The sequence below is a fragment of the Adiantum capillus-veneris genome, chromosome 7, assembly GCF_014529385.1.
Source record: "Adiantum capillus-veneris isolate H3 chromosome 7, ASM1452938v2, whole genome shotgun sequence".
Taxonomy (NCBI): domain Eukaryota; kingdom Viridiplantae; phylum Streptophyta; class Polypodiopsida; order Polypodiales; family Pteridaceae; genus Adiantum; species Adiantum capillus-veneris.
In genome coordinates this window covers 129,459,847-129,520,794 of record NC_140937.1, presented here as the reverse complement: position 1 = coordinate 129,520,794, position 60,948 = coordinate 129,459,847, and the positions used below count along the sequence as shown (strand labels likewise).

Sequence of the window (60,948 nt, the reverse complement as noted above, 5' to 3'; positions counted from 1 at the left end):
TTAGTAGTTGGACATTTGCTCTGCTTCTTGGATTAATTATAAAAAATGGAACATAAAGTAGAGTAATTATGTAAGCCTTTCTCAAACAAGCTAAAGACAAATAAGAATTGGAAATTGTGTCAAGGTGTTGTCTGCACACATGGCAAAGGAGATAGACTATCTGAGTCCTGGGAAGAGGATAGCGATATTCCTGGAGAATTATATGTGATTGTTTGAAAGATAACTAGATAATTTAGTAATACAAAAGAAAAAAAGAAGCAAAATATTTTATAGAAAAAGGTGGAAACGACGTGATAAAGACACACTTGCAAGGGTATGCAGCAGTTTACATCTTGCTTCCAAATGCTTAAAATGTATTCTTGGATTGAAATATTTGGAATATTGTCTTCTAGTATCATAGTACTACCTTGGAAAGGTGCATTTACCAAACGGTTCGGTGGGAGGGTGGAGTTCGAAGGGTTAATTTGTTGGCCGGAAAGTTGAACCCAATTTTATGTTGTCCATTAAGGGATTTTGATTTACAAAGCGGAAGTCAAACTTGGGAACGTGGGATTCGTGTAGATTATAAATACACTGGGGAACACACTGACGGTTGTGCTCGTTCATAACCGGGGGGAAAGCATCAGTGACCTTGAACCAAGGGTGAAATAGAGAACTCCCACCAGAGTCCACAAACTTGTATTTTCTTTCACTGGTAACCTTAGGGCTTTAAAGTCCATACTCTCAAAGGAAGAGATGGAAGAACTTTATGTTAGTAAATACTAAAGAAGTGCAAGGCTATATCGATAATTATTCCCCCCACATGAAAAAGTTTTGAAAAAGAGAAATAACAAAGAGTCTACCTTTTGAAAGGCCTATCTTTTAAAAGAATCTAGCTCTATTCTTGTATATCTGAAAGGTTTTTGACTCGATCACTAAGAGAAAGGAATTTTTTTGCCACAGCCATAAAAATATGCACGTAAGCTCACAAGAAATTAGGCTGCTTGGAATTTACCCCAATAGATAGAGCTTTAGATCTTACACCGCTTGATTCACAAGTGCCACCAGCACCCCAAGTTGCCCATGTGCCACGTCCCAACCAAATGTCTCTTGTTGTAGCCCTTGTAGAGGATTTTGGGCGTGACAAGGATCTCAAGGCCCTTCTCAAATCTATGCAAGCGCATCTATTTCTAGGCATGGGTGATGATGTGCCTACTCAACTAGAAGAATAGGTAATTCAGATGGAAGACTACTTTGCTCTTGCTGGTTACAATTTAGTAGCTCAAGGAATAACGAGAGAGCCAAGCTGGAAGGACCAGCAAAATCATGGTGGAAACCCAACTGCCAATCTCGTCGAGAAGTAGAGGTGACTTGGAGTTGGGAAGAGTTAAGGCATCATCTCAAGGAATTCTATCCCCCCCTAGACTACTCCAACACTAAGATGAATGAGTTTCTTTCATGAAAGCTTGGGAACAGGTCTGTCGAAGCTTACTATGAGAAGTTTGTCTGGCTTTCACGATATGCTCCTCTCATGACAGAGGTACAAAAGCTAAGTCACTTCATCCTTGGGCTTGGAGAAGTCCCTTCGACCTACCTCACTCGTCACAGATGCTATAATTTGGGCCAAGTCAAAGCATAAGAGCCTTTTTAAGGGAGGCCTTACAACCAACAAGAAGCGAAAGCTTCCTTCTTACCCCCGTCAGTCCTGTCAAGAAACCAAGGTACCATTCATACAAAAGAAAGCTACCCCGCCCCAACCGTCACCACACTTTGCTCGTGTGAACGCCCTTCCAATCACTCAAAGTGGAAGGCAAATTTAGTGCTACAAGTGCCTGGAGTTTGGTCATAAGAAGGCCGAAGGTCCGAAAGGAAATGACCCCAAATATTTGGCCCCCCATGCTAACCTTATGAATCCACCCAATCAAGGGGGAAATTCAGAAACCTTTGGACAAGAGGGAGAAATCCAACATAGGCAAGACCTACTCCTACGATTCATTATTGGAAAAAATCCAACCAACAACCCAACTAGAACATTAATTGTGAACTTCATTTCCTTAAAGGATAAGATGGAGGAGCAAGCACACATATATGCTGCCTTTGATCCCAGTGGTCCGAAATTGACAATTCTCCATTGAGGCTAAGGAGTCTGAGGGTAAACCTCTTTGCTTTCTTATTGATTTTGGTAGAGCACATTCATTTTTTTACCTAACACTGTAAAAAGATTACAAGTCACCTCCCAACCCACAGGTCGTAAGCTACGGGTTTCTCTAGCAACTAGATTCACCATCTTGACAACAAAATAAATGGTAGATCTATCCTTTCAACTAGAAGGTCACTCAACCCAACAAAGATTTAGATTCATAAAGATGGGCCTATTTGAAGCAATCCTAGGGATGGATTGGCTGAGCAAAAATAAAGGAAACATCCATTGCGGTGAAGGAAGCATCTCTTTTTCAAACTCAAAGGGGCAAAGCATGGAAATCTTCCCAGAAGGTGATCAAGGCCAATCATTTAGTTAAGGGGCTAAAGAAAGGACTTTCAATTTATGTTATAAGTCTCAATAAACCGGAGACTGAATCAAAAGGATCAAAGCCTAAATGGCTAAACAAATATCAATATATTTTTCCAGAGGAGTTGACAAATCTTCCCCCACCTAGGGAACTAGTGCACGAGATTGAGCTTATTCCTGGTGCCCAACCAATAGCAAGGAGCCTCTACAAGATGTCACCTTTGAATCCATAGAGTTGAAGAACCAGTTGACTTAGCTTTTATAACAAGGTTTCATCAAACCTAGTGTCTCTCCTGGAAGAAAGATGGGACGTTCATACTTTACATAGATTTTCAAGGCCTAAATCAATGCACTGTCAAGAACAAGTATCCCTTGCCTCGCATAGATGAGCTACTTGATCGACTCGGTGGTGCTAAATATTTCTCCAAGATTGATCTCAAGTCAAGCTATTACCAAGTTGGGATGATATTTCAAAAATAGCTTGCACACAAGGTTTGGGCATTATGAGTTCATCAGCATGCCTTTTGGCCTGACTAATGCCCGTGCCACATTTAACCGTCTCATGACTGACCTCTTTAGGACAAATTTGCATGATATATTCAAAGACTAGAGAAGATCATGAACAGCTGTACGCAATGTCTTGGAAATTTTCGCACCAAGCAGAGCAAATGCTCTTTCTTTGTAGAGCTATTTGGGATTCATAGTTTCTAAGGATGGTCTTTCTCCCAACCCAGCTAAGGTGGAATTTGTAGTCCAGTGGCCATTCCCAAGTCTCTTTCGAAAGTTCGGGGATTCCTCAGTCTTACAGGATGGTGTAGAGTATTTATCAAAAACTATGCACTCATCATAGGTCCTCTCACTGAACTCACTAAGAAAGAGGAAGCCTTTATCTCCTCTAATAAAAGAGATACAACCTTCAACAAATTCAAAGAGATCTTGGCCAGTGAACCTGTTCTCAAACTTCCAAATTTTCAAAAAAACCTTTGAGGTGATAGGGGATGCATGCATACAAGGTATAGGTGCGATCCTACAGCAAGAAGGCCATCCCATAGCTTATGCATCATGACAGCTCCGGATTCATGAGAAGAATTATCCCACCCTTGACCTCAAACTACTAGCTGTGGTTCATGCCCTCAAGAAGTGGAGACACTACCTTTTAGGTCAGATGTTTGAGCTTGTTACTGACCACAAAAGTCTTAAGTGGATTTTCACCTGGCCAGATCTCAATGTGCGACAAAGGCGATGGGTTAAATTTCTATAAGAGTTCACTTTTGAGATCAAATTTAGACCGGCAGGGAAAATCAAGTTGCAGATGCTCTAAGCCGATGGGCCCTTGCTGTGAGTGCGCGGATGTGGTGCATGTGCGGAGAGTGAGAAGGAGAGAGAGAAAGAGAGAGAGAACGACACAGGATGTGGGTGGAGCTCCCAAATCTCACTGTGTGAGCACCATGTGAGAATGTGAGTGAGAGCTCCTTATTCTTTGTATGTAAAAAGAATAAGGAGATAAATGTGGGCGGCCGGACACTGGTCGGCGGACACGGGTAAAGCACGGTGAGGCACACCGCCTTTACCTAACATTCTCCCACTAAAGGCTGTGTGCCGATAAGTGGCGAGAAGACAAGCTTACAACTAGTATATACAAGAGGTGAGAGAAGACGGCTCTCAACCTATGCCCACTGGCTCACTCTATAACCGCTCTAGTGTAGATGCAACATGCATACCGCTACAGCTAGAGCTACGATGACACTCCTGATGCAAGTATCGAGTGACAACCTGCATGGCTCCACAATGCACAATGCCAGTGTCAGTCATCGCACGACTGACAACTCCCACTGCAAATGCACCAACCGCATAAGCAAGATCAGGTCTCGAGACCAAAAGGCCAGACATGAGAGACCCGAAAGCAGATGAAACATGCACTATGTGTGCCAACCTATCCATGTTAGCAACCTCAGTGCCATATGCATCCTCATGAGGAACCACCTGACTATGCATCACTATGTCAGCATCCTCTGGCAAAGGCATATCTGCTGAGAATGACTACAAAACTGAAAAATCGGCACCACTGCAATCACACACAGCTGTCTAAAGGACATGGTCTCCCTCAAACGTATCAAATGCATCATAGAACAATGCATCGGTCTCTAGCTCAATCGATGTCATCTCAACTGATGACTGGCAAAGTTGTGCATCCCCAGAGATACCACTGTCTGCGTGAACATCACCACAAGATAAATGCACAACCTGGTCTCCATGCAACACATCCGCAAAAGAGACACGCCTCGTCTCTCGCTCCAAACATGGCTGCAAATACACAGAGACTACATTGCCTCGTGCATCAAAAATATGCAAAGGGTATACCAGACCACTCCTAGCACCTCTGGCTATCACCAGTGATCCCCTATGCATCTGAAATGACCTCTCTCTAAGCAGTACACAATGTCCACTACTCTGCAACTGACGCACTGAAATGAGACTCTGACTGAGTCCTGGTACATAATGTACATCTCGTAGCGTAAGAAATGCACCGCTAGGCAAGGACATGCATACATCTCCAGCACCCTCTATGTCATATGTTGAACCATCAGCAAACTGCACACAACCAAGTCTCCCACTAGAGAAAGAGCAAAACTGTATAGTGGGAACGCAAGCTAAGCCCTACAATATTATGGATTTTATGTGTATATCTTAAGTGTCTATAAGTATACGTATTTTCTATTTAGCATGCAAAAAGCTAGTCGAAGACTGATGTGTCACTCTTGTTGGAACGAGCTTTGACCCCGAGCTTCTTTGTGAACCTCTTCTTGGAGCCATGATGAAATGAGCCTATAAAATATACCTCCTATCTACTAGGCATTCTAGGTGGCATATGACATGTATAGCATGGCCAAAAGTGGCATTAGTCATAATATATCCCATGAGGTGTCATTTTACACATAGTCGGTGCACTTTGGAATGATTATGGACCTAGAAAAATCCCTTAGAAAAGTGGTTACAAGTTTGTTTGATGTCATCCATGATGTATGCCAAGCTCTCTCTCAATTTTTTATAAAGCTACTCTTGGAGGATTATGGCGGCAAGGAGAAGATATTTCGAGAAAAATCTAGAAGAACCTCTAGATAATTCTTAAAGTGAAAGATCTAGAAGAACCTCTAGATATTTCTTGATGAGAAAGATCTAGAAGAATCTCTAGATATTTCTTGAAGAGAAAGATCTAGAAACTTTGAAGATAATTTCAAGAAGGGAGACACTTGTCACACAAAACCCTTAGATATTTCTAAGCAAATATCTTCTTCAAGAGGCAACCTCACCTATAAATAGAGCCTCTTGCTCCTCACTTGGGCATCAAGCAAACCATCAAGCAACCAAGCGCTCAAGCAATCCCCATAATCAAGCCATCACCCAACCTCCTAGCCATCTCCGTGAGGAAAACTCTCTCTCAATCTCAGCCCAACACATCTTGAGCTTGCTACTTCATGCCTCAAGCCTTCTATCTCCTCACTTGTAATACTCATACACTCTATGTAACCTTCTTTTTTCAATAAAGACGCATTGTTGGTGGCTTGCAAACGGTGTTGGGGACTACTACGCATCATCTACTTCATCAAGTTGGCTACAATATCACAAGTCTTAAGATCCCAATGGCTACACATAATGTATTTGCCACGTTGTCAAAGAGTTGGCGGTCTTGCCAGGAAGGCGCCGTGGCGTCACGTGAAAAACTGCATGCTCGTCTAGTAGAAAACGCGTAGACAATGTACTATCCCAAGACACAAAGTAGTCAGAAGGCAAGCTAGACTCAAAAGTGACATGTCCGTCACATGCACACACTCTAGCATGTGTCCTCATAGTAGCACCATGCATCTGCCTCTTCCGTTGCCTCGTACGCCTGAAGCAACGGCGCCTAATATGCCCCTTATGGCCGCAGTGCCAACATGTCAGTCGTGATCGTGAACGAGAACCGCCTCTAACCTGAAGCGTCTCCATGCCAAAAATATGGCAAACAATGCTCGAGATCACAAGACTCTCCGACCCGAGAGCAAACCACTATCTCAAGCAAAGAAGGATACACAACTCCTTACTCTTGCGAGAGTGGATACAAAAACACAAAAGTGTGTCCAAACTGACAAAACCTGTCAAAGTGAGAGTAAACACCCGATCACAAACTATGGCGAGAATCTGGGAAAAATCCGGCAGAGTTTCCCCTGAAAATTGAGCAAAAACTCAAGTACAATCTCTACCATAAACCATAACACTACTCAATGCCAATGAGTAGAAATGCCAAAATGGCTCCACATTTTCACATACAATGGCAATCCGCACTCAACGTACATCAACGGAGTGACCGCGCATGAGAAAGCGCCAAAAGAGTTGCAATCCGGAAACTTGATCATGCGAAAACAATGCTCTCAAGAGAGCTCACCTGCACTTGAAAGTGCTTGCCAAAATGCATGTATAATGTGCATCAGCTATGCACCATAACCATATGCAAACCCATTCACAAAGACCATGAATCCAAGCACAAAATCACTGCCAAAGTATCCTGTGAAAACCAGTGAAAGAAGCTCCACCTGTGTGCTCCAAAAACCATGTCTCTCAAGAGACCGCTTTGGTGGTGTGTAAACGCCTTCGTACTTCATTGCCCAGATCTACCAAAAAACCCTCAAACCACAAGCTTAACACAAGCTGCAATTGCATCTTAAGCTCAGAATTTATGCACTCAACTTCAAGCATCTCCTGTGCTTCCAAAAGTGCATCAAACTCGCACACAATGCGACAACAAAAAATCTGGAATTTCTGTATACAGTCAGTTTGAGTTGAATATCAGCAAAACGGTGAGGAATTTGCAAAACATTTCTTCTGCAAAGTTGTAGACCACGTCGAAACGGATGGCGTCGGCGGACACAATTCTCAAATCTGCATTCTACAAGGAGAAAAACAAATCTGAAAACAGTGCTGCTACGCACACAGTTTTTAGGGCAGCACCTTCACTTACACACAATCTTCCACACTCCTTTCTGAGCTTCCACAAGAGCATACATCACTCTCAACTGAGCTCACAAGCTCCCATTGCATTCTCACAAAGCTTCCAAGCTTTCTTAATCTCTCCACCACCGAGAGTAAGCGAGCTATCGCCTTGAAGCTCTCAAAGTCGTCATGCTCTCCGCGATCACCATAGCTCTGATACCAATTGTGAGTGCGCGGATGCGGTGCGTGTGTGGAGAGTGAGAAGGAGAGAGAGAAAGAGAGAGAGAACGACACAGGACATGGGGTGGAGCTCCCAAATCTCACTGTGTGAGAACCATGTGAGAATGTGAGTGAGAGCTCCTTATTCTTTGTATGTATAAAGAATAAGGAGATAAATGTGGGCGGTCGGACACTGGTCGGCGGACACGGGTAAAGCACGGTGAGGCACACCGCCTTTACCTAACACTTGCCATCTTGCTAGTCCATTCAACCCTTCCAAAGGAAGTTCAAAACGCCCTCTAGACTGATAAACAATTTCCATTGATTCAAGAAATCCAAGCAAAACAGATATCTAGAAGACTACTCTATTTAAGATGGACTCTTATTCTTCAAGAATTGATTGTGCATTCCTACATGCTTAAGGATGAAAATTCTAAAGGAAGCTCATGAAACGCCCCTTGCAACTCACCCAGATTTTCACAAAATGTTTGCTTCTCTTAAACAAAATTTCTACTGGCCTAAGATGAAAATGATACCTTAGAGTATGTTAAGAAGTGTTGTAGCTCACCCAAGTTATCACAAACTGTTTGCTTCTCTTAAACCAAATTTAAATTTCTATTGGACTAAGATGAAAAAGGATACCTTAGAGTATGTTAAGAAGTGTTTGATATGGTAGAAGGTGAAACCTGAGAGAGTTAAGATTCTTGGGAAGCTACAACCATTATATATACCTGCAATGAAGTGGGAGTGCATCAGTATGGATTTTGGGTTACCCAAGACTGCTGGAAACATTGATTCAATTTTTGTGGTGGTGGATAAACTCACCAAAGTAGCTCACCTTGTCCGAGTCAAAACCATTGCCTCTACAACTGATATTGCTCAATTTTTTGTAAAAGAAATTATCAGTTTACATGGAATCCCTGCCAAGATAATTAGTGATTGCGATGCCAAGTTTACCCCCAAGTTTTGGAAGGCCATGTTCCCATCCTAGGCACTCAGTTAAACCTAAGTTCAACCTATCATCCACAGATAGATGGACAAACTGAAAGAGTTAATCCAATCATTGAAGATATGTTGAGATCATATTGCAATGAACAGCCTCATCTTTGGATCAAATATTTACCTTTAGTGAAATTTGCCTATAATTCTTCCTACCATAGAAGCCTAGGAATGTCCCCATTCAAAGCTATTTATGGACTAGATTGTCTCATTCCTCTCAGAAAGGCCGGTCCAAGTCTCCCAACTCCTACAGCAAAGAATACACTTGAAGAAATGGATCGCCAAATCAAAATAATAAGGGAGAACCTTAAGAGAGCAAGTGACAAGCAAAAGAGTTATGTTGATCTGCATAGATCTCTCAGGATTTTTCAAGATAGGAGATACAGTTTTCCTTAGGGTCAAACCAAAGAGAAGTTCACTCAAATTGGGAAAATACAAGAATTTAGCATATAGATATTGGGACCCTTTGAGATTCTGAGAAGGATAGGGAACCAATCTTACAAACTCGCTTTACCCCTCACTTGCATGTACACAATGTCTTTCATGTTAGCTTGCTAAAAGAATATGTTACAGATCCCCTTCACATGCATGTACACAATGTCTTTCATGTTAGCTTGCTAAAAGAATATGCTACAGATCCCCTTCACATGCATGTACACAATGTCTTTCATGTTATCTTGCTAAAAAAATATGTTGCAAATCTCCTTCACATCATAAATGAAGAGGATACTATTCTTATCACACAGGAAGAATTTTAGATGGAGCCAGAGAAAATTTTAGACATGAAGGAGCGAAAGCTACGACGCCAAACAATTCAGGAGATTTTTGGTCCAGTGGAAGGGCTATACCATTGAAGATGCCTCTTGGGAAGATTGGGAACGGCTTACTTCTCAATTTTTCTATCTTTTTATGAGAATTTTCCTCTTTTTGTACTCAAGCTCATGTAATTACCACTACAAGCTCTATCTTACTGAACATTTGTGTCTCCCAAGCAATGTAACATAACTGTTTTTGCTACTTAATATCAAGATTAGTATCCTCTAAATGTTGTAACTTGGATCACTGTATGGAATTACAAAATAAATATATAAATAGATTTATTTATGTTTGAATTTCTCTTGAGGACTGATACAAAATACCAAATACCAGAAACTAAGAGCAAAATTGACTGTAGCCATCAAGAGAAATCAAAGAAAGAAGGATTCAAGACAAGAACCAAGATTTTAATGTACGTTGAACTTGTTAAAAAGATACAATGAAGATAGAATTCTTTTACAAGTCAATAAGCCCATCCATCACATGATCACAAAAGCAACTATTCACAAGCAGGGCACATATTAGGCCTTTCATCCATAGGAAAAATTCGTTGTAAAATTGTTACACCGATCTCTCCAGTATGAGGTGAGAAGTTACAGGGCCCCCTAAGAGGTAAACCAAAGTGAGGATAAAGACAGATCTTTTGATGAGGAAGGAATTAAGCAATAAAAAAGACTCGTTCAAAAAAACCTCGATGCATTGACCTCATCACATATTAATATAGAGGACCCAAACCAATAGTTTCACTAACCATAGCCAAACGAATATTATTGCAAAAGTGATCCCAATCCCAACATGTCACCCTTATACCTTGAAACGTCCACCATTTGGTTTGAGCTACTGAAGTTCCCAAGCGAGAGAATAATAGGCATCCATATCACTCCACAAAATCTATCCTCTCGGATTCACTTCATTAGGGCCAAAAACGCCTCAAGAAGGGTTGTGTAAGGAATTGGTTACCTTGCTAATTAGCAAAGCTAATGATGGTCAAAACGGCTCCAAATTTGATTGTTTGGGATATTTAAATCATATCTACGTGATTTAAAGCATATTTAAGTACATATCTCCACGTATCAAAAAAGATATCATTTTTACACCATTCCTTTGCAATTCGCCTCAAAGTTTGTCCTCATTCAAGTGACTTGGTGGCAAACAGTTATTTCTCCCAATTGTTAAAGGCTTCATTCCCCTCTCTCTCTCTCTCTCTCTCTCTCTCTCTCTCCCCCCCCCCCCCCCCCATGACCTTTTGTTTGACTCTTCTCACCTTCACAAGCTTTCCCTCTGCTTTTCTAATGCTAATAGCTTTGCTCTAGTATTGGTGATTTGGGGTGGACAAGAAAAAGACCATTGGTGCTACGTGGCACCACTGACACCAACAGTAACTTGTATGGATTGTTGGGTATATAAAACTTGAACACGTGTTCATTTTCCACTCACCACAAAACTCTCCCTTGGCTTTTCGAGCATTGCTCCAACCTCTCACCCTAGCCCTACATGATACGATAGCACTGTCTTGTACTTTCTTAAACCCCTATATTCTTTTTGTTTGGGCTACTTCCTCACTCGGGTCTCCCCTTGCTCCCTACATGATGCAAGAGTGTTGATTTTGGATTTCAAGAACCCCACCTTCGCTTAGTTCGGACCAATTTCTTCACTCGGTCCCCCCATTCTCCGCATGATGCGATAACGACTGTTTGGGATTTCAAGAATCCTCCGTTCGCTTTGTTTGGCTACCTTCCCCATTTGGGTCTCCCCACACACGACATGATAGCAATGATCTGGGAATCCTAGAACCTCCCCCTTGCTTTGTTCTGACTGCTGGACTCTTCTCGGTGACCTCCCTCATAATGCGATAGAGGTGTTTTATAGATTCAGGTTGAAACACCTTCCTTGCTTCATTTGGGCAAGGCTACTTTGTGATCCAACACCCCCGCACTTCAATCTTCAACCCCCTCATGCATAGCAGCTCTTGATTTTCTCCCAGTTGTCTCACATGGCTAGAACATACCTAGTATCAATCAAATCCACAAGAAAAAAAAATCAAACTTAGCAAAGCCTGGACTATCCTATATTGAGTAAAATTAGAGGTAGTGACAATGTCACTACCCACTCTTTCACATTGTTCTAACTCTTCTCAGTAACTCAAAGTAAAATGCTAACTTTTACATGCTATAGAATTTGATGTTTTTGACATCATCCATGAGTTCGAAACACCCAAAAACCCCAAAAAATGATTGTCTATATGCCCTATTTGGACACTCGGAGAGGCTGCTATGACCCAAAAAAGACCTCTAGAGGCACTTCTTGCACAACGCGATAGAGGGGGTAGTGACGGAGATTACCTCATTAAAAGAAAAACTACACCTTTCAAATACGTCAAAATTTCATGTTTTCGACAACATGGATGGGTTCGAAATGCCCAAAAACCCCCCAAAAACGAATGGCTACATGCCTTGTTCGGACATCCGGAGAGGCCACTACGACCCAAAAAAGGCCTTTGGAGGCACTTTCTGCACAACGCGATAGAGGGGGTAGTGAGATTGTCACTACCCCCTCTGCACAACCTCACTACCCCCTCTATCACGTTGTGCAGAAAGTGCCTCCAAAGGCCCTTTTTGGGTCGTAGTGACCTCTCCGGGTGTCCGAACAAGGCATGTAGCCATTCGTTTTTGGGATTTTTGGGCGTTTCGAACCCATCCATGTTGTCAATCTCACTACACCCTCTATCGCGTTGTGCAGAAAGTGCCTCCAAAGCCCTTTTTTGGGTCGTAGCGGCCTCTCCGGATGTCCGAACAAGGCATGTAGCCATTCGTTTTTGGGGTTTTTGGGCGTTTCGAACCCATCCATGTTGTCAAAAACATGAAATTTTGATGTATTTGAAAGGTGTAGTTTTTCTTTTAATGAGGTAAGGAGATTTGATGTTTAAGTATTAGACGATTATGGTCTTTGAGGTAAAAACATTTATCTTGTTTTGTTAGCGTACGATAATGGTTCTCACTTATCCTTTTGTCATTATGTAAATACAAAAGTTCTTAGATTTATGTTTTTTAGCTTATCTAATAGCAACATTCTTATATGCCCTATAATGGTTCAATCTGAGTTGAAGTCCAAGTCATCACCACCCTCCCCCATGAGCCCAAATCACCACCACTAGATCAACCCAAACCAAAGAGGGAAAGGGTCTATGAGGATTTAGGATCCCCCTATGCAAAAATAAAAGGTAAGAGAATCCTCCACATTTCCTCCTTTACTTTGAATCATGAGGTGAAGTCACCATACCACCACCATTAGATCAACCCAAACCAAAGAGGCAAAGGGTCTTGGAAGATCCAAGATCCCCCCATGCAAAAACAAAAGTGAATTTTCCTGTCTGGTTACCTTATGCCACAAGAGTTGCGTACATTTTTGTTCACGTTTTCCATATGAACAAACATCCTTTGGGGCTCTTTTTTTTTACTCAGTCATTTAATATAACCATTTGATTCTTAAGTTTGTATCATGGTCTAGGTTAGGTTTTATAGTACAGTAATAAGTGATCACATCAACAAGGTGAAAAGACTTGTTTATAATTGAAAAATGTAATGATTACATCAGGGAAGAAATCCACTTGAGCTTAAGCCCTTAAGCCCTTTTTGCAAGTGGCTCAAATGTAACTCTTTTTGGTGAAACACGTGTGATGCATGAAGTTGAATTCTCCATCCCTGTACAGCTCTACTCATAGCAATACCATCGACTTTGAATCTATACTGAGGGGACCTTTGCATGATGGGAGTGTTGTTATGTAGTCATTCATATGGAAAGACATGGGTTTCAAAGGTCCATTCTCTCTGATTTTATGAAATTCACGAGATGTTAAGCTAAGAGAAGAGCAATGTGAAGAAGAGGATGCCATGAAAACTTAGAGAGCAGGGAGAAAGAGTGTGAAAATGCAACGAAAAGAGACAAAGTTCTTACAAAATGGAGGGAAAGTGAAACCAGTAGACGTTTGAAAAGAAGGTTATTCATCATTAACGGAATTGTTTTCAGAGCCTACAAAGGAAGTTTCGTATCTTCTAGCCCGACTTTGTGTAGTATAAAATAGAGAAAAAGGCAAGTTTTTTGGGTCCAAACTTTAATGTTAGGCACTGAAAACATTCAAATATAGCAGTTTTGACAAAAGGACCCAGACGTTTAGCCATTCTCCACCAAAATAGGACCATAAAAGCCAAGATAGAGGAGATAAGAATGCCATACTTTTGTATATGTGTCAAATACTTATTGGGCTATTCCTTAATTCATGGATTAACAAACAATCCTTCTTTAATCGTTTTTGGCCTTAATATGCTTGATGGAGATGGGAAATGGCCACATATAAAACCAACTCTTGCCACTGATCCATAAAGTAAGGTAATGAGCAAAGAGACAATCCTAAGAAATTTTGACAAGGAGATAGAAAGAAAAGTGAAAGACAAAGTCAAGATTACTTTAAGAAATGAGAATAGATTGCATCTTATATAAACAAACTAGCTAGCAAAGGCTTAATTAGCGTTACCTAAAAGTTAAAAGTGTAACTTGCAAATAAAGGTTTACCATCTTTCTTGTTTGTTTCGAGTTGAGGACAGCTCTTTCTTTTTGTTGAGGAGTTTGTAAGGGCCTTCTCCTAGCCCTTACCAATGGCCAGCACATCTAAGCCACCAACTCAAAAGAAAGAAAAAAATAAAATAAAATAACAAAAATATTCGAGTTAGATTCGGACCAGCTTCAAGGTTTAAAGTGACCTTCGAGCCACTTAGGGCTTACATCATGGGAATAGAGACATAACCAATGCATGGGAAACTAGATTTTAGAAAAAGGAAAAACAAGGAAGAGAAGATGAGGATAAGGACGAGGTGAGTAGGAAGCTTGTTGAAAAAGCTTTGAAAAGGAAGAAAGGCTATCAAGATAAGTAAAAATAACTTATCAAGATAAGTTGAGGCCCTTATCAAACTAAGCATAAAAGGATGCTTTTTCTACTCATTCAACACTTCTCTTCTCATTTTTGAAAGTGCAAACTTGAGATTAAGCTTGATGAAGCTATAGCCAAACCTCTTTCTCTCATACACCTCCTACAAATACATATCTCTCCAAGAAAATCCATGGCGAAAACCCCAATTCAACTTGCTATTATACTCTCTCTCTCTCTCCTCTCTCCTCTCTCCAAATTCTCAAGATTTTCATAGCTTGAATCCCCTTTGATTCTTGCCATTCTTTAATTTCAAGTAGCCAAATCGATGGTCTTCAAGCGAAGGGAAGCGAAAAAGAGCCGACTACATCAACACACTTCTTTGTTACTCTTCCAAAGCAAGGAGAAGACCCTACCATACACTCACTAAGGTAAGGTTCTCTTGTTATTGCTCGTCTTGAAAGAGATTTGCTTAAATTCATGCTTAAGCTCTCACATATTCATAAGCAAGTCTTTTTGTTTAGGAAGAAGACATAACTTCTTATGTTTGTTGCTCCATTCTAATTATGGTTCCTTTTTAATATTTAATAACTACATTACTAACCACTAACCCGATATTATTTCAAGTTCCATTATTTTAAGTTTCTTTAGATTGCCAGACTAATATGGCATAGAGAGAGTAAAAAGCACTCTCTTTAACCATAGGTGACTGGAGATCATACCTATCTACATAACATGCATGTGATTCGTGAATGAATTTGTAAAATTATTCCTCAATCCCGACAACAATCTCTTATTCATTTCCAAATTACTCTTTTTCTTGAATTACCTAATGGACTTAAATGCCATAAACCATAGACAATCAAGTTATGAAATTTTTAGAACTAACCATAATTTCTAAATATGCATTCTAATTTCTCAAAAAATAAGGATTCCTCGTGAAAGGCTTACACATTTTCTTGATTATGCATTCAAATGAGAAAATAGCATCTAAAAAGTATATGTGCAAGGTTTTGTTTAAATAATGTATTAATTTAATATTTAATTTTCTCAAGAGAAATTTAAGTTTTGAAGGGTAAATTAGTATAATCAAAGGAAGTTCTTTGAGAAAGAGGATTCCCTATAAGATAATTCCCTTCCTTTCTCCTTCTCAATTGGAAAAAAAATCAAACCTCTCATGGATACGTGAGTATCCTCTCCACGTTTGAAGAGGTAAGCTTAAATCCCATCTTAAGAAGGTTTTATTAAACATTCATACTCCCTTGCACATGTATTTCTCACTATACGAGCATATCCACCCTTAGAAACTTTATATTTGACATTTATACTATCATTCATTGAATGGTTTTACCCTTACACAATCTAGCATCGACTCTTGTACAACCCCTCAAAAGAAGTTTTCGATTGTAAGTTTGTGCACTCTAAAGTTTTACGTTTGCAATTCATGACCCACACTAAAGCGAATATCATCATAAAGAGCATATGTGGAATGCAACAGGAGATAGTCTTTTTTAAGTATGATTGATAATTGTTAGTCTATATTTTGAGCCCGAGTTCATTCAAGGCCCTAGAGTTTGGATTGGAAGGGAGTGTGTCTCGATCGGTTGGTGAGACTCGCGGATGCGTTTGAAAATTGGCTTAGTCTGGATAGGCCTGATGCCGATAAAAATGGAGAAAGAAAAGTGGATCCAAAAAAGGAGGAAGGATGTGATTAATTAATGAACTCTTCTAATTGTTTGGTAAAAATAAACTTTGGAAAGGCTAAGAATCTAAATGAGCTATCTCGCAATTGTTCTCAGCATATTTGCTCTGCTTCTCGGATTAATTATCAAAAAGGAAACATAAAGTAGAGTAATTATTTAAGTCTTTTCCAAACAAGCTAAAGAAAAATAAGAATTGAAAATTGTGTAAAGGTGTCGTCTACACACATGGCGGAAGAGAGAGGTCCCGGGAGGAGGATAGGGATATGCCTAGAGAAGTATATGTGATTGCTTGAAAGATAACTAGATAATTTTAATAATACTAAAGAAAAAAAGAAATAAAATATCTTATAAAGGAAAAAGAAAGATATGCGACAGTTTGCATGCTGCATTCAAATGTTTGAAATGTATTCTTAGATTGACATGTTTGGAATATTGTCTTCTGGTATCATAGTACTACCTTGGAAAGATGCATTTACCAAACGGCACGATGGGAGGGTGGATTCTGGAGGGTTAATTTGTTGACCGAAAAGTTGAACCCAATTTTATATTGTCCATTGAGTTAAGTCAAGATCGGGAAAAAGGGATTCCGATCTACAAAACGGGAGTCAAACCTGAAAACGAGCGATTTGTATAGATTATAAATACACTCATCTTAGGAGAACACACTGATGAATGTGCTCGGTCAAAATCGGGAGAAGAGTGTCAATGACACTAAACCAATCGTGAATTAGAAAACTCCCACTAGTTGACCCTGGAAGGTTGAGTTTAAAGGTTAGTCTGATGACTTCGATTGGACAGTTAGACTGGTAAGCAAAGGTCTTCGGAGCTCAGGGATTTGTATGAGATAAGTGAGTATTATCATCCCCTAGACTTGACATTAAAGACCAGAAGGGTTATGTCGTGGTGTCGATCTCAAGCGAAAGGGATGTCGAAGATCACGGTGTACCCATTTGAAGATGGTACATTCGATGGTCCTTGGCATGGCACTCACACACAAGGTGAGTTTAGAGAAGGTGATAGATGAGATACCGACCGAGCTAGCTTTATTAAAAACTACTAAATGAAGTACTTATAAGTGGATTTACAAAATCACCCATTATCATGGTAATATCCTCGAGAATTTCATCTATAATACATGTATCTATCACGTGGATTTAACATAAATGAGTTTTATAAATTGCAAAAAGTAACGCTTTATTTACAAGGGAGTATCGTTTAGGAAACTTCAAAAAGAAAACATGTATAGATTGAATAGAAAAAAGGTGTGCTATAATCATGGAAATTTCAAAAATAAAATATTTCTATAATGTCCCTCAAACGGATACACTATAGTATTTTTTACATGGGACAAACGCCCAAGGTGATATCAACAAGCACAAAGCAAGATTGGCTGCAAAAAAAGTAAGGATTAGAGTCAATTAAACAATTTCCTATGAAAAGAGCAATATGTAGGGGAGGATGGCTCATTGTTACAGACCAACAATATGTGACAAATGTTATTGATGAGAATTCTTGTGAATAGTATCTATCTAATAAGGTCCCCCATTCATAGACATAGCTCCACTTGGATACTAGTCTCCCACTTTTCACAACACATTCATCCATTTCTCCTGTTTTTGAATTACTATGAGAATGTTTTACATATACAGACATTGTTCTTTAAATAATCTCTTTCATTGGTTAGTTTATATAAACCCTTTAAACATCAATAAGACAATTTTCAAACAAGGCCTAACGAGAACAATTCTATTTTTAATTACATGGATTATTCATCCATTTCTCCTGTTTTTGAATTACTATGAGAATGTTTTACATATACAGACATTGTTCTTTAAATAATCTCTTTCATTGGTTAGTTTATATAAACCCTTTAAACATCAATAAGACAATTTTCAAACAGGGCCTAACGAGAACAATTCTATTTTTTATTACATGGATTATTAATATTTGATTTTTTGTTACTGACGGACTTCCTTTGTCTACCCAATAGGGCCATTGCAAAGATTTATTTCTCGCTAACCATGAAGCCGGCAAAACTTCCCCTTTAGCTAGCCACTATGGGGCTCGCTCACCACAAGGTTTTACAACTTCTAAGCACACTTTATTCACTACTACCCGTCATGAGTTGTTCTAACCAGCAACGTTTTTTAGCTTGCAAATGAGAAACACACCTTCGCTTCGCATCTGCAAGTGTGGTGATCTTGATCCTGTGTGATGGCAAGTTACCCTCATGCTATGGAAAAGGATTTGACAATAGTCTAGAGCTTGCTCGGCCAGCCATGTCGTCCTATAAGCATATTCCTAGCAATTTCGTCTCGAGGGGAACTCTCACTAAGCCAATGCCATAAATGTTGTGGAGTTCTTGCCACCTCTAAATAGTATTTTGAGCCGAAGTCATTTGCAGCTCTGCCTTGCTACAAAGCCAAGGCAGAATCGCTCATCTTCTATTGTTATTTTCAGCTAAAGTGCTTGCAACACTCTTTCTTTGTACTTGAGAACAATAGAAACAATGTCAAATTCTTTGCGCTATTCCATTGGCAACCTCACCATACTCCATACATCATTTGTTGCAGGATAATCAAATAGAGTTGGTTTATGTCCCTATAAAAAAAAGAAATCCCCAGCTGGCACCTTATAATTGGTTGTCGCCATCTGTGGCTTGTGTGTCCTACCGTGAAGCTGCCAATTTTGGACTCAGCAACCTCAGAGTAGCATGGAACTACATAAGTATCTTTGACTGCAAGCATGATGCAACAGTGGTCTGGATCCATATCATCAATTTCCATGTAAATAAATCAATTGCCATACATGGCCTCTGGCCGCATGGTTGCAGCTGCTGCCAGAAAAACTTGCTCATCATCCAAGGCTTGCAACTTGCCTGAAAGAGGAGGTGTACTCTTTTGGCTCGACGCCTTCACCAGAGGCTCTATCGTGATCGGTACAAGGCTGCCCATCACGAGGGGAGTATATGGAGTACCGCAATTCTTGACCACTTTTCCCTACTTCCTCAAAGCTCTGAACTGCCATTTGACAAAAGAGTCATAGTAAGAATTCATGTCTGTGGTCATGAATGATCAACTCCAATCAACACCGGCAGCAAGAGACTTGAGATCTTCAACGGCATTGTCAAGAAAGTAAGTCAGCCAATATGTTATGGGAGTGAACCTTTGGATTTCATCTGGCGGGATGTCCAGAGATAACATAATCCTCCATTGATAGGCACGAGCTCCAAGCAGCGATGCGTTGATCATCTCCCTACCGCAAGCCGTCCCCAGGAGTTTTCACAAGAAGTTTTAGACAAATTCTCACAATAATTCCCACATTGTGACTTACCTCAACATCATGAGTTTCTGAGAGGGAGGCACCGCATACCTAGCTAGGTACAATTGGGGGCAAGGGACCGCCAGCCTGGTGGGGGGGCGGGGGCCGGGGGTCCCTGCCCCCAATCGTACCTAGCTAGGTATGTGGTGTCTCTTGAGCAGAAGCTCATGATGTTATGCATGGTATGAAAAACACTGAAAAAGACTCCGTTTTCCTACATGAGAATATTTCTAAATCTTCTTGTGAATTAAATTTCCTACTCTAAACACCTCGCAAGCTGAGAGGTGAGAGTTGGCGAAGGTGAGGGTGCAGCGAACCTGAGAGCTGGCAAAGGCGAGGGTGTTGTGGGTGTGCGTCGACGGGTGTGAGGATGAAGATGGGATCTTGGCCTGCTCGTGTCTTGCTCTCCTCTTCTCTGTGTGTGCGCTCCAAGCGGCAGAGGGTTTCTTCTCTGCTCTCGTCGAGCTACTAATAATAAATATATGTTAGGTTGGGCTTCATAAGGGCGGGTTTTAGGGTCACAAGGAGGTAGCAAATTGAGATTTAAATGAAAGAACGTATTCAGAGGTAGATGTTTAGGTTAAGTTTGTGCATTGTTAACTAAGATAAGAGGATATTTCTAGAATTTGGCTTCATAAGGATAGATAATGAGTATGGTTGTTTTGAGGTTCATATTTTCTTTGGGAAGAAAGTGAAGCTTTAAAAAGGTGGTGAAAGGAGAAGAGTTATGAGAAAATCCGAGTAAGCTTCGATAGGATACCGCTACATATTGTTTAATGACAAGATTAGTAGATGTTTAGTTGTACAATAGCTATTTTATGGGATGAAGAATTTGGGAGGCATTGGATACAGTGTTGCAAAACATTGCACGATAGAGGGGGTAATTATAAATAAAGTAAAGGTAAAGAGTTGGTGTATTCAAAAGCTATCTTGGAGCCTCAAAAGTTTCTTTTCATTAGCATCAAGCCTAATGTAGATTGAAGTACCATATAGATCCACACCTTCGCTGCATGCGTAAAGAAACAAAATCTACAGTCTCATTGATATAGAGGTCGAATAGCATCCAAGAGTTTGTGCACCCTTGTTTCAAACCAATGGTCTAAGAAGGGGCTTTGAAATTAGATGTAGCAAGGTACAACTCTAGAGGTTTTGGTGTCAATAACTGCCTAGGTGGTGCTTTACTATGCTAAATCTCTACTTATGCATAACTCATGAAACTCTATTGAGCCTCCTTGAATTCCTACTTTTTATCGTGGGTGAGGGTTCTCATCTCTTTGTGGGCCATTTCCATGATAAATAATGAGATGGTGTTGACCTTGGTCAGAGTAGGTTGATCGTAGGCTAATCGTCTTTGTGGGCATGTACGACTTAGGGTAGCATAGATGACTATTTGTGCTCTATTTGCATCCATGTAGGTTTTCATCACGAATCCGTGCGCGAGACTCTGGATGTGGGCTACATAGAGCTCTAGTTTCTATGGGACTTAGTGCAGCTTTCATGCATCGGATAGTACATCATTATCAAGAACTTATGCATTAACTACATATTGATTTATTTGTTTTTTAAGTGAAAATCAATGTTTCTTGATTCCATTGACAAATTAGAAGGTATACAAAAATTACATTTCTCTTATTGAAAAAACTTTTACCAATTTTAGCTCAAAATAGGCACTAAATGAAATGTTTTAGTGAGGAAAGTTGCTCCTTCACATCCCATTGCAAGAATCCAAAGCTTCCAAAAGTGCCAAGGATAGGAGAACTTGTATTCTAAAGCATTAGAACTGCATTTAATTAATTAAATGATCATAGGCCGTTGCAAGTAAGAATTGTATCTATGCTTTTGTAGTGGGGTGGGGCTCGACCCGTGGCAAGGGTTCACAAGAAGTTTTGGACAAATTCTCACAATAATTCCCACATTGTGACTTACCTCAACATCATGAGCTTCTATGGGGGAGGCACCGCATACCTAACTAGGTACAATTTAGGGCAGGGGACCTCCGACCCGATGGGAAGGCCAATGGTCCCCTACCCCCAATTGTACCTAGCTAATGTATGCACTGCCTCTCGAGCAAAAGCTCAAGATGTCAAGATGTCGAGCAATGTATGAAACACACCGAAAAAGACTCTTTTCCTACATGAGGAAACTTCAAAATCTTCATGTGGTTCCTAGGCGCCCAACGCAAATTAGTGACGTGCATGAATGGATTAACGAGATTCCCATTGTCCCATCTCCTCCATGGAATCACAGATGACTAGTGGTTGTGAGGACTCTCGATGTAGGGGTGGTTCGCAGCACGAGCTTCTCCTCATGGTGGCATCGTGGTCATCTTTTGACGAGGTAGGCTCCCGTCAAAAGCCTATTCTACTAATCTTGGTTTTGTTCTAGCAGCAACATGGTGCATGGCTCTCCAATAAAAGCTTGCAGATCTTGTCCTTTCGTGGATCTTGTGGTTGGCAGAGCTTCTCTACAAGATGATGGAGTTGGAAGGCTCCCCACTTTTGAGATTTTACTAGGACATGTTGGTCAACTTGTTTTGCAAGGTGGCTCCTATCAGCCTATCATGTTATTTGTTTGATTTTCCTTCAGTGATTATGTTGGGGTGGCCCCCTGTTAGCCGGTGGTAATTTATCACATTATGTGAGATATTTGTATTAAGGAAACAAGAAAGGTACAACATAGCCCATGCAAAGTTGCCTTGCCATGGGAACTAAACTGACTCTTCATGCGATGTCCCTTCTAGCTTACTTTGTTCTTCAATCTTGTGTCCAAGAGTAACGACATCTGTATCAGCTAGCACTTGAGTTTCACTAGCCAACAAGGCCTCAAAGGAGGGTTCATAGTGTTATTTCCTCCTTTTCCATCGTAACTGGCCAGCTTCCTCGATGACTACATCTTCCAATACTTGAATTCTCAATCACCTTGAGTTCTCTATCAACCTCTTCCATGTGGTTGACCACGAGGTTTTGGCAATCCCAACCATAGGGGTAGTTCCTAGCATACCAATCAATCTTGCGACATTTGTAGCATGCATTGGGGAATGAAGCAAACGGTGGCTCCTACCAAAAGGTGCCAAAGCATCCTATGCTCAGATCCACAAATTGTTGAACGCGTATGTCCATGCTCCATAAAATACACACCTGGTATCAATCTAGATCTCATCCTCTGCATCTTACACAAACATCACACCGCCCAACGACAAGACAATGGCTTGAATGTGATTATGCAACCAGAGGCTTTTGAACATACGAGAACGAGAAAAAATGCATTAACTTATCCTCTGGGCAGAACTCTGTTGACCATGGAAATGCATTAGCAAAAAACAAGGCTCCCCATAGGCACCTCGCATATGAGCAGTAGTGAGGGTTGTTCTTCAAAAAGAGTTTGTTATAATGTGGAGCCATCCTCCGATGGCCAACGTTTTATGAAGCTATAGCTTAAAAGCCTGCTAACCCTCATATTTCACCAACTACACCATTTAAAACCTTTAAAATTATGCAAGCCATTTAAAAAGTAAAAACTAACAAACCAAAGAAAGACAAAGGGAGCTTTCAAGTAATGCCTTCATCAATTACTTTTAGTAATGATACATTGGGTTTCAATAACTTGCAAAAATAAAAAAACTAGATACACGACCGTCTTACATTTGACACTGCTTTTGTTTAGTTTTTGTTCTCATTGCTTATGTAAAAATCCAGAAAACAAACCAAAGGAAGCTTCTAAATGAGGGCTCCATCAATTCCTTTTTGCAATGTTACGTCATGCATTCCGTGAACTACACACATGAAATAAAATCAGACAACCAGTGGTGAAGTACATAAACCTTTTGTCATGTGGCATTTTCCTTGAGGATAGTCACTTTGCAAAATATGTATCATATCACTTGAATTAACCAGAGAGGATTATTACAATAGAAGGGATTGGGGTTTTTTTAAATAGGGCCACAATGTACATATGTATATTGGAAAATTATTAATAATCTGTTGAATACAAGAGGTATAGAGAGCTTTTGATGAGTGATTGCCCTTCCTGAGCTCGTTTGTAACCATTAAAACATGCTGCAAGGAAATGGGGGAGAGCAAGTGCGGGCTCAATAGACACTCGAATTAATGTTTGCATTGCACATATCTTCCAATTGCTGGCTTTGCTTGGCATGCTCCATGGAGACACCCCAAAACACCCTGGAGTCCTATTATGGGATGTGGATATGTTGATAAAAATGATCTTTGAGGGTTCTATTTGGCGCGATTTCTTAAAGAGGTAAGACACCGTTCAAATCAAACTCCAAATAAAAACAAAAGGAATGGAAATTTGACCAACACACTCCAATTGTGTAAGAAAAAAGAATTACCTTGAAGTCACTACGATTCCCAAACTACACACTATATCCTAACAAGACCCGTGATTTAAGGTCCCTTTCAAAGCATAACGCATGTCCCAAATCAAGTGCTTTTAATCCAATGATCATGTAAGTCGCAATTAGAATCTCATCAAATCTACCATGTGTACAACATTGAAACGCTTAACCTTGTCTACATTCGATGAGAACTCATCTTTATTGGAAAGACTCAAGCATGTACCACTCCAAGCCTACTCCAAGCCTAAACTGCAAACTTTTTTGAGCCCCACAAAAACCAAACTCGAGTTAAGTCTTTTGACATGTGAAAACATTACACAAACACATTGCAACCTCCACACTTGAATATGTTTATTTGTTTATCCAAAGTATGCAATCTTGGCAATGCTAGTGCGCCAATTGTCACCAAGCACGCTTCAACGAGCCTGGCTCAATTGATAAAACAACCATGTAACAACCATGTGGACACGAATTGAGAGGCCCCACTTGTGATGTTCAAACATATCGTCTAAAACAGGCCCGTAGGGCGGTAGGCGTTGGCTTTCACCCGAAATTCTTTACTTTAGACACACACACAGATCACTTCGCAAAGGAGACCTGTAACGGGAATTAACACTTAATCACACACACGGCTCGGAAGCTAGAATGCTCCGAGCAAACGCCGACAACCTGTAGGCCCCAAAATTGGCGCCCCTTTCGGTATTTCTTTATTCTTTAGGAGGGTAAAGTACAAAGAAGAGTCCTGGGAATCCTTCGACTGTATCCCACTAGATACAGCCTGTTTTGGCCAAATTTCGGCAACATAACAACCCCTAAACTTGCGCAAAACCAATTCTCTTGCTGGAACTCGCTTCTACTGGTGTATACCCTCTGATTCCAGCTCAAAAACGGTAAATTCAGCACTCTGTATTTATTGGTTTTTGCCCTGTTTTCAGCCCCAAACAGTCCCCTAATTGTCCTCTGCCAGTGGGACACGATTCCCAAAGGTTCTGGCGTCCGTATGGCTGAAAAACAGTAAAATTACAACGCATACACAGCACTGATTTTGCACCTGTATGGTGAGGTTATGACCCTCACCAGTGCCTGCTTTGGAGTAGCAGCTAGCTACCCCTGTTCCTGCTCAAGGAGGCTCTTGCCTCAGCACAAAAGCATGAACCCACACAATTGTACATCAATCAAATGAGGAGCCCTCTTGTGGGGCATCACATAACTGCACGTAGGGGAGAGAGAGAGAGAGAGCAGTCTGTAGTGTGCAGAACATCACTCCTAGCACCACATTGTACATGAGAGGGAAAGGAAGCACTCCATAGCTCTTAACCTGTGATAAATTGCATAATGGAGCTCCTCCCAGCTTAAATTTCAGCGCCCATTTTTCTAGAAGAGGCAAGTGTATGAGAATTTGCCACTTGGCGCATTTACAAGCATTTTGCCGTTTCAAGTTCGCCGCTTAAAAATATCCTGACCGGTTGCCCACTTGACTTCGCGGCAAAGTTGTAAAATGTTCCCCTAGTCATACCGGAGGTAATGATGCGAACACATTTCACGCCCCAAAATAGCAATTCCTTTTAGGAGAAGCTTCCATTGGGCTCCCACTGGTCGTCTGACCATCTATCCTCATTGGGACCGTATCCAAAAGTGCAATGTGGCCCAAGTATTGGATACTTTCTGTTGATAGTCACACCTTGACTTTAGGCCTTTATTGAGTTCACTTCCTAGTATCCACCAACTTGCTAAGTGCGACGGGAGGACCTATATGATCTTGCTCTGAGCCTAGACATCCTCTTACCATACGAATTCCAGTGCCAACCACTTCCCGTCTGCGGGTGAATCTACCATTCACATTGGCCATACAATGTCCGACCCTTTGCTACTTCAAAAAGAGGGTCTCAAAACAAATAAAATAAACCCCATTGGAAAGAAACCAACAACCAAGGTTAGCAATTGCAACATCTTTGTGACATGGTTCATAACTGCCACGTCCTCGTGACATACCCCCCTCTTGAAATCGCAAACGTCCTCAATTGCATACCATAAATACACGCCAGTGATGATCTTGTGCTATCAACACTCTTTTATCATCGCATGTATCCGCAAGAAAGGTGATAACATATAGATACAAATGACTTAATGAGGCCTTCATACTTTTGTCATTTCCATCTATTACACTGAATTCATATGTACCTTTGATGTACTAGCTCTATCATTACCCCTCCTTTGCACACGTTGGGTTGGGATATAAGTAGGTTGTAACCCAAAGGCTTCAAGGTAAAGCTGCAATACATTTGGTGACTCTGACAGTTCATGCTCTTCCATCCACTTTGCATCCATAGGCGGATAGTTGTTGAACTTCACCAAATAGCGTCTTGCAACTTGTCCTTTAACTTTTCTACCCTTATGAGCCAGGACTTGCTCAGGTACCAGGATCTCATCAAGTTCCTCAACTTCTGGCTGATCCTCATCTGGCATATCTTCTGGCACATTACCCACGAAGGCTCTTAGAAGACTCACGTGAAACGCATTATGAATCTTCCATGCATCAGGCAATTTCAGCCTGTAAGCCACATCGCTGATCTTGTCAAGCACTTGAAAAGGCCCATAGTAACGCATGCTGAGCTTAGGAAACAGCCGTTCCTTGCCCTTCATCTTCTTTAACCTTGCCTTTTCGAACCTTAAGAGAACCCAATCACCAGGTGATAGTAACAATTCACGACGGTGACGATCAGCAGCCTTTTTCTGTTTTGCCTGAGTCTTCTCCAAGGCAACTTTAATCTTCTTATACATCTCATCCATGTTCTCAACATATCGATCTGCCTCAAAGATCTTTGTCCTTTGTATGCAAAATGGGAGGAACCTTTTTGCCGCCTTCAACAATTTCAAAAGGTGCTTTGCCAGTAGATGAATGCACCGTATTATTGTACGCATACTCAAGCATAGGCAAATACTGTTCCCACTTGCCCTTATTATCTGACACATAGCATTTCAGCAGATCTAAGACAGTAGAATTGGCCTCTTCTGACTGTCCATCAGTTTGTGGATGAAACGAAGACGAGAACTTGAGCGTAGTACCCATGTTCTCAAACAATCCTCTCCAAAACAAACTGGTCATGCGAGGATCACGATCACTGATAATCGATTGTGGCATACCATGGTACTTAAACACATTGTACATGAACAAGCGTGCCATCTGATCAGATTTTATCTTCTTCTTGACAGGGATAAAATGGGCTTGCTTGCTGAACCTGCAGATAATGGTCCATATACCATCATTCCCTGTTGGCGTCCTTGGAAGATCAAAGATAAAGTCCATAGCAATGCTTTCCCATGGCTTATCCGGAATCGGGAGTGGTTGTAACAACCCTGGTGCCTTTTGCCTGTCAAACTTGACCTTTTGGCAAACTATGCATGCTCGCACAAAGGCATCCACATCTCCCCTCAAGGTAGGCCAATAGAAGAACGTCTCTACCGCTCTAACTGTTGCATCAATGCCACGATGCCCTGCATATGGTGGGACATGACTCGACCTTAGGTCGTAGTGGCTTAGTGACACAAAGTCTGCCATGCATCATCATAAAACCATCTCTGAGGAGGTAGTGCTCGTGATGTTGCCCCTCTTGTCACTGTTCAAAGATCCTTGCAAAATCTTTATGAGCAGAATACTGTTCCTTCATGTCATCTAACTCATGATGATAAGGAATTGACACAGCTGAAATTTGTGGCTTTCTTGATAACGCATCAGCCACAACATTCTTCATGCCTTCCACATGCATAATCTGAAGGTGGAACATGGAAAGAATGTTTGCCCTGAGACATCACGTGCAAAAATCAAGTACACAGAAAGATGATTCTTTATTACAGAAGTGATAGCAGAAGCAGACACAATAGGGACTGACTCTCCTTTAAGCTTTACATCCAAGATGTGAGTTTTGCCCCTATGCTGTACATTGATCTTTTTGTTGTAGGCATCCAAGACTCCATGCACTAGGAACATCCACGAGATCCCCAACAAGGCGTCACAACCTTCCAACGACATGATGTAAAACTCTTCAGTGTCCACATACGACTGAATATGCAGACGCAGTTTTCCAATGATGGGAGTAACACACTCTGAGTGGCCAGGACATGCCAACCCTGCCTCTGCTGTGTACCCCATCTCTTCAGCTCTGATGCCCAGCTTCATAGCTAACTCTAGTGAGATAAAGTTGGCTTTGGCACCTGGATCAAAGAAGATGAGTGCCGTCTGATCCCTAACTTTACCCCATGCCCTGCATAACTCACTGGCATCTGAGCTGGGCCTGTCACCCACCATGTCTGGCGCTAAACCTGCCGTGGGTTTTGGCTTCTTGCCTTTCTGGTCTTCTTTATCCTTTGAGTCAGTCGGCCTTTTCCTTTGCGGACAATTGACACAAAAGTGACCAGGCTGCTCGCATATAAAGCATTTGTTCTCAGCCATTAGGACCTTCTTTTCCTCGAGCGACTTGCGCACAACAGGCTTCCTTTTCTGTTTCTTTGCCTGCACTCCAGAAGTCCCGGCTGAATCCTTGTCTTTGGTGGCCTTTTCTGACCTCTGTGACGCATCAAGAGCCGTTTTCACAAAGGGCTTCTTCGCTGAATTTTTCTTTTGCTGCCCTCCTTTGTCACTGCTCGGAAATCCACTGTCCTCTCCTTTCAACAAGGCAAGACCAATGTTCGCAACTTCCATAAACTGAGTAAGGGTAGCCACTCTGTTCTTTGTACAGTAATTGCGAAGCCCTTTAGGCAACCCACAACAGTACTTCTCTATCTGCTCTGTCAATGGCACAAATCTGTAGGAGGTCACTGAGAGTAATGCTTTGCAAAACCTCCTATTGTACTCCAGCAAGCTCTTGCACGAAGCTGCCGTAAGTTGGTGCCAATCTGTCAGGACATCGGCTTCAAATTCATTTGATAGCCAAGCAGATGCAAACATTTGCTTGAAGTAAACCCAAGTGGCGGGTGCCTGTCCTTGCATTAACAATGTCGTCCACCATGTAAGCGCATTGTCCTTTAAGAAAGTGACAGCTTTCCTGACCTTCGAGGCCTCTGTAAAATTCCCTCCCGCATAAGCTGTATCAAACTGCTGGAGGAAAGTGAGTGCCTTTGTCTTGTCCTCGAAACCACTGAAGGTACTGAACTTTACCGCTGCACCACCTTCTTTGTAAGCCTTCGGCTTCTCTAGTGTCCCCAAGTTGTCATACGGAATGGTCTGCAACATGGGCACTGTACTAGGCATGATCGGCACGTGTTGGCCATTCACATTTTGCGTCAAAGTGCGATATCTGGCTGCTGTCCAGAAAAACCAGCCATGCCAAAATGACCCTGTGGCGCCCCAAACTGGCCCTGGTTGCAATGGAAACCTTGCTGCATGCGGATACTACCAAACATGGGGTTTGGCATGATGCCTTGTATACCCCCGAACACTGTTCCTGGCATGTACGGCTGAGTTCCAGGCGCATAACCAGCCATACTTTGGAACACTGATCCACCCCCGAAATACCCAGGATGTACCGTGGGTGGTGGAAAAACTTCGTGCATAGCTTGGTATCCAACTCCATGTCCATTCAAGACAGCATGCTGGCTCTGAAAGGTGGTAGGCTGAACTAGCATAACCTGTGGAATAGACGTTCTAGCCACCGGTTCAAGCACGGGAGGAACCTGCTTTGGAGCCCCCAACTCCGCAAATTGCGAGTGTTCCCTTTCCTCTTGCGCCACATGAACTACCTAGGCTTGAACATCAACAAGCTCCGTACGCGGCGTAGATTGCCTATTTTGCTGTTGCACTGGTGGCGCTTAAAGAATTCCATAAACCTCGGATTCTGCACCAACTGCGAAAAGACATTCACCGCGGCAACTAACTGAGTCTTGAACGCGTTGCCCAATCATAAAGCCCTGTACTACTGGAGGGACATTCACACCGACAGGAGGTACACACTGACGTGGCCGTGAGCTCTCGCCAATCTCAAAAACCATAGGAATCTCCTACCTGTCCTTTAAAGAGGAACCCTCTTCCATAATTCCCTTCCCCGTGTCGGCCATAGTGTAATCCCCGCGTTCCTGCACTCTATGTCCCAGCGACGGAACCATGAAACCGGCCCGTAGGGCGGTAGGCGTTGGCTTTCACCCGAAATTCTTTACTTTAGACACACACACGAGCACTTCGCAAAGGAGACTTGTAACGGGAATTAACACTTAATCACACACACGCCTCGGAAGCTAGAATGCTCCGAGCAAACGCCTACAACCTGTAGGCCCCAAAATTGGCGCCCCTTTCGGTATTTCTTTATTCTTTAGGAGGGTAAAGTACAAAGAAGAGTCCTTGGAATCCTTTAACTGTATCCCACTAGATACCGCCTGTTTTGGCCAAATTTCGGTAGCATAACAGCCCCTAAACTTGCGCGAAACCAATTCCCCTGCTGGAACTCGCTTCTACTCGTGTATACCCTCTGATTCCTGCCCAAAAACAGTAAATTCAGCACGCTGTATTTACTGGTTTTTGCCCTGTTTTCAGCCCCAAACAGTCCCCTAACTGTCCTCTGCCAGTGGGGCACGATTCCCAAAGGTTCTGACGTCTGTATGGCTGAAAAACAGTAAAATTTCAGCGCATACACAGCGCTGATTTTGCACCTGTATGGTGAGGTTATGACCCTCACCAGTGCCTGCTTTGGAGTAGCAGCTAGCTACCCCTGTTCCTGCTCAAGGAGGCTCTTCCCTCGGCACAAAAGCATGAACCCACACAACTGTACATCAATCAAATGAGGAGCCCTCTTGTGGGGCATCACATAACTGCACGTAGGGGAGAGAGAGAGCACTGTGTAGTGTGCAAGGCATCACTCCTAGCACCACACTGTACATGAGAGGGAAAGGAAGCACTCTATAGCTCTTAACCTGTGATAAATTGCATAATGGAGCTCCTCCCAGCGTAAATTTCAGTGCCCATTTTTCTGGAAGAGGCAAGTGTATGAGAATTTGCCACTTGGCGCATTTACAAGCATTTTCCCGTTTCGGGTTCACCGCTTAAAAATATCCTGACCAGTTGCCCACTTGACTTCGCGGCAAAGTTGTAAAATGTTCCCCTAGTCATACCGGAGGTAATGACGCGAACACATTTCACGGCCCAAAATAGCAGTTCCCTAAATTTTAGGAGAAGCTTCCATTGGGCTCCCACTGGTCGTCTAACTATCTATCCTCATTGGGACCGCATCCAAAAGTGCAATGTGGCCCAAGTATTGGATACTTTCTATTGATAGTCACACCTTGACTTTAGGCCTTTATTGAGTTCACTTCCTAGTATCCACCAACTTGCTAAGTGCGACAGGGGGACCTATATGATCTTGCTCTGAGCCTAGACATCCTCTTACCATACGAATTCCAGTGCCGACCACTTCCCGTCTGCGGGTGAATCTACCGTTCACATTGGCCATACAATGTCCAACCGTTTGCTACTTCAAAAAGAGGGTCTCAAAACAAATAAAATAAACCCCATTGGAAAGAAACCAACAACCAAGGTTAGCAGTTGCCACATCTTTGTGACATGGTTAATAACTGCCACGTCCTCGTGACATCGTCTGCAGCAAACCTCCATCCACATAATATCAGAGCCCAATTGGCTCTATTCTAAACAATTTCTGGCCCTATTCTAGACAATTTGTTTTATTCAAGAAAGAGAGTTCCCATGGATGTGACCTCTCTCTCTCTCTCTCTCTCTCTCTCTCTCTCTCTCTCTCTCTCTCTCTCTCTCTCTCTCTCTCTCTCTCTCTCTCTCTCTCTCTCTCTCTCTCTCTCTCTCTCTCTCTCTCTCTCTCTCTGTTTTATTCAAGAAAGAGAGTTCCCATGATGTGAAATGTCTACACAGGAAGTGCACACGGCACAACACTTCTAGAGGATCTGGCGGGGCAGCAATCCTCTATTGCCGCTCACTTCACAGCAGGATACAGATAGTAGCCCATGACCCAGAGGCACGCTACATGTGGATACGGATTAAGCTATCGGAGGAGCACACTCTATACATTGCCATTTGCTACTTCGCGCCTAGCCGTTCTAGATTTGCACAGACAGAAGGAGCAGGGGTAGTGGAGACCCATACACATGTAGGGGAGGAGGAGGATACACAATCACCATATACGTGTCTCACGAAGGGGATCATGGAGTACTCCATACTAGGGGAAGTCTTCCTTATGGGGGATTTCAACGCCAGGGCACAAAGTAGATTGTGTGACATGTACGACTTCGATGGCCCAGAACTACTCTCCACCCTGGAGAACACAGAGGCAGAGAGGATCTCCGGAGATACGCCCACACCATATGGGACACATACTCCGTTTGGGATCACAGCACCGTCTCGCTATCTATAACGGGATGGCGCAATGGCCATCATCTGGAGGCTTGACTTGCATACCACCATCGGTATCTGGTGAAGGTAGTACAATGGATTACATCATCGGCCTCAGAGAGACAGCTCACCTGCTCACATCCTTCACATCCCACCACTACCTATCGGGGCTGACCACGCACACCTTGCTCTCTCTTTCACTGGCTCACCCATTTCACACACACCACCCACACCCACGCCACACACTACCATACATTTCACACATGAGCTTGCCAGAGTCTATTCATCACATGTGTACGAGGGGATCTATGCTCTCGATCCAGATACACCACTCTCTACATTCACTAGCCAGCTCTCCGCAGTTCTTCACACTTCAGCCCTCAGTTGCTTCCCACACACCACTCACAGTGGCCGAACCCCACCCCCCGGGACAATGCCCCAGAACAGATGATATGACAGGGAGTTCAGAGACCTCTACAGACAGCTGCAGGCTCAACGAGCCTTGGAAGAGATCCCCGGGAGCGAGGTAAGGAGACAAATGAAGGCCATTACACGCCGTCAAATGCGGGCCTTAGTGGAGCAGCAGGAGCTTGAGCTATACCACCTTCTCATGAGTACAGACTACGCCACAGCATGGAGGACTCTCAAAGAGCCACGTCCTACTACCCCACTAGAGGAACCTCAGACCTGGCATGACTATGCCGAGCGCCTATACCAGATACCTGGGCAGCCACTGATCCTAGAGCCATCCGACCCTCGACCTACCACTTTGGCTTTCTTTACATCTACTATGGTGGAGAGGGCCATTCGGCGCCTATAGCACGGCCGCTCAGCAGATCATATTGGCCTACAGAGCGAGCACCTGATCTATGCGGTAGACACTCTCTCCCCCCTGATAGCACGTCTCTTCAATCGTGCATTGGTTGAGGGACTACCAGAGGAGTGGACTACAGCGTAACCGCGAAACGTTTCAAGGCCGAAACGTTTCACCCTGAAACGTGGCGTTTCACTACGAAACGTTTCAATCCAAAATTAGAGCACAGTGAAACGTGAGGCCGAAACGTGAGTTTAGCGACTTTGAAACTAAAACTATGGTAACTTATTGTTAGTGAAACGGCTCGTGTTTCACTTGGTGAGTGAAACGTTTCAAGGCCCGAAACGTTTCACCTCCCCCGACCTGTCGAAACGCGTTTCATGGTGACGCTGGTGGACTATGCACATCATTGTGCCTATCCACAAATCTGGCGACACCCTGGATCCAAGAAACTACAGGACTATCATGATTGGCGCCACACAGGCCAAACTATACGGGGCAATTCTTGAGGCAGAGCTTAGCACACATGCAAAGGCATCAAGGATACGAGCACCAGGACAGGCAAGTTTCAGACGCACTTTCTCGACTATCGGTCAACATTTTCGTGCTTCGCTGTCTGATAGAAGGAGCTGAGGCGCAGAAGAGGAGACTCTACTCCTACTTTGTGGACTTCCGCAAGGCATTTGACACCATCCCCAGAGACAGACTCTTTCAACGCCTTCAAGAGCTACAAATACCCTCTGACATGATATGGGCCATTCATTCTTTATATGCACAGGTCATAGGTAGAGTACGATGCCCTGGTGGACTATCAGATCCCATTGCTAGCACCATCGGTGTGAAGCAAGGATGCCGTCTCTCCCCGATTCTATTTGGTCTCTACATCGACGAGATTTCAGATTGCATCCTACGAGCAAGCAGAGCGGGCTCAGACTTGACAAGTATACCACTCCACATTATGCTCCATGCTGATGATATCATCCTTGTTTTTGAGACACAGGAGGGATTACAGAGCCACCTACGAGCCTTAGATGATTTCTGCACACACAGAGGGCTCACATGAACCTTGGCAAGACCAAGGTCATGATCTTCCATACGTCCAAGACAGTTCGTAGTAGAGCAGTACTTACAGCAGCAGTCGGACAGGTCGAGGTGGTTGACTCATATGTTTACTTGGGGGTGACCTTTACTTGCACCACTGGCAGATTTTCCATGGCTCAGGCAGCCCGAGACCGGTCCGCTCGCCACATGTACATGGATGATGACCCAGCAAAGTCGCAATAGAGCATAGAAAGGCTTGTATGTGATGAGTCATACAGGCATGCAAGGAGGGGAAAAAGGGCTTCTATAGAGATGAAATGGTGTTCATTGAGGGATTTGTGGGCTATGAGACGAAGGAAGAGCACACATCGGAGCTGAGAGTTGCTATTTGAAATTGTGATGGTTCTTTATGCACCACCAAAACACCTAGAAGAGCTAACGGAGGACTAGGATGTTATTTTATTGAAAGACGGCCATTAGAGTAGAAGGCCACACCGAAACATGAATGCTACAGAGGCAACGGCAGGATCTTCGAGGCAAAGTTAATGTGGTGAGTAGAGATGAGGATGCCATTATATGCGAGTGAGGATCCTGGATCCACGTCGCTTTATTTTACTTCCCATTGAGAGAATCCACATTCGCTAGGCCTAGGGGAAGAGCTATACACAGGAGGCGGCATATGGGAATTGGACAGAGAGGGTGGGGAGATGGTGAAGGTGGAGATTGAGATAGATGAGAGCCTACACACAAAGTCCGCATACTCTATATTGTCAGACATTTGCCATTTGCAAACAAGGGAGAGGTGCTTTTGGTGAGAAAGAGAGCCATCAGTGTGAGATTTCGACTTTGAGAACCCCATCCATCTCTAGACCGTAGTTCCTGATGGGAAGAGTCTCAACAGACAACAAAGGAGACAGTGCTTGCCATGATTGAGACTTCCTTGGCTGCAACAAATCATCGCCACGTCTACGATGGTATGGAGCAGTGGCCATGTTTAAAAAAGTTTACATGCGTCCAGAATCCAAGCCCGATGAGTTATAGCACGGTGGATTATATCATTGGGCCACCACGGGCATGGAACTCATCAATCATACATCATCCCCCCATGCCCCATTGGTGCAGACAATGCATACTTACGCATCTCCTTGGTTATCAATTTCTAACCAGCTTTGGTTACCAATTTGTCCACCCCAAATCACCAAAAAAGAAAAAAAACACCAACACACTACCATATATATTACACATGATCTAGAGTCTAGATATCTAATCATAGGGACTTACACTTCGCACGGACCTGCCCGTCCCTCTTTGCACATCGACTCTAAGCTTACCACCTTGCTACACTAAGCTGCCAAAGAGAGCTTCGCTTACACCACACACACTCACCAATCTGCCTATACGAGGACATTGCCCAAGAATAGTTGGTGTGATGATGAGTGCAGAAACTAAACAAACTCCTTCGAAAGCAAAGATTTATATACCTTCATAAGTTCAGAATAGTCTGAACTCACGAATTATAAGAGGGAATAAAGCACTCATAAAACTATAAAAGCAAGGGAAACAAGAAAAAAACAAAACAAAAACAAACAAACAAACAAATTAAATCACTTTGTTTGCTATGAAACAAAACTAGATAAAACAAAACATTATTAACTTAAAAATGTTTTTAGAAAAGGCATGTGTAAAATAAGTTCATGCAACTTACTTGGCTGAAAACAAGTACTCAACTTTGAGCAAAAAAGGATAAGACATCTTAAAACTTAATCCTAGAAATCAAACTTCACACAACAACTTCTATGGAACACATTCTTAAGTCCTCAGGTAAGCTAAATAGGAAATCCAAAAATGAATACTACTACAAACCTATGAAGAGCAAAGAACCAAACTTGACAATATGTGATCTCAACTTCGTTGTTTGTCCAAACAGGAAGAATAAATTATCACCTTTATCATGCATAGCTTGGACAACAGCTATGACATCCCTACTCACGTCGTCAGTGCCCAAGAGTAGGTGCAGGTTTATATAGAGGTCATTCATGCTTTGAACGTACTCTACAAAACCAACGAGCTTAGTTTCTATCAGCCTCCGGAGGTGATGGGCATACTCAGCCATAATAAAGGCTAGTATTTGTCAAGCTATAGTCAAAATATTAGAAGCGCTAAAGATAGAAACAACAACATAAGGTATTATTATGTCAAACAATAAGTGGACTTTTTAGCTCCCCACTTCTATTGAATTTACTACTAATTATCTTGAACATTCCAAAGGAAGAAACATTAAAAATAAACTTACTACGATGCAAAACTGAACAAACGTTTTTCATGATTCTTTTGAATGAGTATCCTTTTTCAACTAGTAAAGAAATAAGATGGCAAGATTGAATAACAAAAGCTGATTTACTAGAACAAAGACGAGAAAATCTAAATAGTTGAGAGCAAATGACACCGTACTTAGCTAAAAGAGAAATGTTCAAAGAAATGTGAGACATACGGATGAGATTTAGATTGGTATATTCTGGTTCAAGGCGCTTATCATAGATATCTACTTCTAATCCCAAGGGAGTCTGAAAAATCTTAAGGTCTAAAAAGACACAACAATCATTATTTGTGGTACAGTTAAGTTCACAAAACTCCTTGGGATAGATTCCTCCGCCTACAGAACTCGAATTCAAGTACATAAAATCTAGAAAAGAAGGAACGTCAGGGACAAAAAGATCATCTACAAAGCGTCTTACATTGCATAACTTGTGCAAAAATATTGGGCAAGTGTTAGCAAGGACAAGACACTCCATAAAATCAAACTCATAAGTAAAAAGATAGAAATTAGCAAGAAAAACACCACAATTGGTGCCCATAGGGACACCAGCCGATGGTTATATATAAATTGTCCAAAAGAAAATCTAACCAAGATATGATGTCAATGTCATCTACAATCCTGGTGAATCTCTTTCTTCCTTTGTCTACATCTACATTCTTACTTTTCAGCCATAAGAAGTCAAAGTTCAAGGCTGATTTTTCTACTAGCAATGCCTTGTACCTATCTTTCTCAAGCTTGTACGCAAAAACTTTTGAAATAAGAGACTTGACTAAGGTCCTCCAAATTTAGCTTCATGTATAGCGTTGTAAAGTCAAAAGTTTGAAGACATAAAGGAGAAGATTTCTCCTTCGAAAGCAAAGATTGCTTGGACAGATGTCCCACCGCCACGCCGGACGAGACAAGCGCTTGCAACGAGAGCCAAAACCCTGAGCTAAACCTGGCTAGAAACATCCCAACATGAGAAAACAACCTCTCACTGGTGGGGCACAGCCACAAAACAGTCCCCCCACTCCCTAACACGTCCCTGGGAGAATTGGGACCGATTGGACAAATCCAGCGAGATACCATAACTCTAATACCGCCTCTTAGCTCCTGGAAAGCAAGACGGAATAGGAAGCTAGAGTGAGCAATCTGCAACTGTAGAGAGAGGGTTTCGCGAACGAGGATATCTAAAACAGACTCTAAGATTGAACAGTACGAGGCCTACATACCTTCAACCACTACCCTCGTAAAACGTCCAGGAAGTAAAATGATGTACGCTGAAAGTAAATCCAACTCCAACAAAAATCTCAACTCATAGTTCGCACAACCAACATCTGCAAAAGGTACTGCTACTGACCGCTCCAAAAGAATGCATCAAGACTGAGGGTAAAGGCATAAACTACAAGTATTATGGATCATTTCGCTACTCTCAAGTGCTCCACCCTCGAGAAAAGAGTCGGAAATCTACACCTCCGGTCACATACCACATGCCGGAATCTCCAAGCTGCTAGAGAAGTTCAAAGAATGCAAACAACCCAGGCTACTAAGAAATCAACTATCCAATGACGAAGAACCAAAGAACTGCACCAACCACCATATAAAATGATGAACTGCAAACAGTATGTGTGAGGATGCACGTGTGCGAAGAGAGAGAGAGAGAGAGAGTAGACACAAACGCAAGATGCTGGTGTAGGGAAGAGGGGGCGATCAACCCCCCATGACTAACAGAGCAAGAGACCTGCAATACAACATATCAGTATCTATGACTGTGGGTACCTCCCTGGCCCCATATATAGGTGCCCAAGGGGAGGAGGGCAATGCACAGAAAACCCCACGACCCAACAAGGAAAAAATGAAGTAGAGCGCCTGGACAAAAGACACGCTGCCGACCCAAAAGTGGGCGACCGGACAATGCAATGGGTGGCAAACCCGGAGACATATTAGTCGTACATGTATGCCCTAGATCTGAATGAAGCCGCATATTGGTGTAAATATAACACCCCTGTCAGCACCTGATGCTGAACAAACCACGTGAAGCCGAAGATGTGAGGCAATTGATAAAGATGTCTGCTGCGATGTCCACTGAAGGAGACTCCATGAGTGTAGCAACAGTCTAGGGTGTCACAACCTCCAAGAGATCTCCATGGTGTGATGTCGTCACAAACAGTGTAGCAAATTGTTGTACTCCGTCGTTACAGGGTGAAGAAATTGCATGAAGGTCCCAAACTAAGACTAAAAACAACTCCTTGTCATCAAAGAAGTGCGCAGGAACCATCACGAGAATGATCCGAAGCCTATCAATGCAAGAACCTGTAACCCAGTGTGACTAGGTGGCTAAGCTGTGTAAAAACTCCGGGAAGGACAAATATAGCAATCTGCGCCGTAAACGTCCTCCAAAACAAGGAAAGCCAACCTAAGCAGTCTGCAATGTAGAAGCTCCAAGATGAGGGGAAAGCCAGACTCAACAGTCTGCACTGTGTAGGGCCTCTGAGAAGAGGAAAGGCCAGACCAATCTGTGAAACGAACAGTTAGAGTGGATCTCTCTGCTACACGGACCACCTACAGACACGCGTCGAACGAACCACCCAACCATAGCCACCATCCGGCAGCTCCCCCATGGTGGGGCCAACGTCCGAGGACGTAGACGTACACCTGTAAGACCGAGCGTCCCATACCACCCAGCCTCACCTCCTCAAGGTAACCTCGCGTACTCCTAGCCTCACGGGCTAACCACTGGCACTCTGCCAGTGGGATCGATAGCTGCAAATGAGGCCTTGGCCTGCCTTATATAATAATCGCCAGCCGCACTGGCCCGGTTCACACTATGTCCACCCCAGACTCGACGCCCATCCCGACGACGTCTAGGCTAGACCTCCTCTTCTGTAAGCGGGACATATTTGTCACGTGCACATTTAACCCTATGTGCATGTGCGCAAGCTACTTCATGACAAGGGTTCAGTCAGCCTAGGTTAGAAAGTGTTCTGGCACTTTTGTGAGTCTGTTCGCAGACCATGCATGTCCACACACTTAGAGTAGATACATATCCTCTGGTTGCACACAGCATGATCATCAGTAGTACCATCAGATTCCATCATGAGCATTTTACACTGCAGAAAACCTATTTTCCCTATTTTAGCCATTTTTCACTTATTATTAATAAGTGACTTTGTTGGGAAACTGGGTAGGGCAAATTGCTAAGCCAATATATAAGAAAACCTAGCGCTAGCACTTTCTCGCAGAAGAGGCAACAGCCACCCACTAAAGTGCACTTTCTCAGCAAGACCATCAAGAGGACCTAGCGTTTTCAGCCACCATAGACCAACCAGCGTTTTTCATCAGCAGCAGGAGAAGCCTAGTGTTTTCAACAGTTGCAGATCAACCTGGCGACCACAGATTCAACAGCGTTTTTGCAGCAGATGCTCAATTCCGCCTAGCGTTTTTGCACCAGCTATTCAGCCTAGCGTTTTGCAGTTTCCGGCAACAGTTCAACCTTTCTGCATCAGCGTTTTCAGATTTCAGCATTACGACTCCGCACCGCAACCCCCGAACCTTGCAGATCTCACCTTCCCGCAGCAGATCCTCGCCGCACGGTCAAATCAACAAGCGTTTGCAGTTTCAGCCCGCTATTCGCAAATTTCAGCATCTGCGTTTTCAGTGCGTCGTCGTCACATCTTCGTCATCGCCGTCGTCACCGACATAGAGTCAGAATTCAATAGATACAAGCGTTTCCAGATTTCAACCCGTCTCGTCGCCGTCCTCATCATCGTCAACATCATCGGCAAGTCCATTACATTGTAGAGATTTGTGCAATCAATAGTAGACCGCTCTCGCCATAGAGAGTGGGGCCTTCGGAGGAGGGTTTGACAACATTCTGGTGTCATATTCTTCCCTCTCTATCTCTCAGTCTCAGTACCTTCATTCACAGTGTCTTCCACTTGTTTGTGATTATTGCACTCTCTCACTAAAGGAACGAAAGGCTCTCCCTTCCGTAAGTAAAAGGAACCCTTGAGCACAGTTCGAAGCACTCATCTTGAGCAAAGTTCAACATTCACCTCTGTTGCACCTTACATTGGTATCAGAGCTTTGGCAGTGTTCTGTATCACTCAAGGAAAGAACCACAAGAATTTTTTTTGCTTGTTGAGGTCGCACGTAACCCAAGTTCACTTGGGCGTGTCGATTCGTAATCATGTTTTTGAAGAGTGACAAGAAACCCAAGAAAGAAGGGCTTGTCCAGCCTCCCCTTGTTTCTCTTTTCACTCATTGAGAGCAGACCGTGCATTTAGCGGCCGGCCAATCGACATGAGGTGGTAAAAAGCAACCTTGGTGTGAGCACAAGGCCGCCAAGGGGTGCGCCCGCGGGAAAGAGAAGAGCTCGTGTAAGAGAAGATCCTTCTCTAGCACAGATTGCAAGCGGAAGAACCTCAAGAACCCAAGAACCCAAGAATCACAAGAACCCAAGTTCCTTGTGAACTTAAGAACCCAAGACTTCATTGTATGGTCATTAATCGAAGCGAAATGGATACTTTGCATGAAGGTGATGAGCATGGAGGTGGTGAAGAAGAATTTTCCCCACCAGGAGGTTTTTCTGACCCTCCCCCTTCCCCATCTACGCCAAGGATTGCACCAAATCCTATGGAGGCTTTGGTCAAGACGATGATGGACATGATGTTCCAACAAGAAGCGCAACGCACTACATTGGAGCGCGAGCGCGAAGAAAGAAAAGCAGACAGAAAGGCCGACTTGGAGCGTAAGCACGAGCAAGCACGCTTGGCGGCCGAAAAGCAAAGGGCATCCTTGAAGCATGAGCATCAGCAAGCACGCTTGGCGGCCGAAGAAAGAAAGGTAGCTATTAAGCTAGAGCGTGAGCAAGCACGCGAAGCCCAATGAGTAGCGGCTGAAGACAGACGAGCGGCCTTGGAGTTAGAGCGTGAGGCACGGAGAGATCAACGCATGCAAGAGTTGGTCCTACAGGCACTCACCTCGAAACCCAAGCCGGTCAAAGATGTTGGTGGTTCATCGAGTGGCGCAAGCCGAGATTCAAACTCCAACAACCCCATCACCAAGAGGTTAACATTCAATAAGTATGACGGTAAGATGGATGCTAATGTTATACATTCTTGGTTGCATCAATTTAATGCTTATTTTCCGACAGGAAATAGCAACGTTTTGACGGCAGCCATGTATCTTGCCGATGATGCCATTAATTGGTATCAAGGATGGCAAGAGGAGCAATTGGCCGCGCACCTAGAGGAAGCCGAGGTCGGGGTGCCCCTTTCTTTCAGTTGGGCCGACTTCCAAGACAAGCTCAAGGCGCGGTTCTTGCCACCTCAATACCTAGCGCGGTGAATAGAAGATTGGCGCAATGTCAAGCAGAATGGTACACCAGTCATGACTTTTTCTAACCAAGTTTTGCACCTTGGCACCAATTACGCAAATCGGATGCGAAGCGCAAAGAGGCTTTCATTTTCCGGTTGGACGACTATATCAGGTTTGATGTGGAAGTCTTTGATCTCGTCGATCTCAACAAGGTGGTAGCGATTGCTCTCGCACAACAGATGAAGCACAATAAGGGAAAGCCTAAGGAAAACAAGACTTCTCCAAGTACCATTCAGACTTCTCAGAACCCTCAGAATGGTAAGAACGGTAACTCTTCTAGCCAATCTTCCTCTAATTCTTCGAAAAAGAACTCTATCAAAGAATCTAAGGGTAAAGCTAAAACACTTGCTAAACCTAAGCTCACCCCTTATGAAAAAGGGGCAAAAGGAATTATAGGAGGATACATAACGACAGAAGAACGAGTCATGTATGCTAAGGAAGGTCGTTGTTATCAATGTCACGCCAAGGGTCACATTAAAGCGGCTTGTCCTAAGACAGTCCCACCTAAAGAACCTAAGGCACCCGCAGCTACCAAAAGCACTCTAATGAACCAATTTGAATCTTCGACTGTCTCTGACACACACATTGAGGAGTCTCTCTTTCAAGTGTTATGGTCATGTGAAGGGTCAATGTTTTGTCATATTGTTTGATTAAGGCACTATGCACGATGTGATTAGTGCCTCTCTTGTAGAGAGAGCCCGCCTAGAGGTTAGTCCGATGTCTCCTCTCGAGGTGTCGGGCTTCGCTCCTGGTATGGACTCTCTCATCACACAAGAGTGCCGTGATGTGATGTTTTACAGTTCAGCAAGCTGCCTTCCGTAGAAAATCGGTCGTGTCTCCTCTCTCAGGATGTGATATGCTTCTGGGTATTAGATGGTTTCCTCAGCATAACCCTCTCATTGATTGGGAGGAAAATATTCTCATTTTAAATGCCAAAAGTGACTCTCCCATGATCATTCGTGGTGAGGAGAGTCTGCATTCTTTGCCTATCATCTCTCATGTGCAGACAAAGCGTGAATTACAACGAGGAGCACAAGCGGCATTCCTTTATGCCTCTCGAGTTACCCAGAGTATTCAAGCTCGACACAGGTATTCATTTTTGTTTACCAAGTTTAAGTATCTCTTTTTGCAGGATGATCTTCCACCCCGTCTCCCTCCCGAGCGGCCTTAAGACCATCGCATCGAGCTTATGGAGGGGGCACAGCCTGTCAGTAAGACTCCCTACCGTTTGAACAAGACACAAGAAGAAGAATTAGAGCGGCAACTCACGGAGTTGGTGGCTCGAGGATTCATACGTCCTAGTGTAAGTCCTTTTGCTACTCCTATTTTGTTTGTCCGCAAGAAAGATGGTTCGTCTCATTTGTGTGTTGATTACAGGGCATTGAACAAGATGACAGTCAAGAACAAGTTTCCGATGCCTCGCATTAAGTATATCCTTAATAGGCTCATTGGGGCAAAGGTCTTCAATAAGGTCAATCTCAAGAGTGGATACTATCAGGTAAGGGTATTCAAAGGCGACATCTTAAAAACCGCTTTTCGCACAGAGCGAGGGCAATGGGAGTATGTTGTTATGCCTTTTGGATTGACAGGTGTACATTTAACCGTCTCATGGTAGACCGTTTCGGCGATATGGTTGGTATATGTGTGTTCATCTTTCTTGATGATATTCTCATTTTTTCTGCATCGTGGGAACAACATGAAAAGGATGTAGAAAGGGTATTGACCCGTTTGGATGAGTGTTAGTTGTATATTGCAACTAAGAAATCTGAGTTTTCAAATGCCTGATGCCAATGTTGAAAGTCAGTCTTTGGATGAGATTTTTTCGATCAAGGAAGGGGATTGGGTGTATTTAAGAATCATGAAGCACCGTCTTAAGCAAGTTGGAAAGAAGTGTCCAAAGTTGTCTTTCAGAATGTATGGTCCATTTCCTGTCATTAAAAAGATAAATGAGATTTCAATGAAATTGCAATTGCCTAACTCATTGTCAATGCACAACGTTTTCCATGTTTCTTGGTTGAAAGTGTTTCACGGAACACCTCTAAAGAAGAGAAGAACCAGACATCATCGATGAAGCTAAAGTCAAAGAGCCGGAGCAAGCGTTGTTGCATCAGTTCGCCATAGTTCAAAGAACCAAGTGACACAGTACTTTTTGAAGTTCAAGGATCGAGAAACCCACAAAAGCAGTGTCGGTTGATGAAGAGTTTTCAAAGATTATCTCGAAATGTTGGCAGCCTACAAGGAAGCCATGCAGATCGGTATCAGTACCTCACTTTAAAAAGGAGGGGATGTCACGTGCACATCTAACCCTATGTGCAGGTGGACAAGCTACTTCATGACAAGGGTTCAATCAACCTAGCTTAGGAAGTGTTTTGGCACTTTTGTGAGTCTGTTCGCAGACCGTGCATGTCCACACACTTAGAGTAGATGCATATCCTCTAGTTGCACAGCATGATCATCAACAGTACCATCAAATTCCATCAAGAGCATTTTACAATGTAGAAAACCTATTTTCCCTATTTTAGCCATTTTTCACTTATTATTAATAAGAGGTTTTATTGGGAAACTGGATAGGACAAATTGGCTAAGCCAATACATAAGAAAACCTAGCACTAGCACTTTCTGACCGAAGAGGCAGCAGCCACCCACTGAAGTGCACTTTCTCAGCAAGACCGTCAAGAGGACCTAGCATCTTCGGCCACCAAAGACCAGCTAGTGTTTTTCATCAACAGCAAGAGAAACCTAGCGTTTTCAGCAGTTGCAGATCAACCTGGCCACAACAGATTCAACAACGTTTTTGCAGCAGATGCTCAATTCAGCCTAGCGTTTTTGCACCAGCAATTCAGCCTAGCGTTTTGCAGTTTCCGACAACAGTTCAGCCTTTCTGCATCAGCGTTCTCAGATTTCAGCATTATCTCCGCACCGCAGCCCCCGAACCTTGCAAATCTCACCTTCCCGGAGCAGATCCTCGCTACACGGTCATATCAACAAGGGTTTCCAGTTTCAGCCCGCTATTTGTAGATTTCAGCATCTGGTTTTGTACGCAATGACTTGAGAACAATGCTTGATATGAAGTGCATTAAAGGAGTCTTCCTAGGTTATGGGGAAGAAGGTGAAACGGGCGGCTATAGAGTGTGGTTACCACAGTTTAGAAAGGTAATACACAGCCGAGATGTAGTGTTCAATGAGGCAAAATTGCTTAAGAATGCTGCAAAATTTGATGCTGACAAGAAAACAGTAAGATTTCAGCCTTCTGTGCCACCCATTGATGTTGAAAAAGAGCCTCATGATGCATTACCGCAAGCTGAAATTGATATTCAGCCGGTTAACCTTGAGCCAGAAGAGGTAGGACATGATTTTGATGCTCCTAATGAGGATGGACAGCCACCTGAATTGGCTGAAAATGATTTTCAGCAGCATGATAGAGCTGAAAATGAGTTGCCTTATGATGTAGAACCGTTGCCCGAGAATGTAGATCATTGGGTACGCAGGTCAACTCGTTTGAGAAGGCAACCGTAGAGATTTAACCCCTCTTTGAATCATGTAATGTTGACGGATGGGGTGAACCTCTTACATATAAAGAGGCCAAATCATGTGAGTCAAGCAGTAAGTGGGAGCTTGCGATGCAAGAGGAAATGAAATCCTTGTATGCAAATGATACTTGGGATCTTGTACCATTGCCTAAAGGGAGAAAGGCTCTTCCTAACAATTGGGTATACAAGATTAAGATAGTGGATGAAAAACCCAAGTACAAGGCAAGATTGGTTGCAAAAGGATATGTACAGAAAGAAGGAATTGATTTTCAAGAAATCTTTTCTCCTGTTGTAAAGCTTACAACTTTACGTGTCCTTTTTGCTCTCGTTGCGGTGCTTGATTTGGAATTGAATCGAATGGATGTAAAGACAGTGTTTTTGCATGGTGACATTAAAGAGGATATATACATGAAACAGCCTAAAGGTTTTGTAGTTCCTACACGCGAGGAACTTGTATGCAAATTGAAAAGGGCTCTGTATGGTTTGAGACAATCATCACGACAGTGGTATAAGAAGTTTGACACTTTTATGTTGTCTCAAGGCTTTAAACGCAGCCATGCAGATTATTGTTTGTATAGGAAAAGGGATGAAGATGGTAGTCCCATCATACTTGTTCTCTATGTTGATGACATGCTGCTTGCCGGGAAACATAAGACTAGTCTTGATGCTCTGAAACGTAAGCTAAATTCAGCATTTGCTATGAAGGATTTGGGTGATGCAAAGCATATTTTGGGCATGCGTATTAAAAGAGATAGAAAGCTGAAATTGTTGTTTTTATCTCAAGAAAGGTACATTGCAAAAGTACTTGACAAATTTAATATGGCTGATGCTAAGTCTCTTGGGGTACCTTTACCTCCATACACTAAGCTTAGCAAAGCAGATTGCCCAAAGGATGAGTTGGCATTGAAAGCAATGAAGGGAATCCCTTATGCATCAGCTTATGGTTCTCTTATGTATGCTATGGTTGCCACTTGTCCCGACATTGCTTATGCAGTGGGAGTTGTTAGTCGATACATGTCGAATCCTGGCATAGCGCATTGGGAAGCTGTCAAATGCATTTTGAGATATTTGAAAGGTACACAATCAAAGTGTATCTGTTATGGCAAAAGTGACTTATAGTTGCAGGGATATTGTGATGCAGACATGGCAAGTGACATGGATACCAGGAAATCTACCAGTGGATATGTATTTGCCATTGCTAGTGGTGCAGTCTCTTGGTGTTCTAGGTTACAGTAAATTGTGGCATTGAGTACTATTGAAGCTGAATATATTTCAACCACACAGGCTTCAAAAGAGGCCATTTGGTTGGGACAGACTTACAAAAGAACTTGGCATGCCTGCTCATACACCCGTGTTGGGTTGTGATAGCCAGAGTGCTATCTATTTAGCCAAAAATGCCATGTTTCATGCACGTACCAAGCACATAGATGTGCGGTACCACTTCATACGACAGGTATTGGAGGATGGTCTAGTCACCTTGACTAAGATCCATACACAGGATAACCTTGCAAATGTTCTCGCCAAGAGTCCTGCTAAGGCTCAACATGAGCATTGCATACAACTGGTGAGAATTGGTTAACTTAAAGGCGTCATTTATGCCTTTAAGTGGGAGGTTGTTGGGTTAAAGGCCTAAATAACCACGTTTTGTACATTTTTATACTTTGTCCAGGTTCAATGTGAACCTGGACACATTTTTTTATAGTCACTTATAATAAAAGTGGGAAACCAAAAACTCACTTATTGAGTTTTCCCCAAAAATGTGAGCTCTCTCTCTCTCCCTGCTTCGATCCCTAGCGCTTCCTCTCTGCTGCACTCAGCCTCCTGCTTCTTGCCCCAATCCTGCACTACATCGCGACGCGCACCTACCGGTACCTTCTGCTTCGCGCTTCAAGAGCATTGGTCAAACCAAAAGGCAAGACCAAAAACTCATAGTGACTATAACGCGTATGGAAACCCGTCTTGGGAACATCTTCTAGTTTGATCCGTATCATGTGATAGCCTGATCGCAAGTCTATCTTCGTAAAATACAACACTCCATGGAGACGATCTATCAGATCATCCATGCGCGCGAGCGGATACTTATTCTTGGCAGTAAGTTTATTTAAGCCCTTGTAATCCACGCAGAGCGCATAGTGTTATCCTTCTTTCGAGAAAGTAACACTAGCACTCTTCACAAGTATTTACTTGGCCGAACAAAACCTTTGTCGAGATAATCTTTCAGCTACCGCTCAATCTCGTCCTCCTCGGTTTTACTAAACCGATAGGATTGGTTTGAAAAGGATTGACCATCAGCCACCAACTCAATGCCATGATCTACTCCTCTCGAAAGCAGCAATCCAAGAGGTAGATCATCAGGAAAAACATCCTTGAAATCGGTCATGATTTCTCAAATAAGATTAGATTTGTCGGAATCCCCAACTTCAACAGAAGAACATGAAACATTTTTACGAAATTCAATGACACAAAAGTACCAAGCACTAATGAATCAAACCAAGCAAATGGTACACATTGATAAAAGTCAACATCAGAAGACTTTGTATCTTTATACATTTCCAAAGCAGTACCAACTGGTATTGCAAAACCATTATTTACAGAAATCTGATTACAAAGCGACACACATACATGAGGCATGTCCTGTTTAACAAAAACAAGAGCGTGATGTACATAGTCTATATACAATTAGTCTTGTTTATCGTAAAACCATGGAATTCCTAAAATAACATCTCCTCTATCCAAGCGCATGATGTGGAAATCCAGGCTCTCTTTGTAATCAACTAGCTCGAGCGACAAGTCTGGAACCGTCTGATTCCATACATCCATATCCTCGCCACGAGCCATCTTCACGCGATACTCGTGGCCACTGTCCTGCGTCCGAATGCTCAGTTTCTGCATCAATTTTGTGTTAGGTGCAGCGGAATGAATGTTTGCGCTTTGCTCAAGATGAGTGCTCCGAACTACGCTCAAGGTTCCTTTTGTTCTTATGGAAGAGACAGCCTTCCGTTCTTAATGAGAGAATGCTATGATCACAAACAAAGTGAATGGACACTGTGCGTGCAAGTGTATGAGACTGAGAGATAGAGAGAGAAGAGAGATACGACACCAGAGACGTTGTAAAACCCTCCTCCGAAGGCCCCACTCTCGTCGACGAGAGTGGTCTACTTATGATTGCACAATCTGGTACAAATGGTATGCATGAGACTGATGCAAGTCTAGGCTATGTCGGCGATGACGACGGTGATGACGAAGTCGACTTAAGGGCTGAAATCTGCAATCTTTTATCTGATGTCCAAAAACGCTATGGGCTGAAATCTGCAATTGAGCCAAAAACGCTGATTTTGGGGGCTGTTTCTGTGGGTCTTTGTCGCTGAAAATCTGCAGGTTTAGGGCTGAAAACTGAGATTCTTCATGGCTGAAACTGAGGTCTTTACTGGGCTGAATCTGCTACACTTTAGGTGAAAATTGCCGGTCTTTATCTGCTGCTGAAAACCAAAAACGCCAGGGAATCTGATGATCAAAAATGCTAGCAGTTGTGGTCCTTGCAAAAACGCTAGGTGTTGGGTTCTGTTGACAAGGATGCTGAGGCAAAAACGCTATGCAGTGGGACTTGCTGGCGATGGCTTGTGGAAGGAAAACGCCAGATTGAGATGCTTTCCAAAAACGCTAGTGGAAGAGGGATCTACTGCCTGGCGGGAAGGTCCACCAAGGCTTGGTCTTGCTGAGAAGTTGCCTGCTGAGCTTGGCTCCTGTTGCCTCTTCAACCATTTAGTGCTAACTTTGGTTTGCTTATATATTTTCTTAGCAAAATTGCCCTACCTACTTTTGTTGGAAAGTCACTTAAATTAATAAGTGAAAAATGCCAAAAATAGGTAAAATAGGCTAAATGCAATGGAAAATTCCCCGGATGGAATCTGATGGATTCTGATGGGAATACTGATGATCATGCTGTGTGCAACCAGAGGATATGCATCTACACTAAATGACTGGACATGCACGATCTACGAATAGACTCACAAAAGTGCCAGATCACTTCTATCTAGACTGACTGGACTGACTTAACCCTGATCATGCTGTAGCTTGTCCACAGACACATAGGGTTGGATGTGTCACATGGCATTTTGCATCCACAAAATTGTGTGAACTTCCATTATCAAGGGGTAGGGTCACGTCGTGACCATTGAACTTCCCGAAGAAACGGAGAAGATCGTGCTTATCAAACACTTTGGTGCTAAAAAGTACAGTTAGTGCATGAACTGTGCGTTAAATGATGGATTTCAACTTGAATGACATCAGAGTTATCTGAGATCTCGTGAATCTGAACAGAAGGACGACCTTGCGGTTTCTTTGTCTTCTTCTTGGGGCAATCCTTGATTTGATGACCTGTCAGGCCACATCCAAAGCTAGCCCCCTTCTTCACTGCATCAACAATTGAAGCATTTTTGGCTTTGGCTTTCTTCTTCTCCTAAGAAGGTCTCGACGGTGATTTAGACTTTTGCTGGAATCGGGGTCGCTTCCTTGAAGCGCCCTTACCGGATTGATGGTCTAAACTTCTTTTCTTCTCATAATTCGCTCCATTTATCAAATGGAAACCCCAGGCCTTTGCCACTACATCCTCGACATCAGTCGGGGCTTTGTCCTTGGTTAAGGCCCAACGGTAATCTTCATGTAATCCCAACAGGTACATGTGCACACCGTGCGTGCAATCCACCTTACAAAAGGAGAGTGTTTCTTTGAAAGCCGTTGTGTACTTATCACAAGATAAAGCTTTTATTGAAGACTCTGCAATTTGGCCTAAGCTTTCAAAGGATCCATTTTGGCGAAATCCTTCTTGAATTTCACAAAAAAGTCAGCCCATGCCGTAGGCTTCTCTCTCATATCACGCCAACAAGTAAGCGCCTTACTGCGCAGATAAAGAGGAATCATGTGAATTCTCCATTCATCATGCTCCCCATGGAGATGAAAGTACGTGGTCCACTCGTGAAGCAAGTTATTTATGGCCAATTTCATACATTCCTTCTCTCCTCCTGTGGTTTTGACCACCTTGTGATCGCCCATAAGCAGCAATCTATGTTCGCAATTGCTGGAGATGGGTTTTGCCCTCGGAAATACGCACAGTCGTCGACTGAGCCGTATTTTCAAAGCGGTAAGTCACGTGACACATCCAACCCTATGTGTCCGTGGACAAGCTACAGCATGACCAGGGTTCAGTCCAGTCAAGTCGGTCTAGAATAGGAAGTGTCTTGGCACTTTTGTGAGTCTGTTCGCAGACCGTGCATGTCTAGACACTTCTAGAGTAGATGCATATCCTCTGGTTGCACACAGCATGATAATCAGCATTACCATCAGAATCCATCAGGAGCATTTTCCAATTCATTGAACCTATTTTCCCTATTTTTGACATTTTTCACTTATTATTTTTAAGTGACTTTTGTTGGGAATTGGGTAGGGCAAAATGACTAAAGAAATATATAAGCAAACCTAGTGCTAGCAGTTCTGGCAGAAGAGGCAACAGGAGCATTGCTCAACAAGTAACTTCTCAAGCAAGATCCCTAAAGAACCAGGGATTTTCCCTCAAGGCAAACCAGCCCATACACCTTGCATTTTCAGTATCCTTTTCCCTCGCCACCAGCCCCACTCAGTAGCGTTTGCAGAACCAGCAAGACCAGCGTTTTCATGACCAGCAGGCAGCGTTTTCAATGCAGCAGATTCAGCGTTTTTTAGACAGCAATATTCAGCGTTTTTTTGCAGCAATAAGCCAGCGTTTTCAGCAGCAGGACATCAGTTTTCCAGTAGCATGAACAACTGCAGATCTCGCACCCTCAACAGTTAGTATTTTCAATCTGGTCGTCACCGTCAACTCCAAACCTAGACGCACATTGCATCATAGGTTCGCAACTTGCATCAGCATCTTGTACCAGATTGTGCAATCAATAGCATAGACCTCTCTCACCATCAAGAGAGAGGGCCTTGGAGGAGGGTTTTACAAGTTTCCGGTGTCGTATTCTCTTCTCTCTCTATCTCTAAGTCTCAGCACTTTCATTCACAATGTTTATCCACTTTGTTTGTGATCACTTCCACTCTCTCATAAAGAACGGAAGCCTCTCCCTTCCCTAAGAAAAAAGGAACCTTGAGCACAGTTCGGAGCACTCATCTTGAGCAAAGTTCAACGTTCACTTCCGCTTCACCTAACATTGGTATCAGAGCTTTGGCAGTGTTCTGTATCACTCAAGGAAAGAACCACAAGAACCACAGAAAAAAAAATTTGCTTGTTGCGGTCGCAAGTCCTCTTGGGCATGTCAATTCCTAATCGTGTTTTTGAAGAGTGACAGGAAACCCAACAAAGAAGGGCTTGTCCAGCCTCCCCTTGTGCCTCTTTTCACTCATTGAGAGCGGACCGTGCACTTAGCAGCCGGCCAATCAACGTGAGGTGGGAAAAAGCAACCTTGGTGTGAGCGCAAGGCCGCCAAGGGGTGCACCCGCGGAAAAGAGCAGATCTCGGCAGAAGAGAAGATCCTTCGCTAACACAGATTGCAAGCGAAAGAAGAACCTCAAGAACTCAAGAACCTCCGGAACTCAAGAACCTCGAGAACCCAAGAGCCCAAGACCCACAAGAACCCAAGTTCCTCGGGAACTTAAGAACCCACGACTTCAGTGGATGGTCATCACTCAAAGTGGAATGGATACTTTGCATGGAGTGATGAGCATGGAAGTGGAGAAGAAGAGTTTTCCCCACCAGGAGGTTTTTCCGACCCTCCCCCTTCCCCATCTATGCCAAGGATTGCACTAACTCCTATGGAGGCTTTCGACAAGATGATGATGGACAGGAAGTTAGAACGCGAAGCGAGAGAAGCAGAAAGAAAGGCAGAACACACAGAAAGAATGGCAGCCATAGAGCGTACATACAACGAAAGAATGGCAGACCACACAGAAAGAATGGCAGCCATAGAGCGTACATACAACGAAAGAATGGCAGCCATAGCACATGACCGTGAAGAGTTGTTGCGACTCTTTTCTAATGTGCAGGCACAGATTGCAAAGGATCAGGAGAAGGAGACTCTCTCAGTCTCTTCTTTTCCAAAGCATGACACACATGAAGATTTGCATGATGATAAGCATGATGATTTAAATGAGAATGATAAGCATGATGATTTGCATGATCATGATGTGATTTCTCACAAGCATGATAATTTGCATGAAGATGATGTGATTGTTCACAAGGATGATGTGTTAGTTGATACTTTCTCTAGTGAAGCTAACCTCATTGCAGGTTCGATCATTCACGAAGAACCGATCTTGGCTCTCGAGCCTAGGTCCAAAGAACCCCCTCAGGAAGAACCCATCTTGGCTCTCGAGCCTAGGTCCACAGAACCCCCACAAGAAGTACTATGTGTTCGTATGATTAGCCAGCACGCATTGTTCGAGTGTTTCATTCTTGATCGTTTCCTTTATTTTAGTCAGCGTCCTTATGTGATCCTTTTCAAAGGCATGCCATATTGTACGTTGAACACGATTCACTCATGAATGAGCACGGATGTATGCGGATTACTCATGAAAAGATGAAATGTTTGCACCCAAGGAATTCACATTCCATGTCTCTTCCTTGGCATGACACAGTTTCAAAAAGAGCACAAGAAGGATTGAGCATCAAGCATAGGCAATGGGCATTTCCATTGTGTTTTGCCACAGTTGATTGATTTAGATCAGAAACACAAGATTCGATCTCATTGTTTGCATGTGTGTGGTGAACGGATTGGCACTCTGATTATTTGTTCATCTACATTGCATTCACAATTTGTTCAAAAGAATAGTATTTTTCCGAGTCACTTTACATGGAATAATGGGTATGTTCATGTTTTTGTGTTGGAAGTGGTTTCAGGAATTTTCATCCTCGGAGATTCTTGACGAAGGTAGACGCATGACTATAGACGAAGTTGAAGCATTGAAGGAGCCACAGATGACTGTCGCTTTCGATGCGGCCCAAAGAAGCAAGCGTTGCAGACCTTTATGAAGTTCAAGTATCGCACGACCCACACATAAGAGTGGGACGGCGAAGAGTCCTTCCCAGGATTCCAGACAATGTTGGCGATCTCCCTCGACGCCATACAGTTCGGTCACAACACCTCACTTTGAAAAGGAGGGGATGTCACGTGACACATCCAACCATGTGTGTCCGTGGACAAGCTACAGCATGACCAAGGTTCGGTTCAGTCAAGTCAGTCTAGAATAAGAAGTGTCCTGGCACTTTTGTGAGTCTGTTCGCAGATCGTGCATGTCCAGACACTTAGAGTAGATACATATTATATAGTTGCACACAGCATGATCATCACCATTACCATCAGAATCCATCAGGAGCATTTTCCAGTGCATTGAACCTATATTCCCTATTTTTGACATTTTTCACTTATTATTTTTAAGTGACTCTTGTTGGGAACTGGGTAGGGCAAAATGACTAAAGGAATATATAAGCAAACATAGTGCTAACAATTCTGGCAGAAGAGGTAGCAGGAGAATTGCTCAACGGGCAACTTCTCAAGCAAGATCCCTAAAGAACCTAGCGTTTTCCCCTCTAGGCAAACCGGCCCATACACCTGGCGTTTTCAGCATCCTTTTCCCTCGCCACCAGCCCCAATCAGTAGTGTTTGCAGAACCAGCAAGACCAACGTTTTCATGACCAGCAGGCAGCGTTTTCAATGCAGCAGATTCAGCGTTTTTTAGACAGCAATATTCAACATTTTTTGCAGCAGTAAGCCAACGTTTGCAGTAGCATGACATCAGCTTTTTTGTTTTGTTTTGAAGTCGGGTAGGGCAAGCCCGGCCGCTCCCCTCATACACCAAAAAAAATATACAAGAAGAACGACATGGACTATGCACCCAGAAACCGAACGCAAACGCTTTTGTCACTAGTTTCCAGTAGCATGAACAGTAGCAGATCTCGCACCCCCAACAGTTAGTATTTTCGATCTCGTCGTCACTGTCAACTCCAAACCTAGACGCACATTGCATCATAGCTTCGCAACTTGCATCAGCATCTTGTACCAAATTGTGCAATCAATAGCATAGACCTCTCTCACCATCGAGAGAGGGGCCCTTGGAGGAGGGTTTTACAACTTTCCCGTGTCGTATTCTCTTCTCTCTCTATCTCTCAATCTCAACACATTCATTCACAGTGTTTATCCACTTTTTTTGTGATCACTTGCACTCTCTCATAAAGAACGAAAGGCTCTCCCTTCCCTAAGAGAAAAGGAACCTTGAGCACAGTTCGGAGCACTCATCTTGAGCAAAGTTCAACGTTCACTTCCGCTGCACCTTACACGGTAAGCCAAGAATTAAGCCCTTGCACGGCCCCTCGAGAAAGGCCAAGCGAATGTTCGTCTAAACGAACGTTCCCGTTTTCCAGAGCAGTAACACGTTGGTCGAATCTCTGGAAAGTGCTTGTAATCCATGTGTATAAAGCATGCGTGAACGGAATTTGAATGTTACCAGGTGCGTCATCACGCTGCACATCCGAGCTGGAGAAATCCATGGCTAAGTCCGAGAAAAACTAGAAGTTTCACACAAAACTAGGGCCTTTTCTGCACTTTTTGATAGCGAAAAGTTGTACTATGAAGAGCTCTGCGCGTCGGCGTGAGCACTTGAAGGCGAGCAAGCGAAGGTAGAAGCGCGGGAGCAAGAGCAAGTGAGAGAGAGGAGCGGTAGAGAGAAGCAGAGAGCTGAAAAGTGGGTTTCTCTGCAAAAAAACTCACTCTCCATAAATTTTTAATTTAATGGCCTGCAGGTTTCATACTTTTTTTTTTTTTTATAAAACTCTAAATGTCCTGGCCATTTAAAATACCTCGGCGTGCGGTTGCCTGTGGCCAGCACACAAAAGGGGCGCCAGCTAGGAGCAAGCGCTAAAAAGAACTCCACGTTGCTGAGCCTACAGTCGAAAATTCCCTCTCTCTAGCACTGAAGCCACCATCGATGGCAAGTAGAGAGCTTCTCTCTCTCTCTCTCTCTCTCTCTCTCTCTCTCTCTCTCCTCAGCCCCTCGCACAGCAGCTTCTCAGTCCCACATCAGCCCCTCAGCCCCGCCAATAGCTCTCTCTCTTCTGCGCGCCAGCAAAAAACACACAGCAGCCCTCTGTTTTTTGAGCCCCCTTGGGGTATGTGGGCACCCTGTGGGGGCTAAGGGGCCAAGGCCCAAAAAAAAATCAGACCCACAGTACAAAATCATCCACCCACAGATATGGAAAAGATGACTTTCTCTGCTGCTGTGAAGATGGGAGGACCACAAATCCCACCACCCCTATCAAAACCATCGCAATGGGAAACCTACCTGCTTCAAGAACTCAAAAAGGTACAAACCGAGCTTACCCTAATGAAAGCAGACATAGCTACGAAAGATGAGAAAATCTTGCGGTTAGAAGCACAGCTACAACTCAAAGAACAGCAAGAACATACACACAAGGAAGAGAACAATGAGGCAAACATGAATTCAGCACCTACACAGGTAACCCACACTTTAGTATCAAAAGTTATCTAAGAAATGCAAGAAAGAGACCAAGTGCAGGCAAATAAAAAAGTTATCAGGATTGGTGGTATGTCGGATGATTGGACCCAAGTTGTCATAGAAGAGGACGAATACATGACAGAAACAACCATATGGAAGCACAAGTTAGGAAAAGCAGTGCCTTTTGTGGACCTTGGAGATCCAATCTACGTGGAGGTCAAAGGGAAGCAAGCAACTGTACATTATGATACTATGGAGGAGAAGATAGCTGTGATGAAGCAAACAAAATCACTACAAGGCACTAAGGTGTGGATTTCAGATGAACTCACCCCTTTGCAGCTTAAGGATCGAGCCAATGAATTAGCAAAAGTACGTGAAGCAAGGAAAGAAGGCAAATGGGCAGTATATAGAGCTGGAAAAGCACTCATTAGAGAATTCAAGAATCCCACACCCCCAAAGTAGAGATTATCTCTCCTTATATATATATTTTGATGTCAATTCATGGATTATTACCCCTTATGTAAAACTAAGCTTTTATGAGTCATAAAAGCCTGGAAGCACTGTATAACAGTAAGCTCATGACCATGGAGCTCTGAGCTACTGTGAATTTTGGTTTTTTTTTTCCCCCCCTTACCTGATGAACTATATATATATAGACCCCATAGAAGATGGATGTATCTGTTTTGTCCTATAGGTCGAGTTCGGCCTCCTAAAGGACATTAATAGATCTTTCTTTCTCTCTGCTTCGCACAGAGAAGGGGAGAGTTACTAAGAAAGATCAATGAGCTACTATGTGCGTATTTAGTCTAAATTCAGCGATTTAATAAGAAATTTACTGATTTTCGTCAAAAATCAGCAAAACCAATAAAGAAACTTTGATTCTCAGCACTTCCACCTGCTAATATGCCTATTTTTACCAAAAATCAACAGTCGAGGATTAATTTTCACCTGTAAACATGCTTTCGAGAAGAAAAGTAAGTAATTTCAGCAAATTAATCACTAAAAATTACGTGAAAGTGAGGTTCCCCGACTCGAACTTATCCATAGGTGTGCACACAATCCATTCCCTAGCCAAGCCGGCTTTGATACCATGAAACGAACTGTTAGAGTGGATCTCCGGGTTACACGGACCGCCTACAGACACGCGTCGGACGAACCACCCGACCATAGCCACCATCCGGCAGCTCCCCTGTGTTGGGAGCGAGCGTCCGAGGACGTAGGCGTGCACCTATAAGACCGAGCGTCCCATACTGTCACAAAGTGATGATGGCTACCCGAAAGCAAAAACCCTAACCCTAATTTCTGCCAAGAACCCTAACTGCTGAAACCCTAACCCTAAATTCTGACCTAACCTAACCCTAACCCTAAATGGCAGCAGGGCTGAATCCTGTGAAATGCGTTGGCATGCTGACGTGGCATCGTATGGCAATGCGGCAGATTTTCAGCTTTTGCGGTAGTTGCTTTTCCCTACGCAAGTATGAGAAAGAGAGAGAGAAAGAGAATGTTTTTGCTTTATTTTACAACTCAAGAGAGCTTGAGAGAGGAAAGAGCCTTTGCTTTTATTTAAGCTTTTGATTTTGAAGCTTTTGGGGCTCTGCTTTTGGCAACCCTTGTAAACAATAAATAAGTGGTGAGGGCTCACACTCTGTAGAGCATCTGGACGCAGAGTCTGAAAGTGAAACCCGAGCCTCTCTTGTACTTTGAACAGATTAATACATAAAGAAATACCGAAAGGGGCGCCAGTCTTTGGGGCCAATATCTCTAGGCACCGAACTCCGTCGGGCCAGTGCAAAGCTATTGTGAACTGTGAACTGTTTTAAAGTGGTTATTTGGTGCTGTCGTGATTGATTCTTGACTTGGAGTGTCCAAGTCTGTTACAATGGTATCAGAGCACAGCCGATTTCTCTTCTACGGGAAATCCAATCCCCAATTTTTTTTCTGCGGCACCTATAGCTTCACGCAAGGATCGGTCGACTACCTCTGCATCCGGAGATGTAGGCAGGGATCACAATGAAGATTCCGCCACAGAGTATGGCCCGGCTCGGCCTACTCAGGTGGAGCAACAAGAGATGAAGCGTCGTCAATTGATCGGCGATGCAACAAAGATGATGCTCAGTTTTGAGACGGACCCGAACTTGGCAAAATATATGAGCGAGACTTCTTTTCAGGAAGTGCACGAGCAGTGGCAGAAAGCCACAACACCACCCCCAAAACCCGCTCTCAAGAAACCTTCTACTCACAAGCAATATTCAGAAAAGGAATTAGAAGAGGTGGTTGATGCACGTATTGCTGCGCAGAACAAAGCTAAAAAGCACGGCAAAAAGCAAAAGAAAGGCACTGGCTTCCCGGGTTATTTGGGTCGTCGGTCGACAGTTGACAAAGCAAAGAAACAGAAGAAGCGTGTTCGATTTGAAAGAGTACCCAATTCTTCTTCTTCTTCTTCTTCTTCTTCTGACAGTTCTTCTAGCTCTTCAGATTCGTGCGAAGAAGACAGAAAAGGCAAAAAGCGAAACAAGAAACAACGCTTCGGAAAGGGCAAGAAAAAGGCAAAGAAGCCTAAATCTCGCCAAGTGAAAGACAGTTCTACAGAGGACTCGTCAACAGACAATTCAGACTCTGATGACGGCAACTTTTACGCGAACAAGAAGATTTTTTATAAAGCCAACTAGTATGACTTTCTAGAAGATAAAAGCAAGAAAGTCCGAGAGTTTAAAGAAGGTGGACAGTCGATCAAATTTGACACTTTTTCAGGATATAAAGATGCTTCGAAGGCTGTCTTTTATACAACAGTTTGACATCACTTTCGCACGAGGACGCTACTCAGAGCACTCCAAGGTTCGGAGAGTTGCCCCTTATTTTTAGGGGAATGCTCGAACTTGGTGGTCCACGCTTCTTTTAAACAAGACTGCGCCAATTAAATGGCTGAAATTTTAGAAGCTTTTTATTTCTTCTTGGCTGACGCAAGAGTATGAACGCGATATACGAGGTGCTTGGAACCATCTTCGGATGACCAAGAGAGACACACTGGATGCTTATTGCGAGAGATTCTGGAGCTCTTTTCTACCCGCCTCTTCATTCAAGAGGATCTCGTTCAGAGCACAGATTGAGCGGTTCACCTTGGGTCTACCTACAGAGATCCGAGATCACAGCTTGGAACAGAAGTCAGCTTCTATTCAGGAGTTGATGAGTCGTGCAAAGCAGGGTTTTGCCATTCACTCTAGCAATCTGACCTACCCCACCAATGAGGTCATGACACAACGAGCCGAACAAACTTCAGCGGATGAAAGTAGAAAGAGAAAGAGCGACCAAGAAAAGAAGGATGCACGACCCAAGCTTACTCCTCAGGAGATAGCTCGCTTCGTCAAGGAGGGAAAGTGCTTTGGATGCGGGGAACATGGACATATCTCCGCGAAGTGCCCTAAAAAGACACAAAAAGAACAGAATGACAAGGACGATGATAGGCCTGAGAGTTCGAGAGCACCTAAGGAACGTGGAAGAAAAGGCAAGATGAAAACAGGACTGGTTCCAGATTGTGTGGGTACTGATCCCAACATCATGGACAAGAGTACAGAACTTTGTCGAGCTTGGGGTAAAGTGAAAGACCAAGAGGCCTTGATCTTCTTTGATGAAGGAGCCAAGGCCAACTTCATTTCACCGGAATTGGCGGCGCAACTCGAGATCACTTCCGATCGGATGGGACCACTTGCGGAGGCAGTTCTAGCGGCACCCGACAGGGACGTAGCCATTACACCTGTCATTGGCAAACTTCGGTTGCAATGTCGGGGGTATTTGGGGCATGAGGAATTTTTCATAATGCCTTTGGAAGGTTGTGATGTTCTCTTAGGGATTCCCTCGTACCACAAGAACAATGCCGTGGTCGATTATCGGGCGAGGAAAGCCACATTGACTACAGAGAAGGGAAGAACCATTGTACTTGATATTAAACTGAAGGGCGAGTCTGTCCCTATTGTATCTGCTTCGACCATTTCTAAATTAATGAAATCCAGTCTGTTCGTTTACTCAATCTTTATGAAAGAATTGAGCGATAAGGATAGGACAAATATGTCTAAACTTGATAAACGCCAAGATTTTCTCCACTCTCAGGTCGATTGCTTCTCAAAGGGCCTACCAAGCATTACCACCTGCTCGTCCTGAAGATCATACCATTGATCTGATACCTGGAAGCACACCACCGAACCGGCCACCTTACCATGTGAGCTGAGCACAGAATGAAGAAATTTTTGGACCAAGTGAAAGACCTCTTGGAAAAGGGTCTTGTCCAGCCTAGTACTTCACTGTATTGCTCTCCAGTGTTGTTGGTTTTGAAGAAAGACGGATCTTGGAGAATGTGCATGGATTATAGAGCTCTCAAAAAAATCACCATCAAGAACAAATTTCCAATTCCTAGGATCGATGATATACTCGACAGATTACAAGGATCCTCGTGCTTTAGCAGGATTGATTTGAAGAGTGGATATCATCAAATCAGAATCGCGCAGGGAGATGTCTACAAGATTGCTTTTCGAACGACTTTTGGATTATTTGAGTTTTTGGTGATGCCTTTTGGCTTAACCAATGCTCTTGCGACATTTAACCGGATGATGGACAGGATTTTTCGAGAGTACAGGCTATTTGTTGGCGCTTTCTTTGACGATATCATTGTTTTCTCCAAGAATGAGGCAGAACACAAAGATCATCTGCTTCAGGTCTTTCAAGCATTACGAGATCACAAGTTAGTGATTAATGCAAAGAAAAGTGAATTTTTCCTACTAGAGATACAATTTTTGGGACACATTGTCTCAGCAGCAGGAGTGCAAATGGATCCAGCCAAGATAGAGACTGTTGCTAAATTGGCTTTATCTTACAAAAAAATAATTCTAAATGAATTATTGGAATTTTAAGTGAGAGGGCTTTTCTCACTGGAGACATCCGAGTACAGAGTATTCCTAGTGCGTCATTCAAAGTAATGACGGGAGCACTGAGAACGGGAATATCTGTAAGGCCACCAGGAACGGGTACTTCTGATGCGTCACATCGGATGGGTGACAGGGAGCATTGGAAAGAAGTATCCGACCATCCGGGAACGGACATCTCTGATGCGTCATAGGATGGGTGACATAGAGCATCGTGAAGGAGATTGTATCGTAAGTTCGGTAGGAAAGGACTAGTGATGGGTATTCCTGATGCGTCACAAGGTGGGTGACGGGTGCATCGGAAAGGGAATATCCATTGTCGGGAGGAAATTCCGAACTGTGTTAGAATTGTGCACA

The 60,948-nt window shown here is 43.2% G+C and overlaps 1 protein-coding gene across 1 annotated transcript; it reads right to left on the bottom strand.

The window, feature by feature from the left end:
* Positions 1-18,089: 18,089 nt before the first annotated feature.
* Positions 18,090-20,498, bottom strand: LOC147454613 (uncharacterized). Its single transcript, XM_086517379.1, has 4 exons — positions 20,437-20,498; positions 19,753-19,824; positions 19,280-19,369; positions 18,090-19,134 (listed from the first exon to the last, which is right to left on the bottom strand). The coding sequence occupies exons 1-4, from the start codon at positions 20,496-20,498 to the stop codon at positions 19,122-19,124; spliced, it is 237 nt and encodes a 78-aa protein (XP_086373505.1). The 3' UTR covers positions 18,090-19,121.
* Positions 20,499-60,948: the final 40,450 nt, after the last annotated feature.

Bases quoted from the DNA above. Each gene is read 5' to 3' on its own strand.
- LOC147454613 (XM_086517379.1), bottom strand. From the start codon at position 20,498: ATGCTATTCGACCTCTATATCAATGAGACTGTAGATTTTGTTTCTTTA. The intron at 19,825-20,436 runs GTGTGGATCTAT...AGACACGAGCAG, and splicing joins TCTTTACGCATGCAGCGAAG to GCCAAGATCCCATCTTCATC. The intron at 19,370-19,752 runs GTTCGCTGCACC...GGCTTGCGGTAG, and splicing joins TCGCCTTTGCCAGCTCTCAG to GGAGATGATCAACGCATCGC.